Below are 68,933 nucleotides of genomic sequence, written 5' to 3' on the forward strand. Positions count from 1 at the left end.
TGCTTCTGGGTATCGCGTGGCAAAATCTACCACTACCAAAATATATTTCTTCCCCGAACGCGTTGCCTTGCTGAAGGGGCCCACTATGTCTATAGCCACTTTCTGGAAAGGCTCCTCTATGATGGGCAGTGGCCTCAAGGCAGCTTTCCCCTTGTCCCGGCTCTTCCCCATCCTCTGGCAGGGATCGCAGGACAGGCAATACAGACGGACAGCTGCAAAGATCCCTGGCCAGAAAAAGTTCTGTAACAACCTTCTCCTGGTGCGGTGGATCCCCTGGTGTCCTGCGAGCGGGACATCATGAGCTAGGTACAGCAGCCTGCGCCGGTACTTTTGGGGAACCACCAGTTGCCTCTGGACCTTCCATGGCTCCGCTTTGCGTCTGGGAGCCCATTCCCGGTACAGGAATCCCTTTTCCCACAGGAATCTCTCCCTGCAGCCCTCCCCCAGCTGCGGAGCTGGGCTGAGACTGGCCAGTTCCCTCAGCTTCTGCAAGGAGGGGTCTCTCTGCTGCTCTGCCTGGAATTCTTCCGCTCGGGCAGGAGCGGAGGCTACTTCCCCATCCCTGCCTGGCTCCAGCATCCCTGGCCTGTGAGATCTGGTTTTTGGGGGCCCCCTTTCTCTCAGGGTTGGCCCCTGTGGCTTTGGCTGGGCCTGTACCCCTGAATCTGGGGAGCGCACCCCTCGTTTTCTTTGGCTACGGGTCAGGACCAGGGCACGAGGGCGTTCACCTTGCCAGTTCTCCAGGTCAGCCCCCATCAGTACATCTGCCGGCAAATGGCTGTGCACGCCCACTTCCTTGGGGCCTTCCTTCTTCCCCCATTTCAGGTGCACCCTCGCCATGGGCACCTTGAAAGGGGTCCCATCAATTCCTGTTATCGTCAGGTGGGAATCGGGTATCATGCAGCCCGGTGCCACCACCCCGGGTCGGGCCAGCGTCACGTCAGCGCCTGTGTCCCAGAACCCCGTGACCTTTTTCCCGTCTACCTCGAGGTGTTTGAGACACTTGCTCCACAGAGGTAGCGCTGCCCCCACTCTGTAAACTGGCCTCTGAGCATTTGGTCCCCCTGAGGAGCTGGTCTGTGGGGCGGATTCGGCCCAATCCGAGTGCCCATTGTCAGCACCACCCGCCTTGGCCGCCAGCCCCTCTGACTTCTGGGACCCCACCCAGTTGACTCCATGACCCCCCGGCCTGCTCAACCTGTCTGGGAGCCTGGGGCACTGGGCTGCTCTATGCCCCTTTCGCCCACAGCGGTAACAGCCTGGGTCTTGTTGTGTCCCTCGGGCCGGCTGCTCTGTCCGGGCTCTGTTTGGCTCTCTGGGGGGTGGGTGGCTGGCCCCTCTTTCCTGGCCTTGCCCAAGAGGTGGTCCCCTCTGTCGTACAGTCAGGGACCGGTCTCTCTGAGATTCTCGGTTTCTCCAGGACTCCCTCTCCCTCCGGGACTCCCTCTCTCTCCGAGACTCCCTCTCCTTGTGGGGCTCACTTTCAAACCTGGCCCGGCTGTTTGTGAAGTCATCTGCCAGTTTCCCTGCATCATGTGAGTCCCCCGGCTTCCGGTCCACGAGCCACACCCTCAGGTCAGGTGCGCACATCTCGTAGAATCGCTCCACAACCGCCAGCTCGATCAGGTCCTCTACGGACTGGACTCCCATTCCGAATGCCCACTTCTGGTAGTATTGCTTCAGGCGGGCGGTTGTATCTACGTGGGTTTCCTCTGGCCTCTTCTGCGCCTCCTGGAACTTCTTCTTGTACATCTCCGGAGTCAGCCCGAACTTATGCAGCAGGGCCTGTTTGAACCGTTCATAGTCCCCAGGCTGCAGCCCCACCAGCTGGCTGAGCACCGCTGCACCCTTCCGGCCCAGCAAGGGGGTGAGGTGCCGGAGCCACTCATCTGGGGGAACCTCATGCAACTCACAGGCTCGCTCGAAGGCGGTAAGGAACTCGTCCATGTCCCCTGTGTCCTGACACTGGGCCAGCACACACGTCTCCAAGTGACTGGCCACCCCGAGCCGTCTGGCCCTCTCCCCGCTTACCGCAGCTGGGGCCTCTTGGCGTCTCGCCTGTGCCATGGTTCGCTCATGCTCCCGCTCTCGCTCTCTCTCCTCCCGCTGTCTCTCTTGTAGCTGGCACTCGTGCTCACGCTCTCTTTCTCGTTCCTGGCGCTCGTGCTCACGCTCTCTTTCCCGTTCCTGGCGCTCACGCTCTCTTTCTCGTTCCTGTCGCTCATGCTCACGCTCTCTTTCCCGTTCCTGGTGCTCCAGTTCCTTTAATTTCACCTCGAGTTCCAGCCGTCTCAGCTCTGCGGCGGGGGACTCTGCCCGCGATGGACCACCGCTAGCTGAGAGCGACCTGGTGGGCACCGCGTCTGTCGGACGGCGTCGAGCCCCTGCTCCTGTCGGAGAATCCGAAATGCTTCCCGAGGCTGACCGGCCACTTTCTGCCGGGACAGGCTCTGCCCCCCCGGATCGGTCATTCTCTTCCAGCTGTGCAATCAGCTGGGCCTTGGTCGCCTTCCCCACGGTCAGGCCCCTCTCTCTGCACAGCCCTGCTAGCTCTGCCTTCAGGAGTCGGGTATAATCCATCTCCCCGCTATTTCCCGGGGTATCCACTCACCAGCAGCAGCTGCAGGAATGGCTCTGTTCCCCCTCTGACTCTTGTGAGACTCCTTCCTTCTCTGGTGCTCAGTCAGCCACTGCTGGGAGCTCATCCGTGGGTGCAGTGCATCCCACTCTGACACCAGTGTGATGGGGTTCAGGGGTCCCCCTGCACTGCACCCCGTCCGCTGGCAGGAGTGACTCTCACTCAGCAGGTACAACAGCAGGTTTATTAGGCAACAGATGTCCAGTTTCTCACAGAAGCAACAGCATAGCAGCCAGAGACAGTCCTTCCAACCTGTCCTGGGGGGAAGACCCCGAGGGGTGCCCCTCTGGGGTGTAGCTTCCCCCTCCTCAGGCTGGCTGCCTTCCCTCTCTCCCTTCTCCTCGCCTCTAACTGCCGCCCCCGATTCAAAACCCAGCTCAGCTCCTCCCTGCTCTTTGTTCAGGCAGAGGTGTTATCTGCCAGTTGTAGCCCCAGGGTCATCCTTAGCCACTGGGAACTGCTGCTTGCCTCGGACATCCAGCCTGACTCACACATGCACCCCCCCCACTCCATCACGGCAGAGATGTGATGGAGTGGGGGATAGCTGTGTGTATGTGAGTGGCTCACAGAGCATGTGGGCCTCCCGCTGAGGGTAACCTTGATGACCAGGTAACACCCTTGTACTGGAGACAAAGGAGGAGATGGAGCCTGAGGGGTTTGAATTCGAACTGGGAGTTGGAAGCAGTGAGTCGGGGCTGGGAGGGAGCAAGACCAAGGAGGGGGCAAGGCCCCAGCTCTGAGGGCCCCTCGGGGCCTCCTCTCCCCAGCATGGATCGGACTGGCTGTCTCTGCCGGCTGTACTGACTCCTCTGTACGACGCTGTGTCCTGTCGGCTAATAAACCCGCTGTTCTCCTGCTGAGTGAGAGTCACTCCTGCCTGCGGACGGGATGCAGAGCTTGGGGGACCCTGAACCCCATCACAGGAGCTCTAAAGAGGAGGGTGAGAAACTGTTCTCTGTGGTGTCAGATGGCAGAACAAGGAGCAATGGTCTGAAGTTCAAGAGGGGGAGGTGTAGGTTGGATATTAGGAAAAACTACTTCCTCAGGAGGGTGGTGAAGCACTGGAATGCGTTGCCTAGAGAGGTGGTGGATTCTCCATCCCTTGAGGTTTTTATGTCCCAACTGGACAAGGTCATGGCTGGGATGACTTAGTGGGGGTTGATCCTGCTTGAAGCAGGGGGCTGGACTAGATGACCTCCTGAGGTCCCTTCCAGCCCTGGGATTCTGGGATTCTGGGATTCTGTAGTGCCAGCGAGAAGGAGGTCGGTCCAGAAGTCCTAATGGAAAAAACTGAGTTAGGATAACTTAGCTGTCTTCAAGGCACCAGGGGCTGAAGCAATGGACTCTGGAGTACTCCAGGAGCTGCCCAAGGAGGTATCTGAGCCTTTAGCCATCACCTTTGAAAAGTCCTGCAAGACAGGAGAGATTCCAGAGGAAGGCAAAAGGCAAATACAGCACCCAAGTATAAACAGGGAAATAAGGACTGTCCAGGAACTCACAGACCAGCCAGCTTAACTGCTGTGCCAGGGAAGATAATGGAGCAAGTAATTAAGAAATCCATTTACAAACATCTGGAAGATAATAAGTTGATCAGTAACAGTCAGCATGGATTTGCCAGGAACAAATACTGTCAAACCAACCTGCTACCTTTCTTCGATTAGACTCACACGCCTTGTGGATAAGGGGAAAGCAGTAGCTAGACAAACTGGAAAAAGGCACCTGAGATAAATAGGATGAAATTCCACGAGGACGAATGCAAAGTACTGCACTTAGGAGCTGCGTCTACATGTGCACGCTACTTCGAAGTAGCGGCACCAACTTCGAAATAGCGCCCATCGCATCTACACGCGTCGGGCGCTATTTCGAAGTTAACTTCGACGTTAGGCGGCGAGACGTCGAAGTCGCTAACCTCATGAGGAGATAGGAATAGCGCCCTACTTCGACGTTCAACGTCGAAGTAGGGACCGTGTAGACGATCCGCGTCCCGCAACGTCGAAATTGCTGGGTCCTCCATGGCGGCCATCAGCTGGGGGGTTGAGAGATGCTCTCTCTCCAGCCCCTGCGGGGCTCTATGGTCACCGTGGGCAGCAGCCCTTAGCCCAGGGCTTCTGGCTGCTTCTGCAGCAGCTGGGGATCTATGCTGCAGGCACAGGGTCTGCAACCAGTTGTCAGCTCTGTGTATCTTGTGTTGTTTAGTGCAACTGTGTCTGGGAGGGGCCCTTTAAGGGAGCGGCTGGCTGTTGAGTCCGCCCTGTGACCCTGTCTGCAGCTGTGCCTGGCATCCCTATTTCGATGTGTGCTACTTTGACGTGTAGACGTTCCCTCGCTGCGCCTATTTCGATGTTGGGCTGAGCAACGTCGAAGTTGAACATCGACGTTGCCGGCCCTGGAGGACGTGTAGACGATATTCATCGAAATAGACTATTTCGATGTTGGCTGCACGTGTAGACGTAGCCAGGGAGTAACAGTTTGTTTCACGCTTACAAAATGGGAGATGCCTACGAAGGAGCACGGCAGAAAGGATCTGGGAGTCAGAGTGGGCCACAAGCTGACTATAAGTCAACAGTGTGATAAGAAAACCCTGGCACGTCATTCTGGGGTGCGTTCATCGGAGCACGCAAGACCCGACAAGTCATTCTTCTGCTCTACTCTGTGAAGCTTAGGTCTCAGCTGGACTATTGTCTCCAGTTCTGAGCCTCACATTTCAGGGAAGATGTGGACACATTGGAGAAGGTCCAGAGAAGAGCAAGGCAAATGGAGAAAGTGCGAGAGAACATGGCCTGTGAGGGAGGATTGAAAGAACTGCGGTTGTTTTAGTTAGAAAAGAGAAGACTTGGGCGGGGGGGAACAATTGGAACATTCAAGTACCTGAAAGGTTGTTACCAGGAGATACGTTATTCTCCTTTACCTCTGAGGATAGAACAAGAGGCAATGGGCTTAAACTGCAGCAAGGGAGGGGTAGGCTGGACCTGAGGAAAAACCTCCCAACCCTCAGGTTGGGCAAACACTGGAATTAATTGCCTGGGGAGGCTGTGGAATCTCCACCGCTGGAGGTTTTTCAGGGCAGACAAACCCTGGCCTGGGAGAGTCATAAATGCAGAGGACTGGACTTGTTGACCTCTCATACTCTCTCGAGGTCCCTTCCACTGCCATGATTCTGTGGGCTTCTGCTGGGCTGTTCCCTGTGCCGCACAGGGGGGGTATAACGTGGGCTTACGCACCAGAGGGAGGTGTGCTCTTGGGACGCTGGGCAAGGCCTCAGCTGCAGCCTTCCTGTGCAGCCCTCATCACAGAAGTCTGTAAATAACGTGGTAGGTGTGTCCTCCACCTCTATGTGAAGCCTTGGTAGGCTGGTGTCTGGTTGCAGCAGGACTGTGTTGAGGGAGCCCTGGCTGGTAGGTCAGGGGCTCACTGGTATCCTGGGGGAACCTGTCATACCAATTTCTAGTGCAATGACAGCCTGGTGGAGGGGTCAGTGCAGGCAAGGTCGCCGTAGGGGTGTCTTCCGGCTGTGAATCTGTGATTCCCCTATGTCAGGTACATCCTCCCTAGGTCCTGGGGAACACTGGCCTGCCTGCATCACCTTCCCTGCGTATAACATTTGCAACTGGCTCACGAGTCCTGGTGTTCCTGGTCCAGGGCTCCAGCCAGGCACCTGCTGTGACAACAAGGGAGTTTGGCTGGCTTCTCCCAGCTTCCTCTGCAGCCCCTGAGATCTGCCCCAGCTGGACACAGGGCTCCTGGGGAGCAGGACTGCCTGGCTGGTAGGCCTCGTCCACACGCGCAGGGTCTAACTCGGGAGGCTGAGTGTCCCCAAACAGCCAGGCAAGGCCCCGCTGGGGACCAAGGTCCCTTGGGGAGAGGGAGGCACTTTCGAGCCACCTGGAGCTTGTCTTCAGGTCTGGGCAAGGTGCTCGGAGAGTCCCGGGTTGAGTCTGCTCCCGTTTGCTTGCTCTGGAGTGACACAGCTACAACCTTCACCCCCGTGCAGGCAGACGAACCCCTCCCTCTGACACAGTGAGCACCTCTCTGGGAAGCGGATTAACTACGCTGGCGGGAGACCGTCTCCCTGTTCGCACAGAGCAGCCACATCTGTGCGGACGCAGTGCCTGAAGCGTAGCCGGGCCCGTGGCTAACGACCCGGTGGAACAGATCGTTGAGCCCAAGGAGTTGATGTGCGTTGCAAGGGAAGCGGCCCGTGGACAGCTCTGCAGTCCTGGGGGTAAGGCAAAGCCAGAGGAGGCCTGTTCTCTGCCCTGGACAAGGCCACCTATTAACCCTCCAGCTAAGAGTTACTAGGCCCCCTCAAGAGATAACCCCCAGCACTACTGAGAACAAGACACTGCCCCAGCCCATGTGAGAGCCAAGGGCTGGACTCGCTCAGTCTTTGATAGGCCCATGAGCCTGCGCGCAGCCTTGGGTGATGGCACTGGAGGGGCTGGGCACACATGGGCCCACCTGAGCTGGAGGGGCCAGGCCAGACAGGTGACTGCTGCCAGCCCCTCTGCCCCAGGCACCGCTGGTCGCCTTGCCTACTATTCTGCATGGCTGAGCCAGCGCAAAGCCCGGCCCAGGGCAGTGCATGGCGCCGGCAGTGTAATCCTGCACTGCACAGGCTGCACCCCAGCCCCCTCACTCCTGGGACTCCTGGCTCCCTCCCGACTGTTGATTGCAGCGATTCCCATCTGCATGTCAGTGATGGAGCTTTGCACAGTTTGCACCTCAGGCTCCTGCCCCCAGCCCCTGGGGCAGAACCCGGTGCTGGCTGCCTCTCTTTGGGCTGCCCTCCCCTATGGCCACCCACCCCTGCCGACAGGAGGCAGAGCCAGAACCAAACCCCGCTGGCAGCGGCTCGTGCTCCCAGGCTGCTCTGCAGTGCATCCTCCTCCCCTGGGGCTGGGGCTCGGGCTGGGGCTGGGACGGGACACCAGCCACACCAGCGCACCTTCAGGACACTTCCTGCATCCCAGCTCCAGCTCAGCCCAGCCGCTCTCCCTCGTCCACCCAGAGATGCCTGACCTGGCCACGCAACCTTCCTCTCTGCACCTGGGGGGGCGAAAGGACTGTGTCGGAGGGTGGGGCTAAGCGCCATACTGCCTGACAGGGCCAGCCATGCTGGGAGGGGCCCATCACCCTGGCATCTGGGCTGCCAGAGGCAGCGCTGGTAATACTGCCCCTGCTCATTCCGCACCTGTGCACAGGAGATGGGCCCATCACCTGCAGCGGCACAAGGTGCCTGCCTGGCTGGGCCTGCTGACAGCTCACCGCAGATTGGCCCGTGTGCGTCGCCGCGGCGGGAGATGCACATCCCCCGAGGGAGTCCTGGGCATGCTGTGCTCCGGTGCTGCCTCCCCGGGAAATGAGATCCTTCCTCCTGCTCTGCAAGGCGGCCCCAAGCAGTGGGACAGCCTGTGGGAGCCCTGGGCTCCATGGCAGGTCGGGGTTACCTGCTCCCCAAAAACCGACCCAAGACCCAGGGCCTGGAGTGTGCCCCCCCCGTGCTCCGCCCGCTACTACTAAGAGCAACGGGAGCCCACAGCCTCCTCCAAACACAAGGTTCTCTGCCTGCCCAGCTCGCCCTGCCGGTGCCACCTGCCTGGCTGCCCTTTGCCCACTGTCCTCAGCCGCTGTTAGGAAACGAGCTGACATCTGCACTCTCCCTTGGGACCGAAAGGAGGCTCATAAACCTGGCTGGGAGCTGACTCTTGGTCTGGCGCACTCGCTGCTCTTCCAGCGTGGCACTGGAGGTGGCTGCCCTGCCCTGCCCTCCGAGCTGATCTCAGGCACCCAGACTCAGAAGAAGCAGGACTCGGCTACACAGAGACTGGGAAAGGAGAGGGGATGGGGTCTGCTCACGGTGGAACTGGGAGATGGTCCAGACGGAATTAGCCTCTGCAGCAGGGCGTCCACCCCAGCCTCCAGTAGCCAGGAGGGTACAGTTACGTGGGGCCTCATCGGCACTGCCTGGATAGGCACTACGGGGCAGGCTGGAATTCCCCCCTGGTTACTCCAGACCAGGGCTGCAGGTTCTGGAGTGAGCACCTCTGGTTTCCAGGGAATTTTGGCCAATTTCTTACCCAGGCCAGCGATCTCAGAACACGGCCCCCACAAATCACCTGGCTGGGCTTAGCCCAGCAGGGGCAGCAAAGCCCTGAGACTGGGGCATGTGGGAGTCAAACTGAGATCCGGCCATGAACATGGAACTAACTACAGCCGCAGCTCCAGCCTGACCTACAGCGCTAGTGCTGCAAGTGGACAACAGGGCTAATGCTCCAAGTGGACAGCTGCAACAGGCCAGGCCCTGCAAGGTCCATGATACACACTGGCTGGAACATGGAATGCGCACGCCTGTCGCGGAGCCCGTGAAATACCCCCACCGCGCCTCAGGGCCCCGCTACGTTACTCCCCCAGCCCACGACTTTTCACCCCAAGGGCCCATTGCGTCACTCCTGAACTCCAGCTCGGCCACCAAGCCCGAACCGTGCTAGCCCGACAGCCCACCGAGTCCCTGCAGGAGTGACCCAGAGCCACCGCTAGTGGCATAACGGCCGGGAGGTTCTGGGCACGGCTGGAGAAATCACTCCAGGGCACCTTTGCTTAAAGTGCAGGCCCCTCACAGCCCCAGGCCGGGATCTCCTTCTCGCCAGTTTGCCCCACTCCCCAGCGCGCTCCTTGAGGCGTGTGTCTCTGTCTGGGCCAGCTGCAGTACTGTCAGTTGGCTACCATACAGCCCTGGTGCCCTGATCCTGTTTGCTGCCCTGCACGCTGCAGTGACGTGGATGGCCGCCCCACGGCGCTAGGCGGAGAACCAGAGGGTTAGAGATAGGCCATGCTGTCATCTGGCTGAACTTTTGTGTGGGGTCTGGAAGCTATTTGAATTCCCAGGGTGGCTATTGGCCCCAAATGTTGTTCCTCGGGCGGGGAGGGGGTATGTGAGGTGTCGAATGAAAGCTGCTGACGCCCTGAAGCTATATGTGCTACTTGTGTGTCTGTAGCATGGACGTAGGCAGAGTTATAGACGTTTAGCTCTGCAGCTGTGTGAGAAATGCTTCAGTGCTGAGGTTCACAGAGGGAGGTGGGGCTCCACCCCAGCCAGGAGAATAGACTGAGCAGAGGCCCAGACGGCCAACGCTCACTTTGTGACGGTGGGTTTCCTGCTGGGCCTGCAACGAATGGGAACTCGGCACAGTGACCCACCGGCTCAGGTGGTGGGCCAAGGCCCATGGAGCAGAATAGAATTGTCCCTCCGCGTATGAAAAGCTGTGAGATGGGCCCTGGCAGGGACTTTCTTGGTTCCTCAGTCTTCATGAGTTAAGCCTGTCTGGACTGGGGGCCCATCCCTCAGCAGGATGAGGTGGATTTAGCAGTGTCCATATTGGATCTTTTGTCTTGTGGTCTCCAAGGGGCCATGGTCCAGCATGTGGACTCCAGCGGGCCGGACCTACGATGCTCCAATGACTGCATCTATGTAACATGAAATGAACTTTCAGAGACTTTCAAGAATCAGCACATAACATCGCTGGCTGCGTCGGAAGTTATGACTGAAGCATGTAAAGTTTTACTTTAACAATTCTTCTCTCTAACCCTGTTCTTTCTTTTTTGTTAATAAATCTTTAGATATTGGATCTAAAGAATTGCTGAGCGTGTTGTTTTGGGTAAAACCCAAGTATATATTGACCAGGGGCTGGGGCTGGGCCCTTTGGGACCTGAAACAATCTGTGTGGAGTTTGGTGAAATAGGCTTAAGAGCCTCTCACCTTAATTTGGGGGTTGTTGGTCTGGGCTGGTAGAGCAGCTGGGAAGTCTGGGGGTTTGCTGATGTGGCTCTGGCTGGCCAGTGGGGTGGCAGAGGTGCTGTGGTGGCTGGTTGGATTTGCCTTAGTGAGAAGGAAATCCCAGCCTGAGGCTGTAAGCAGCCTGGATTTTGAGCAAAGTTTCCCTGGATTGCGTTCTCTTGCTGTGCCCAGAAACCCCGTCCTATTTCACCTGCCAACACACTCTGGTCCTTTCCCTTGCAGGGATTTGCTTTCCAAGCATGGGATGGTTGGTGGGAGCCTTTCTGGGCCATTGGCAAACACCAGCTGCTTCTAAGAAAGGTCCCGCTTGATCCTAATCAGGCACTTGGCTGCCAACGTCTGGAAGTGAGAAATTCCTTCCTGACCCCCGCACTGGCAGAAAATTTAGGGGCGGCAGCTCAGTAGCCTTCATCACACTCAGAAGCAAAAAGCCTGTAATCTACAGCCAGACCCAGTAGCCTAATGGAGGATTGCAGAGTTGTGGATTCAAGTCCTACCTGTGTTGATTGTGTTTCATTTTCTGCTGGGAAAGGGAGCCACTCCTGGGAGCACAGCAGTGTCACTGCCTCTCCCAAAGATGCTCTCGTCCCCTGTGACTCCTCCTGTACTAACCAAACATGGATGACGTCTTTCTAATTTGGACCCCTGGTATAGAGATTCTAGGAGAATTCCACAGAGACTCTAACAATCTGCACCCCACCATCAACTTATGCCTTGACCACTCCACACAAGAGATACCTTTCCTGGACACTACAGTACAAATCAAGGATGGCCTGATCGGTACCACACCCTACCGGAAACCCACTGATCGCTAGACTTACCTACATGCTTCTAGCTTCCATCCTGCACACACAACACAATCCATCATTTCTAGTCAAGCCCTGAGATACAATCGCATCTGCTCTGATCCTAGTGACAGAGGCTGAAAACTACAAGATCTCTACCATTGATCCGAAGAAGTGGGTCTGTCCCACGAAAGCTCATCACCGAATAAATCTTTTGGGTAGTCTTTAAAGTGCTGCATTTCGGCTGCTTTGTTTTGTAAGAGCTCTACCAAACATTCATAAACCTGAATTACCCAACAGGTTAAATAAAAAAAAAAAAAGAACAAATCAGGAGGGCTAGATGAATACCCAGAAACCAACAACCCCAAGATAGGTCCAAAAAAGCCAAGAACAGAACACCACTGGTCATCACCTACAGCCCCCAACTCAAACCACTGCAACGAATTATTAAAGACCTACAACCTATCCCTAATCATGATGCCACACTCCAGAAGGACCTCGGTGACAGGCCTGTTCTCTCCTACAGACGACCTCCCAACCTTATCAGGCTTCTCTCTACCAATCATAGGCTGTACCACCAAAATACTTATCCTGGAACTTTTCCTTGTAACAAGCCCTGTTGTCAGCTTTGCCCACATATCTATGCTGGAGATTTCATCCCTGGACCTTACCACATTAAGTACAGGATCAAGTGTTGACGCTGATAGAGAGAGCACTGAGGTCACACTTGCATGCGTCCTTGTAGAGCAATTTAGGTCGCCCTTTCCGCCTCTTTCCAGACGCCAGTTCGCCGAAGAGGAGGTCCTTCGGTATTCGGCCATCCGTCATGCTTGAGACATGGCCCAGCCAGCGCATACGCCTCTGTTTGAGAAGGGTGACCATGGAGGCGGCGCCTGCCCTCTCAAGCGCTGCGCTATTGGGGACCTTGTCCTGCCATGAGATACCGAGTATGCGCCTAAGGCAGCGCATGTGGAATGTGTTGAGCCTCTGACCCCCTCTACAATGCTCACACACCACGTATATCGGACAGACCACAAACGCTCTTCGACAAAGAATGAACGGAGATAGAGCAGACATTAAAAAACTCCAAATACCCCAAGCTGTCAGCCCGCACTTTACTGGAGCACGCCATTCTGTTAAAGACCTGAGAGCTTGTGTGCTACTGAAAAGGGACTTTAACGGCCGTCTACAGAGGGAATGCTCAGAACTAACATTCGTATTCAAAGTTGACACATTAACATGTGGTTTGAAGATGGACAGCAACTACCTGCCCCATTATAAGGATTCTTTTACCTTTTAAGTGCTTTCTTGTTTTATCTAACTCTTAACTCCCCCAACCCCAGCCCCGCCAGCCCTCTGCTCTTCTGACTTGCCAACCTTGATGACGATTTGTGGACCTCTGTGCTTTATATATTGTGTCTGTTCTGGTCTGGCTATGATCTGAAGAAGTGGGTCTGTCCCATGAAAGCTCATCACTGAATAAATTATTTTGCTAGTCTTTAAAGCGCTAGCGGACTGCTGTTTTGTTTTGCTAGAATACAGACTAACACGGCTCTTTCTGTCCCAAAGAAGCCGAGGTTAAGGGTCTTGCAGGCGGGCAAGCTGGAGGTGACGCATGGGCTGCTTTACCGCCCAGCCTGCTGCTCAGAGTATGCCCTAGAGCACCGATCCGAGTTTACGGGGATCAGCAGCTGCTGTCACAGTAACTGACTTCAAGCCAACTGTGGGGCGGAGGGAAGGGAATCCGTACGTCCACACTCAGTACGCCAAGAATCAGGGGCACCATGTGGGAAGAGTTTAGCTACACACCCCTGCCAAGCTCTGAATGTGCCATTACATTTTCCCTCATTTGCCCTCCCCTAAAATTAGACACAGCCACAGCTTTGCCCTCCAGTCTCCATACGTTTCTGAAGGAGCCCCCCTACCGGCCTCAGGGAGACGGCTGTGCCTGTACGCAAATCGTCGTCAATCCCAAATGCCTTCCCAACATGGGCCAATGGGGTGCGGGTGTCCCAAGCACCCACAGAGTCCAAATAATGCTTCATTTGGTGTGCCGATGTTCTGGGAAGCAGCATCCCCCCAGCCGTGCCCCTGCGCAGCACTGTCTGATGCAGCCTTTCGGCAGGGAGTCGGAAATGACCGTGTTGAGTGGCTCCATTCAGCTCAATGGCCGGTAACTCTAAAACCTGGTTGTGTTCTAATGTTAACTCGCTTGTTGCAGACTGTTTAAACAGAGGTACCCTACTGTAGCACAGCCTGGCCTGGGATCTGTCCCCCTCCTCCCCGCCCCGGACCTGTTTGCCGGAAAACCAGCTGCCCCAGCCGGTTGCTGACAGCTTTGCAAAGATCTTTGCAAAAGCTGAACAAACCTGAGCTGCTGCCCCTGTTCTCAAGCATTCTTCATCCAAAGGGCAAACCCCCTGGGCTCTCCGTTTAGCTGGTGGGCATTTGGACAATGTGAACAGGCAGGGCCCAGCTCTGCCTCAAAGGTAGAGGTGTGTGAGCCCAGTGGCTGGGGGTGGAAGTGGGGAGGTGGCTCTGGTTTCCAGCAAGGCAGTGTTAGAAGGCTTTCCCTTTATCCCTCCCCCAGCTCTCATGACAGAAGCGGAAATCAGGAGATCAGAAGCCTGAGGTAAGTTAGTTCCAAGCAAGTGCCCCCCTAGCTCTGCAACCTGGCCAAATCTGCTCCCCAGGGTTCCTCTGCCAGCCTGACACCGCAGAGCTTTCATGCTGTGTCGTCTCCCAGCTCAGACACTGCAGAACACCGCACTGGCCCCATTCCCTGACACCCTCTCTGATTAGGCCTCGCTAGACCTGCAGTGTGTGCCCTTAACCACATCCCTTATAGTCACCAACCACTTGTGTGGGTCCTGAGACAGAAGGCTTCATCCCACCTCCTTGGTATCCCACGGGGGAGGAGTCATGGGAGAGAATGCGTTCTGGCCACGGCCATGATTTTCTTTATCTTTGACTGTTGCTTTTGCTGTCCCGCCCCCCTTCCCAGTCCTCTTGTCAGTCCTAACTGGGCCTCATTTGACTTCAATTTGAGAAAGGGAACCAGGCAACCTTCCCGTGTAGGCTCATGTGTTACATTCTCACCACAGCCCAAATCTCAGCCCATAACCCTGAAGCAGCTCTGATCTGTTCCCATTAGCACAGCAAACCCAGTCAGCCACACACAACAGACAGCCTTTTTGTTATTTGTTCACAAATAACTTTTCTGCCAAATATTACGTGCACTAACCTTTTGAAAACTTATTAACCAACCTTTAAAATGGGTGTTGCCTTTTTTTTTCTTGTAAGTGAAGTTTTTCAGCTGGTTTTAATAAAACTGGCTTCTGAAGAAACCCCACATATTTTAAAAACTCACAAACAAAAAGAAATAAAGAGAGTTCAAAATACACAAGTCTATTTTTCCAAAAAAACTGTGTGTGAGAAATTAACATGTAAGAAACTACATGGTTAACCCTCAAACAACCACCTCATGGGGGTTTTATTTTGCTAAAATAGAAACTGGCAAAGCTTACTATGCATCAGTATGCTTGCAAGAAACCTACCCCACCAAGGATCCCTGTGCAACCCATATCTTTAGAAGTAACGGTGACTACCCTAGAGTCCACAACAACTTCAAGCATGGGTGAGAACACACATTTCTTACATGCATCATAGCATAAATTGTGACTTTACAAGAACATGCTCATGACAAGACATGAAACCTCACAGCTTCACCTGCTCCCATCAGACTCTGTTGAGAGGGTATTACATATGCATCTATTTAGATTTTCATGCAAATAAGCTCTGAAGCACACAGGCCCTAAAGCCTTTCCCAGTCCTGAGCTCCTGCTGGCACATTCCTTACACACACATATCAACAAGTCAACCCTCAAACTCTGTCGCAGGCTGAGGAAGACGCCTATATGCTAAAACGTCTGTTGGCCAAGCCATGTACGGTCGATTCCTGATTCACGCAGCCTCAAGTTGAGTGAATCTTTGGTTGCCATGAGCTGAAGTGTTGAGGAATTGAGCCCTGTCTCCAGGCTGCCGAACAGCTAAACAAGCCTGGAGACCAAGTAATGCAGTAGAAGCTTTCTGGGTCTTCAGACTTCAGTAAATAAAAAAAAGGCTACGTCTGCACGTGCCCCAAACTTCAAAATGAGCCTGCAAATGGTCGTTTCCAGGTTTATTAATTAAACGCTGAAATGGCTGTTCAGTGTCTCGTTAGCGTGTGGGGTTCAGCAGTGCTTGGAAATTAACGTGCGTTACTGCCGCGCGGCGCGGCCAGGCGGGGCTTGGGGCTCCTTTTCCAAACTTGATGCGAATAATGGGACTTTGAAGCAGGCGGGGTCCTTGCGGACAGGAGCCCTGTCGGGACGCGCCGCGGGCTGCAAGGCACGTTAATTTGGAGGCGCCGCTGCCGCCCGCACGCTAACGAAGCGCTGCGTTTGCATTTCAGTGCTTCGTTAGTAAACTTCAAAATGGCCATTTGCGTGGCCATTTCGAAGTTTGGGGCACGTGTAGACACGGCCGAAGTGTGGGTGAGTCTGGTTCTGTACGAGAACCTGTTTTACTTTTCAGAAGCAGTTGCAATGGAGGTTTGTTTATTAGCTCTAAGCTCTGTGAGTATCAGACTCCACTGAGCATTTTACAGGTATTGCTGTTTTCTGTGGTTTGAAATGGCTCAAGAGGAGGGCTGGGGGATTTGTACATGTGAGTTTTGCCTTTTCTGTAAAGTATTGGAGCTGGCTCATGGTGCTCTCTTGGGGGGGACAAGGTCCCATAAATGTTGTTCTCCGTCTTGTGGCCACTCTCTGTGTTTCCTGGCATGGGTGCCAGGGTGTTGGAGAGGTGGGACCTGCTTTCTCTGATACGCAGCCTTCTCAAGGCCAAGCTGGCTGGCTGCTTTGAAAACAGTTGTGAAAATCCAGCAGCCCTTTGTGCTCTAGAGAACAGACTGGCCCTGCTGGTTGGTCTGGTGGGGAGAGAGCTACGCAGGACAGATGCGTCCCTCCCTGCCAGGACTCCCAGCAGAGCCCCTTGAGGTACACAGCCCCCAACAGAGCCCCCTGGGGCCTACGCCTTCCCCCTTACAGCCAACAGCTTTGTTCGGGGACGGTGACACAAGCCCTGAGGTAAGTGGGGAAGGAAGGAGGAATAACAAAGGACGACCACTCGTTCGAAAGGAGAAAGTCGGCCAATCAGCAAATTGTCTCAGGTGTTTGTACAGGAATGCGAGAAGCCTGGGAAACAAACAGGAGAGATTAGAGGCCCTGGCAGAGTCAAAGGAGTATGAGGTGACTGGAAGAACGGAGACGTGGTGGGATGACTCACATAACTGGAGCACGGTCATGGAAAGGTATAAACTGCTCAGGAAGGACAGGCTGGGGGGAAAAGGAGGAGGCGTTGAGCTCCATGTGTGGGAGCAGCATGATGGCTCAGAGCTCCAGTATATGGAGGGATAAAAGCCAGTTGAGAATCTTTGGGTTGAGCTTAGACGCGGAAGCAACAGAGGTGATGTTGTGGTTGGGGGGGTTGTTGGAAGGCAGTTAACATGGACTGGAGGAGAGAAACAATGGTTGGGGAACCAAGGTCCTGTCTTAGGGGTCTCGCCTCAGGCCTCCCTTTCCCAGGATGTCTCTGCCGGCTGTACTGACACCTCTGTGCTGCGCTGTGTCTCTGTTAACTAATAAAACCCTCGTTCTCCCTGCTGAGCAAGAGCCACTTGGCTGCAGTTGAGGTACAGTGCTTGGGACCCCGAACCCGATCACAGCTGGTGACAGCGGTGGGATGTACTGCGCCTGCAGATGGGCTTCCAGCAGCAAGTGACGGGGTGCAGTAGAAGGATGGAGGTGTATAAGAGCTGGGGTGCTGGAGGCAGAACAAAGCAATTTTGGGGAGTCATGGGGTGCTGCAGTGTCGGCTGGCGAGTCAGCACCCCAGGGAACAGTGGGGAGATGGATTACACCCAACTCCTGAAGGCAGCCCTTGTGTGGCTGTGCAGAGAGAAGGGTCTGACTGTGGGAAAGGCAACCAAGGCCTAGCTGATTGCCCAGTTGGAAGAGAATGACCGGTCCTGGGACCTGGATGTGGTCCAGGTATGGAGTAGCTGGTTATACCCTGTGAGCGTCACCCTCAGGCAGCATGGGGGCCAGAACTCTGCCAGACCGATGCGGTGGCCACCGGGCCACACTCCTCTAGCAGGGGTTCACCCGGGGCGGAGTCCCTCTCGGCAGATGTGCCACGGCTGGAGATCAAGGTATGGCTGGAGGAATGGGAGGACCAGGAGAAGGAGCTCTATGATGAGAGAGCGGCAGCATGAGCGGGCCTTGGGGGAGCTGAGAAGCCCAGAGGCAGTGAGCAGCGAGAGGGCCAGGAGGCCTGGGACTGGGGGTCACTTAGAGATGCACGTGCTGGCCCAGCATAAGGATGGGGGGGGACCTGGATGGGTTTCTTACCTCCTTTGAGTGAACGTGCAAGTTGAACCAGGTACCCTCAGTGGAATGGCTCCAGAAGCTCACCCCCGGCTGGCTCAGAGGTGCTGGAGGGGCTGCAGCCTGAGCACTACAAACAGGCCCTGCTGCATAAATTCACGCTGAGCCCCGAGATGTACAAGAAGTTGTTCCAGGAGGCATAGAAGGGGCCGGAGGAGACCTGTGCAGACCTGGCCTCCCGTCTGCCACAGAACTACGGCAAGGGGGTGTGTGGGATGGGAGCCCAGACTGTAGAGGACCTGGTTAAGCTGATGGTCCATGTGTCCTGGAACGGTTCCATGGAGTGTGTCTCAGCCAGAGGACTCTCTCAGCGCGGAGGAGCTGGCAGATGACTTCACGGACAGCTGGGCTGAGCATGAAGGAGAGTCCTGGAGAAAGGAGAATCGGGGGGGGCGGGGTGTCCAGCAGCAGCTGCTGCTGGTTCCCCAAAGGTATCGCCCGAGGCACCCCCTGTTGAGGCTGCTTCAGACCTTTCATTGGCCAGGGACATTTGCGGGCGTGCAGTGGGACTGCCAGACCTGCAGCTCCTGCCAGGGGCTGGGGAAAGCTGCCCTGAGGCATCTGCCCACCCGAGGAGCCCTCCCAGAAGGTAGCGATAGATACAGTGGGGCCCACTGGCAAGGCAACCCAGCTGGGGAAGAAATACACCCAGGTGGGGCCTGACTCTGCCCTCCCAAGGTGGACACGGCAGCAGACTTTCTGCTGGCCATTTCCAGCAGGGTTGGGTCCCCCCAGGAGGTCCTCAGCAACCAAGGGGCTGACTTCATGTCCACCCTGCTCCGGTGCAGGTGGGGGAAACCAGGGATCTGGCTTGCCTCGGCCGTGGGGCATTAGTCCCGGCCCCACGGGCTGCTGGGAAGGTTCCTTGGGATATGGAGAAGGGGTGCCGCTGCATAAAGGCCTCCGGCATCTCAGGACTGTGAGAAGCACTTGTCCCACCTGCTGTTTGCACCCAGGGACCCCAAGGGCCCACCAGCTTCCCCCCCACCTAAGCTGTGGTGCAGAAGGGGGAGGGAACCCCTGGGCTTGCTGAGAGAGTTGGGGGGGCTCCCCTGGGTGGACAGTGGGGGGTGGAGGACATCCTGGCTTTCCGGGAACGGCTTGCAGAGCTCATGGGCCTGCCTAGGGAGCCCCTGGGCAGAGCCCAAGGGAAGAGGAGGGGCTGGTGTGACCGCGGGGGGAGCTGGGCTGGCCTGGCCCCCAATGTCGTCCAGCCACCAGACAAGGTGGATCAGCTCCTGCAGGACGTCAGGGAGGCAGGCCCCAGCGAAGGGGAGCGCCGCTGGCTCAATTGATGTTTAACCCCAGGGCGCAGGGCCCAAACTTCCCCAGCTCCCTGGCTGAGTGACCCTGCTCAGCTTGGTCTGGAAGGGGGGAGCGATGTGCTGTGGGGGGATGGATGTGTGAGTGACAGGCCCAGCAGCTCCCACGGGCCGGGGATGACCCCTGCGGCTGTAGCCTAAGCTGCCAGGTAACACCCTGGGCCGACCACAGCCAGGGAGGAGCCTGGCTGGGTGTGAATTAGACACGGCAGTTAGTGGGGGGCAGTTAGCCTGGACTGGAGGAGAGGAACAAAGGGGGAACTGAGGCCGTGGTGTGGAGGGCTCCTCTCCCCAGGACCGGCTGGAATGACTGTCTCTGCCGGCTGCATGGACCCCACTGTGCTGAGCTGGGCCTCTGGCGACACAAAATGCCCATTCCACCTGCTGAGTCACTCCTGCCTGCAGCGGGGCGGGGGGCAGAGCTTGGGGGCCCCTGAAGCCCATCACCCTCCTGCCTGTGGCTGGGGGGGCAGAGCTTGGGGACCCCTGAACCCCTCACCCTCCTGCCTGCGGCTGGGGGGCAGAGCTTGGGGACCCCTGAACCCATCACACTCCTGCCTGCAGCGGGGGGGGGGCAGAGCTTGGGGACCCCTGAACCCATCACACTCCTGCCTACAGCGGGGGGGGGCAGAGCTTGGGGACCCCTGAAGCCCATCACACTCCTGCCTGCGGCCGGGGGCAGAGCTTGGGGACCCCCTCACATCCCTAGGGCTGTCCCTGGGCTGGGGGCTGGTAATATGGAGCTGCACTAGCCACTGCGCTGGTGGGCGGAAATGCTGAGAGAATTCTTACCCTCCCCCGGACGAGCCCCTTGCTCCAGGGACCATCCCCCGTGGCGCTGAGCCCCAGCATTGCCCCAGCGGGGCCGAGCTGGCTGGACCTGCAGACCTGGGAGCCTCAGACAGCCCGGCTCTGCGTTGCTGCCCCGGGCGGATCCGTGCCACAGGGTGGGAGTTGGGCAGGTATCGTTTAACTCCACTGCTCTGACTGTGCTGCCCGGCCAGCCGGTACGTCCCTCCCGGCAGCCAGGAAGGAGCTCGTCTCCCAACTGGGGCTGCAGCTCCAGAATCGGGGCCCCCCCAGGGCCAAGGTGGAGGTTTCCTTCCACTGTGACTCAGAGCAAAGCGCTGCCTCCCCCCTTCCCCATTGCGCTCCAGCTGCCCGGTACTTCTGCACGAGCTGGCCGGGGCTGCAGGCTCCGGCTGCATCTCTGGCTGTTGTGCATCTCTCTAAGTAGCAGGGCCCACAACTCCTTAACACCCAGCAGCTGTCCCCTGACCCCCACTATCGACAGCTTCCTCCTGTGGGCTCGGCTGGGAGATACCGGCAGCCCAGTGCCAGCCTCAGGCTGCCCAGCCGTGCCAAGGCCTGCCTTGGGGGGGCAGAATCAGGTTCCGGGCAGGACAGCAGGGGTGGCTGGTGGGGGGAGCTGGCAGAGGGGACGGGCGATGGTCTGGCAATAGGGCTGACGGGCTGTGTTGCAAAGGGCCTGTGTGGGCCAGAGCTGGGGCTGCAAGAGGCAGCGCTCATCTGCCTTAATTTCTCTCCAGGAGTAATGCAGCCGGGCCCTGGGCCTCGCCCTGACCTGCGCCCGGGTCCCTCCTCACCGGCTTGCAGGGAGCCCCCATGCCTGCTGCTCCTGGCCCAAGCAGAGGGATGAAGCCTCTGCAGGACTAGGGCAGAGGTGCTGGGGGTGTGCTCAGGCCAGGACTGAGCTGCTCCCGGGGTGCCCAGCCCAGCTGGCAGGCCTAGCCCGGCCCCAGGGGGCTCTCTGCAGCCAGGGGAGGCTCGTCTTGCTGCGGGCGGGTGCAGCCGGAGGAGAGCTGCAGGGCCCCACGGCGGCGAGCTGAGGGCGAGGCTCTGCTTTGGGCTGTGCAGCTTGGTGCTTGCCCCACACCTGGCCCTGGCGCTCAGCTCCTCTGGCCGGGCACCCCAGGGCGAGAAGCTCGGGAGGGGGGACCCGGCATTCTGGGGCAGAGCTCGGCCCCCCACACCCGGGGCACTCGAGCCTGTGTGCACCGTCTCTGCCTCGGTACAGGCCCTCTTCCGGCTGGCGCAGCCCCTGGGGTCTCAGCCCCTGCCTGGTTCACTGCCCCTTTCCTGCCCCCCTCCCCCCCGGTGATCCCACCTTCCTTTGAGGGCCTCACTGCCCACCACTGACATGGCCACGTCCCTGTCGGCGCCTTTCCCCTCCCCGAGGGCAGTCATATCCTCTGGCCTGGCGCCCCAGCCAGCTAGCAGCTCTCTCCTCCAGCTGGGGAGCGCCAGGAGGGCTGCAGGGCCCAGCTGAGAGCGGCCTGGGAGGGTACAGGGGAGCGGTGGAGCCGGCCTGAGGCCGTTGGGCTGGGGGGGGGCGGGGGCAGGAAGGTACAGGGCTGGGCCTGGGGCAGGATGAACTCTGGAAGCCCATGACCTTGGTAGGCGCTGCAGGCTGGGGGCGGGGGGGGGGGGCAATGAGAACAGCTCTGGGGCAGGGAGTGGGGTGAGGGTAATTTCCTGGCTCAGGGCACTACCCCACCCGCCCCGGCACCACTCGGGGCCACCGGCAGCATCCTGGGGCACGGCTCCCCGGTGACCACCTCACAGCAACAGCTGGGGGGTCATTGGGGTGTCTCACACACACACACATCCCCGTATTGGTCCTCTCCTGGCCCTTCAGCACAGGGCCCGTGTGGGGAGTGTGGTGGGGCTGGGAGCAGGGAGAGGGGGGATGCGGGGGCTGAAAGGTGGATTCTGGAGGCTGCAAGAAGGGAATTTTGGGGTGGCTGGAAGAGGGGGATTTCAGAGGGGCTGGAAGACGGGTATTGGGGGGGGTCTGGGGGTAGGGGCAGGTAGCGGGGTATTTTGGGGGGGCTGAAGGGGTATTTTGGGGTTCTGGGGGTAGGGGCAGGGAGAGAGGGATTGGGGGGCTGGAAGGGGGTATTTTGGGGGGCTGGGGTGGGGGTGGGGGTAGGGGCAGGGAGAGAGGGATGGGGGGCTGGAAGGGAGTATTTTGGGGGGCTGGGGTGGCCTGAACCAAAGTAATGGTCAAGACTTTGCTAACAGAAAGCAAAGTGCAGCTGTGAGCTGAAGGAATGCATTGCTCACAGAAGCTGGCAAGAAGAGGGGTGACAGTGCATAAACATAGCTACCGAGCATATTGAAGTAGGTACATGGTACCAGAACACCCTACCCTGGAACATTCCACAGATAAGAAAGAACAGGCCGACCCATCCCAATGACAGGGGCAAAAGTGTAATATGATGGATAGAGTTGTTTTGTTGGAACCAACATATACAAGGTGAGAGGCGGAACCTGACTACGTAGAAGGGGTGTACCTCAGTACGTCAGGAGTGATGTGTAAATTGTTTGTACCTGTGTATAAGAATGTACTTCTGGGATGTGGTGTGGGTCCAACCGAGGGGGCAGTGGAAAGTGCTGCCACTGACTGAGCCGAGTCCATTGACCGTGGGTGCATATTTGTAGTATGCCCTGACTTAGACTGAGAAGTCTACAGGGAACTATTATTGTGTCCAATACGGCAATAAACCTGGCCGACGTGCCTTTGCACCTTACTAGACTCTGCGGTCATTGGGGGTTCTCTTCGGGTCTGCTGTGTCGGCTGTCTGCAGAGCTGGGGCAGCGCACAGAGGGAACACGCACGCAGCCGAGTGATACCAGCATTGGAGAGAGCAGAGCACCACGCTGGTAGCATCTGACACCAAAATTCAGGTTCTTCACAATCATTATACAAGATACACTGATCATTTCTGGAAAGTAACAGAGAGGAAGCCGTGCTAGTCTATATACTATCAAAACAAAAAAGCAGTCAAGTAGCACTTTAAAGACTAACAAAATAATTTATTAGGTGAGCTTTCGTGGGACAGACCCACTTCTTCAGACCATAGCCAGACCAGAACAGACTCAATATTTAAGGCACAGAGAACCAAAAATAGTAATCAAGGTTGACAAATCAGAAAAAAAATGATCAAGGTGAGCAAATCAGAGAGTAGAGGGGTGGAGGGGGAGGTGGGAGTCAAGAATTAGATGAAGCCAAGTATGCAAAAGAGCCCCCATAATAACCCAGAAAATTTGCATCCCGGTTCAAACCACGTGTTAATGTGTCGAATTTCAATATAAAAGAGAGTTCAGCAGCCTCTCTTCCAAGACTGTTGTGAAAATTCCTGTTGAGTAAGATGCAGACTTTTAAGTCATTAACAGAACCCTGATTACTATTTTTGGTTCTCTGTGCCTTAAATATTGAGTTTACTGCTTTTTTTGTTTTGATCATTTCTGGAGTATGATATTGCAGTGAACAGCCAGGATGATGATTTGATAAATTCTTCAAAGCAACAGTGGATCAGTAAGTAAAAGTGATGAGACCTTTTGTTCACAGAAGGTAAAAACGTGCCTCCCAATACTAATTAAAGTGAAATTGCCCATTACATGTGTATATTAAAGTTAATAAGTTTCTTCAGTGGGGGAGTTACCCCACCTGTTAAGTGCTAGTACAGTCAACATCATCTAACAGGAACACAGCTGCTCTTGTGGTTAGAGCACTGGACTGGAGGTAAGGATTACCTGGCTAAATTCACAAGTCTACCACTTTATTCCTGTGTGATCAAAGGCAAACAACGTATCAGTTAGTGCAATCACTGGTACTTCCCTATGTCACAGGAGATCCACGAAGATGCTCTCATTCTCATTAACAAAGGGTTTGGGTATGATAAGGGGACACCACCAATGCCCAAGAAAATTGTTTCATCAATCAACCAATCTTCTCAAGACTAACACCTTCACGCAGATTGATGTGCCATATTCTGAGCTGTGGTATCTCCATCTGCTGTTGTGTCCATGACACATGGACCGGGGTTCCCTCCAGAAAGAGCTGTGCCGAGTTCCCATTTGTTGCAGGCCCAGCAGGAAACCCACCATCACAAAGTGAGCGTTGGCCATCCGGGCCTCTGCTCAGTCTATTGTCCTGGCTGGGGTGGGGCCCCACCTCCCTCTGTGAAGCTCAGCACTGAAGCATTTCTCACACAGCTGCAGAGCTAAACGTCTATAACTCTGCCTACGTGCATGCTACAGGCACACAAATAGCACACATAGCTTCAGGGCATCAGTAGCTTTCATTCAACACCTCACATACCCCCTCCCCGCCCGAGGAACAACATTTGGGGCCAATAGCCACCCTGGGAATTCAAATAGCTTCCAGACCCCACACAAAAGTTCAGCCAGATGACAGCATGGCCTATCTCTAACCCTCTGGTTCTCCGCCTAGCGCCGTGGGGCGGCCATCCACGTCACTGCAGCATGCAGGGCAGCAAACAGGATCAGGGCACCAGGGCTGTACAGTAGCCAACTGACAGTACTGCAGCTGGCCCAGACAGAGACACACGCCTCAAGGAGCGCGCTGGGGAGTGGGGCAAACTGGCGAGAAGGAGATCCCGACCTGGGGCTGTGAGGGGCCTGCACTTTAAGCAAAGGTGCCCTGGAGTGATTTCTCCAGCCCTGCCCAGAACCTCCCGGCCGTTATGCCACTAGCGGTGGCTCTGGGTCACTCCTGCAGGGACTCGGTGGGCTGTCGGGCTAGCACGGTTCGGGCTTGGTGGCCGAGCTGGAGTTCAGAACAATATCCTGAGTCTTCACTTGCCTTTATAAGCCAATTCTGATACTCTGGGAGTTGCAGCCACTCATTTTTAAAAGTGCACAGCCTTCGAATTCTTTTTTTTTCCGGGTTCTGTCATTTCGCCCTTGCATTTGTCCGACTGCAGCACAGTTTAGCCACCAGATAAGATTGTTGACTGTGGACATCAGTTGCTTCTCTCTGCTTTTGTTGACGCACTAAAAAAGTTACCCAGAGAGTCGATTAAACATATTGTTGTGACGGACCATCCCCCCACGCTTTACGGAAAAAGGGTTATGAACACACCTATGAATAACTCAGACATGTTTTGAACAAAAAATGACTTGTGACCTATCATTTTTAATGTTATAACCCCCTGGACCTGTAAAATCTATTTATGTACACGTATAATTTTTATAGTTAAAGTTATGAGTAACGTCCGTTAATTAGGGTGGGGAGATAGCTCAGGGGTTTGAGCATTGGCCTGCTAAACCCAGGGGCGTGAGCTCAAGCCTTGAGGAGGCCATTGAGGGATTGGGGCAAATTGATGCCAGGGCAGGGGACTGGATGAGATGACCTCCAGAGGTCCCTTCCAGCTCTAGGGTGTGTGTGTACATATTTGTATAACAAATATTCATCTCCATGAAGATTGCAATAGGAGGTGCAGCAGCCCTAATGTGAGAGTATGGCCTCAGAGAGGATAGCAGTGCTTAGCCACTTAATGGCAATCAATCCACCTCTGAGGAACTTGACTGTGAGCATACATTCCAGCAGACAGGCAACAACTTGTTAATTGTGTGATTATTTTTTAAAATAATGACATGAATTTAATTGCTCAACAGCAGAAGTATAAATCTAAGGTTCATTGAAAAGCTACTGAAATTTAGAATTTCAGTCATCTGTGCATTGACAAAGTGAGATTACAAGATCTATGGCTCTATGAAGTGCTTTAATTGTGGGGTATCATGAAACAACCTTCTGACTTGGGGTGTGAGGGGCCATTATCACTGGCACCATTGCAGTACAGGTTGTTCCTCTCTAAGCCAGAATCTCTCCTCCAGCAACATCTGTAATCCGGCACCATTTGAGTTACCCAGATAACCACTTATCACGGGCGTGGCCAAGTTTCCCGGGGTCCCATGAAGTTTGTCGACAGCCCCCAGTGCTGTCCACTCAGCAGGGGTAGCCTGGTGATGCCCGGTCAGCAGCAGCAGCAGCAGCAGCAGTGTTGGTGCCGTGGGAGACAATAATCCCCTCCTGTGGTCCCGCAAGTTCTCTCCTCCCGCACCGGTGGGGGCCTGAGGGTGCCGCACCAGGGAGGCTGGACCCCACCATCAGGTTTAGGGTCAGAAAGGGGCCCCACAGCTAAAACCGGGGCTGGGGGCTTGGCGCTCCCGCACCTCAGCGGCTCGCGCCCGGGCTGGGGGCGTGGCCTTAAGCGCACCGCAGCGGCTCCCGCGCGGCCTGGGGGCGTGGCCTTAACCGCACCTCAGCGGCTCCCGCGCGGCCTGGGGGCGTGGCCTTAACCGCACCTCAGCGCCTCGCGCCCGGGCTGGGGGCGTGGCCTTAACCGCACCTCAGCGGCTCGCGCCCGGGCTGGGGGCGTGGCCCGCCCCGCCGCACCTCAGCGCCCCTCTGGTAACCAAGACGGTCTCCCGGGAGACGGCCGTTTTGCCAATGTCACCGGCGCTCCCTGGTCAAGGCGGCGGTTCTCAGCCCCTCCCTCGGGCCCAGATCCCCGCCTCAGCTACCGGCCGAGGTTAGCGCCGCACCGACCTGGCTGCGGGAACCGGACCGGACTGCGATGTCCAGTCAGCCGAGACGACCGGACCGGACCGACCCAGCTCGCGTTGGCCCAGCCCTGCCGCTCGCAGGACTACTAGTCCCAGAATGCAACGCAGCCCAGGCCCTAGGTTGAGCGAAAGGCCCGAGCCGGGAATCTTTGCGCGGCATGCTGGGAACTGTAGTTGCTGGCCGCATTGCATGCTGGGAGACACGCCTCTTCGATGGAATTACTTCGCAGCCTATCAGAATAGGGGATTTACCCAGATCTGGGGCGGGAGTTACGGGACTCCATTTGTGATTGGCTCTGTTGTTTGTGATATGTGTGAAAGGTAGCCAATGGGAGTACAGAAGTGGGATTGGCGTCTAATGGGATCGGCGCGTGGGCGGGCTCGGTTCGAACCGGCGCGGCGGGACGGGAGCTTTCGGCGGAATGAGCGCGGAGCGGAGCCGGGAGATCCGCCGTGAGGGCCGGGCGCGGGGGGCCGCGGGGCAGGGAGCTTGGGGCAGGCGGATCGGAGAGGTGGGGTGTGGGGTGATGGGGGGTGAGAGGGGGCGGGGCGGGGTGTGGGGTGATGGTAGGTGAGAGGGGGCGGGGCGGGGTGTGGGGTGATGGGAGGTGAGAGGGGGCGGGGCAGGGCAGTGGGGTGTGGGGTGATGGGAGGTGAGAGGGAGCAGGGCAGTGATGGGGTGTGGCGTGCGGTGATGGGGGCGGGGCAGAGCAGTGGGGTGTGGGGTGATGGGGGGATCGAAGGGGGTGCACTATCTGGGGCGTGATGGGGGAGCAGAGGGGGCCGGGTGATGGGGGGAGTCAGAGGCAGGTGGGTGATAGGTTGGCAAGGGCAGAGGGGGTGCGGGATTTGAAGGCGATATTGCAGTTGTGTGTGGCAGGGAGGCAGGAGGGTGTCAGAGAGGGTGGAGGTGGGTGGGGCTGAGGGTGTGTGGGTCAACATGTGGGGCCAGAGAGAGGGTCATTTATAGGTGGGATCGTTGAGCTGGGCTCCCAGACGGGTCTGGGCAGTGTGGGGTGAGGGGGTTTGGACTACCCTGCGACAGTCCTGTCCATCTGTCTGGGACTCAGCTCCTGTCTCCCCCAGGGAGCATGCAGCCAGGCTGGGGGTCAGATTCCATGGTGGTGGAGGTAATTGGAAATCCTGCGTGTTGTGATTTGTTGCCCTGAGCTGGGCACGTAGTTAGAGGGCCGATGACTCTGCGCCAGAGGGGTTTGATGCTGACAGGCTGTGGGAGCTTGACCGGGTTCTGATGTTCTTCTCTTCCCCCCCCCCACCCCCCAGTGCTCCAGAAAGCAAAGGACAAGGCCCGGAGGAGTGGCAGCCTGAAGGAGGAAGCTGCCATTTGCAACCAGCTTGGGGAGATCTTGGCCAGACATGGTGAGTGGGTCCCAGGGCCTGGCTCTCAATGGCAAAGGGTGGCTAGCTGACTGCTGTCTGGCTCTCGTGGCCAGGGCTGATGCTGGGAGAGATGGGTCCGGGAGAGCCGTTCTGAGGAAGGTTTGGAGGCCCTGCTTTTGGGGCCACCGTTGGAAAGTTGGTCACTGGGCAATGCTCTCGGCTGTCTTTGTCGGTGCTGGTCTGGCTGTGTTTGTGACGGCTGGGCTGGGGAGGGCTCCTGGCCGTGGGAGCAGGCCTGGAATGGCTCTTCTTTGCAGGGATGGTACATCCATGGGCTGGGACCAGCCCCCAGGAGATTGTGTCTGCCACACAGCTGACCTTCCCCCAGCAGGGAGCCGATTCAGTGCGATGATCCTGGCCTGTGACCTGAGCCCTGCTCTTGAAGAAGAACGCCCCATGCCTGAAACTCCCTGCCATTGTGACATCTAGCTCTCTCTTTAACCTGAATCTTGTTTGGCCTCCGTCCCCACAGCTCCCTGCAATGGTTAGAAACCTTCTCCTTTGTGCCAGCCAACTTTACTCAAGACTCTCTGTTCTCAGGCCAGCATTGTCCCTTGCATTCCCTGCTTTGGCCCCAGCCTGGGCCTGACCTCCTTGGTGTATCACCGGAGACTCGGGGGACACCCTCACAGCCTTATCTTTGCGAGCTAGGCCAGCCAAGTTCTTCCAGTCACCTCTGCCTTCCTCAACAACCTGAGTGGCTCTTCTCTGCCTTTCTCTGGGGTGAAGTCCCCCTTTGTGCTCAGGAAATGGTACTTCGTGTTCCAGACCAGCTGTCACCAGTCATGGACGTGGTCCTCTCTCTGCTGGAGAGACTGTGCCTTTGCCTGCTGTGTGGCTGGATTGCATAGGTGGCTTTAGTCACCCTATAACCAGCCAAAGCATCCAGGTTTCTCTCACCTTCCTTCACTTCAGCTGATGAGCCTCCGGCTATCGGTAGCCCTTCACTCTAAGCACCTTGTCCTTTGTCGTACTGAGCAGCGCCTCGTTTCTGCTGCAGGCTTTGAGATCCCCCCGATCGTCCTGCCTACCATGCCGATCCTCCTCCGGAGCGAGCGCCCTTCCTGACTTGTGTCTGCAGCAAAGCCCATCAGTGCACTCCTGCTGTTCCTGCCTTGGGCATTAATAGATATCGTACAACTGGGCTCGTGTCGGATCTCTGAGGAGCTGTGCCAGGAGCATCCCTGCCCTCTGCCAGTTTACCTTTCGGCACAGCCTGTTGCCTTCACCCCCTGAAGCCTGTTCTCTCCCCCTGTACGCTCCTGGGCTGATCCCAGAGTGCTCCAGTTTGGCTAACGTTGCATGTAGCTAATTTTGTCTGATGCTCTGCTGCCATCCAAGTGTGCTAGAGCCACTGTATTTCCTGTAGCTAGAAAATCAGAGGCCGTCAGCTACAACATGGGAGATGAGTATCACAGAGGGAGCCATGTTAGTCTGTAACTTCGAGAACAGCAAGCAGTCCTGAGGCACCGTATAGATTAACAGAGATTTTGGAGCATGAGCTTTTGGAGGCAATGAACCGCTTTGTCAGAGCATGTCTAGGAATGAGTACAGCAGAAAGGGATCTAGGGGTTACAGTGGACCACAAGCTAAATATGAGTCAACAGTGTGATGCTGTTGCAAAAAAAGCAAACATGATTCTAGGATGCATTAACAGGTGTGTTGTGAACAAGACACGAGAAGTCATTCTCCCGCTCTACTCTGCGCTGGTTAGGCCTCAGCTGGAGTATTGTGTCCAGTTCTGGGTACCGCAGAAGTTCAGGAAGGATGTGGAGAAACTAGAGAGGGTCCAGAAAAGAGCGACAAGAATGATTAAAGGTCTAGAGAATGTGACCTATGAAGAAAGGCTGAAAGAATTGGGCTTGTTGAGTTTGGAAAATAGAAGACTGAGGGGGGACATGATAGCGGTTTTCAGGTATCTAAAAGGGTGTCATAAGGAGGAAGGAGAAAACTTGTTCTTCTTGGCCTCTGAGGATAGAACAAGAGGCAATGGACTTAAACTGCAGCAAGGGAGGTTTAGGTTGGACATTAGGAAGAAGTTCCTCACTGTGAGGGTGGTCAAACGCTGGAATAAATTGCCAAGGGAGGTTGTGGAATCTCTGTCGCTGGAGATATTTAAGAACAGGTTAGATAGATGTCTATCAGGGATGGTTTAGACAGTACTTGGTCCTGCCATTGGGGCAGGGGGCTGGACTCGATGGCCTCTCAAGGTCCCTTCCAGTCCTAGTGTTCTCTGATTCTATGTGATGCAGCAGGTCTTTGCCCACGAAAGCCTTTGCTGCAAAATACGTTAGTCTATAAGGTGCCACGGGACTTGTTGTTGTTAACATAGGAGATGTGCTCTTGAGTCCCCGGTGCATGTCAGCTCTGAGCCCCAAGAGGGGTTACGGCCCGGGCTTGTTACTCTGGCTGCTCTTGTAGCTGATGGAGTGGGTGCGCCTCATCCCAGGGGCCCCTGCTGTGCCTTGGGAAGCCAGCTGGCTCGCTCGTCACCCCAGTGTCTCTCTGCTCCCGGCAGGGCGGTACCGAGAGGCGCTGGTGGAGCACCAGGAGGAGCTGCGCCTCCTGGAGAGCGTGGAGGATGTTATCGGCTGTGCCGTGGCCCACCGGAAGATTGGGGAGCGCCTGGCTGAGCTGGAGAACTATGAAGCTGCTTTGAAGGTAATGGGGGAGAGGGGGATAATCAGCTCCAGGGATTGGGGCTCCCCAGGAGCTGGGCTGAGAGCTACTTTCCCAGTATTCAGCCCCGCCAAAGGCCACAGGGTGAGAGGGGCAGCAAGCCAGAGGAGGGGCGACAGAATGGCTGGAGGGGTTTAAAAGGGAACACTAGGGCACATAGTGGTAACCCCTGAGCTGTCAGCCTTGCAGGGCCCAATTCAAAGCCAGCCCAGATCCATGGGGCTTGGGGGGTCTCATGCGCCCTCTTGTTCTCCTGCTCCATCAGCACCAGCGCCAGCATCTGGAGCTGGCCTGCGCTGTGTCCGACCACACTGAGCAGCAGAGGGCTTGGGCCACCATTGGCCGCACCTACATGTTCGTGGCGGAGAGCGGCCAGGCCGGGGAGGCGCTCTGGGAGGCGGAGCAGGCCTTCATGAAGAGCCTGGCCATCTTGGAGGAGCAGCTGGAAGGTGAGAGCCGGGCTGGAAGCTGTGGGACACGGAGCTAGGGAGGGGAGCCATCAGCTTGGGATGTGGTGCGCCCTGGGGAGGGTCACCAGTCGGCCTCTGCCTTGGCTGTCTGACCAGACGGTCTAAGTCCCCACCTTTTACCCCTTGTCCTTGCCCCAGAGCCTGCATCTGGGATGTCCCTGGTCCCTGAGCTCCATCCCCTCCCCGAGCCGGAACTCCCTGGCCTGGCCAGGAAGGGGCAGGCCCTCAGGCTTTCATCCGGGCTTCCCATCTACTCGTGCTGGCTTGTAAGGCCCAGTTAGGCTCGCCGCCGGAATTGTGGGATATGCAGGGGCACTCAGGGACCTCCAGCCTTATCTGACCTGTCGGTTCCACACCAGGGCAGCCAGGACCGTGCCCGAGACTGTTCCGTAGGGACCTCCCAGCACTCCCACCCCATCCCTTGGGAGACAATTTGCTCAGCTCATTCGGCCAGCTGGAGGGTGAGGGGTCCAGCACCTGTCCAGCCCCTCTCTGGCCCTGGAGCTCCTGCCTTGTGGAGCCGGCTGGGTGACGGGCTGGCTCTGGCTGTCCCAGGGAAGGTGCCGCAGCGGGAGCTGAGTGAGATGAGGGCCCGGCTTTACCTCAACCTGGGCTTGGTGTACGACAGCATGAAGGACCAGGCCAGGTGCAGCCAGTACATCAAGAAGAGCATCTTCATCTCCGAGTAAGGCCCTGGCCCCTTCCTGGGGGGGGCGGGTGGTGGTGCTGATAGGCCGAAGGCCCCTCTGAAGAGCTCCTGTGTTTCCCTGGGGTTCACCCTCTGCTGGTGGCTGCAGCCGTTTGGCTCAGGAAACCGGCTGGTGCTGTGGCTGGGGGGTGTCAGGTGGGGGAACAGGGCCCAGGGGTTTCCTGAGGACGTGAATGGGCGGGCGACCCTGGGGGTGACCCGTCTCCCTCTAGGCAGACTCACCTCTACGAAGACCTGTACCGGGCCTACTTCAATCTGGGCCACATCCACCTGCGGGAGGGGCAGCACTCCAAGGCCATGCGCTGCCTGGAGCGGGCACGCGACTGCGCCCACACCATGAAGGAGAAGTGCATGGAGAGTGAGTGCTGTGCCGGCATCGCCCAGGTGAGGGCAGCGGGGAGCCCGTACTTGGCCCCCAAGCTCTTCCCCCTGGGGCCTGACCACCCAGCATGGCCAGCAAGGGGACAGCCCCCTCCCCCCCGCCAGGCCAGCACCCTTTGGTAGTTGGACCTCTCTGCCCCTCCCCTTGCTGACCCTGCTGCCCTGGGGCCTTGCAGGTGCTCCTCAGCCTGGGGGACTTTGTGGCCGCCAGGCGCTCGCTGAAGAAGGCCTACGTGCTGGGCTCCCAGCAGCCCCAGCAGCGCGAGAGCATCCGCAGGAACCTGCGTTACGGTGAGGGGGCTCGGGTTGGGGCTCCCTGCGACACGGCGCGGGGGGGGGGCTGAGGGGACCCAGTGGCCTGTGCAGCTGGCCGGGAGGAGGTTGGGTGTCACTCCCCAGGGCTCAGCCCAGGCTGACTGGGGCTGGGAGCTCTCCACCTCTGGCTCTCAGTGCAGCCCCTCCCCTTCACAGCCCTGTGTGGCTTGTGGCTCCTGGGGCGGTGCCCGCCCCCCCCACCCCCGTGTCACAGGCACACCCAGGGAAAGGTGCCGCGGCTTCTCGGGTGCAGGGCCGCGCTTGCACAGGCCACTCCTGACAGGGCTTCTGGCACGTCCCCGACGTAGCCCCAGTGGCACCACAGGGCGGTGCTTTGACACTGACCCCGCACCAGCCCAGGGGGACAGCGAAGGGGGCTCGGCAGGTGCTCACTGTCCCAGAGGCCTGCAGGCTGGGTTGGGTGAGGGGGACCTTGGTCCCCACATACCCCTTCACCTGTGGCTCCCCTACCTGCCCTGAGCCTCTAGGGGGAAGAACCCAGCCCACCCCCGGTGCGTGCCACTCACACTGCTGGCCTCTCCCCCAGCCATGAAGGTCAGCCATCTGCAGGAGGCTCTGGAGGAGGCAGTGCCCGGCGACTTGCAGACAGCCCTGGGCCTGTGTGAGCAGCTGGGGGACCTGTTCTCCAAGCATGGGGACTATCGCCGGGCGGTGGAGTTCTACCAGAGGCAGGTGGGTGAGGGCTGCCCCTGCTCTCGGCCTGTGGGCTGGGGGAGGACCAGGCTGCCTGGAGGCTGGGCTCCGTGCATGGTAAGGGGCTGGTTCCGCTTCCTCCTAGCCGCCCAAGTGCTGCCAAGCTCTGGCCCGAGGGCAGGGGCACCCGCTCAGATTCCTGCAGGCAGCAGGGATGGGGCTGGGCGAGCCCTGCGGGGGCGGGCGGCCACCCCGGGCACAGCATGCTGTGGACGGTGTCTCTGGCAGCTGCGCTACGCCGAGTCCCTCCAGAAGCCTGAGCAGGAGCTGGCTGTGATCCATGTCTCTCTGGCTACCACCTTTGCGGACCTGAGGGAGCCCGGCCGGGCGGTCCAGCACTACCAGACGGAGCTGGCGCTGCGGCGAGGAAACCCACTGGAGGTGAGGGGGCGGCCTGGGCTCTGCCTTCTGCCCGCCGGTCTCACCCTGCAGGGCCTGGGGACCCCGTGCTGGGCTTGGCTGTGCTCTGGGGAGTTGCGGGAGGGGAGCGCACCTAGCAAGCAGGGCCTGGCTGGGCCCCACAGCTCGGGAGCAGGGAAGGAGGGTGGGGCAGGCGTAAGAGTCAGGATGGCAAAGGACTTGCTGTTTGTCACTTACCCCGTGCCCCTGGGTGGGCTCCCTGCCAGTGGAGCTGGACTGGTGGGGGGAAGCTAATCCCATTGTCTGTGTGCCCCAGGAGGGGAAGACCTGGCTGAACATCGCCCTGGCCAGGGAGGAGGCTGGCGAAGGCTACGAGGCCCTGGAGCCCTGCTTTCAGAGCGCGCTCCGGTGCGCGGAGCAGGCTGGGGAGCCCAGGCTGCAGGTGAGGGGACGGGCCCAAAGCTGCTGCCCAATGGGGATGCCAGTGCTCGCCTGCAGCACCCCCTTCAGGCTGGGCAGCTGGCAGTGCCCCTCCCGGGGTCCCCCGAGCCTGCGATAACTGAGACTGGCACCCAGGAGTCCTCCCAGCCCCCCGCCCTACGCACAACACCTCCCTGCTAGGGCCTGTGGCCGAAAGTGCTGGTTTCTGGCCCCCTCCCGCTTCCAGGCTCTGCTCCTTGTTGGCACATGCCCGGGAGGGACCGTGCTGCTCACCTGCCGGGAAGCCCAACTCCTCACTCCGCCCAGGATTCCAGGCTGCACCCGGCTCCTCCTGCGCCAGCACAGCAGAAAGGCAGGGGAAGGGCGTGGGGTGCCGGGGCTCGGAGCTGAAAGGCGCCCAGGGCAGCTGCGGTGCTGGGGCTGGACTCGAGAGTGCCTAGCCAGCGTCCTCCCCTCACTCGTAGCCTGTCTGCTGGGCCAGGCTGGGGGGCCTGGCAGCTGCTCCAGTGGTCAGTGCTGGGAGGTGCTCCTTCTGGGCTAGGCAGGGGCTGGGGGACCTGGGAGCTGCTCCAATGGTCAGTGCCCTGGCCTTGCTCCCTGCAGGGCCCCTTCAGGCCTGGGGCGGGGCCTGGGGACTGCCTTAAAGGCCAGCGCCCCCAGCTGACAAGGCCTGGGCTAGCAGCCCTGGGAGCGCCCAACCCCATCTGCGGCTGGGCAGGGTGATCAGCCCATCCTTTCACCCCCTCAGCGGCAAATCCTACAGCACCTTCACCCCCTGCAGCAGAAGTGGGGGCGCCCTGAGGCCCCCGACACGCTGGCCAGGCTTCAGGGCCTGTGCCGCTCGCAGGGCTGGAGCAGCACCGGGGACAGCCGGGGGGAGGAGGAGGAGGAGGAGGAGGAGGACAGCAGCGAGCCCCTGGAGGAGAGCGAGCTGGAGCTGTCTGAGAGCGGTGAGTGGGCCTGCTGGGGGGGATGGGGAGGGAGCTCGAGCCGAGTCCCGGCCGGGTGAGGCTGTAGCCCTGCGCGTCTGCCTGGCGCGGGCCCCCCTTTGGCAGGGTGGGGGCTGTATTGGAGCCGGGTGCCTCACTCAGGCCTGTGCGTTCCAGACGGGGAGGAAGATGACCTGGACGGCTACAGCAAGAGCGTGCCTGGCCGCCGCAGGATCGCCAAGGTGAGGCTGGGCCTGGGCGCAGCGTCCTCGCCCTGTGGGGCTGTCGCTCCAGCTCCTGCGCCGGCGAGGCCGGATCCCGGGGCGCTGCGCGGGGCGGGGGGCCGAGGGGGCTGGCTCTGATCTGGGGCCCCTGGGCAGTGCTGACCCCGCCTCCGCCCTCCCTGTGCCCTGCAGTGGAACCGGCGCAACGACCGGGGTGAGACCCCACTGCACCGCGCCTGCATCGACGGGAACCTGCGCCGGGTCCATTTCTTCCTGGAGCAGGTGGGAGCCGCTCCTCGTTCCCGGGCAGGGCGCCCTGGGGTACCTTCCGTCGGCCCGTGGGGGCAGCTGGGCGGCTGGCTGGGGTCGCGGCGTCCCTCTGCTCTGGCCCTCACAGCCCCCAGCAGGGGACGTGTTCAGTAAGTGTGTCCTGCCTGCAGGGCGCGTGGGAGTGAGCCAGGTAGGCGCTGGGCACTGGGGCAGCTTCCCGGCCTGGCCCGCAGGGAGGGCAGCTGGAGGGGGAGATCCTGCGGGAGTTGGCATGAAGCCCAGCAGGGCACCTGGCCCCCACGTAACCCTCATGCCTGTTCATGTCTCTTTCCTCCTGGGGGCAGGGCCACCCCCTGAACCCACGGGATTATTGCGGCTGGACCCCGCTGCACGAGGCCTGTAACCACGGACACTTGGGTGAGTGGTGAGGAGGGTGGGAGGGTTTCGGTGTGGGGGGTGGATGACGGCAGGGGCTGGAACGGGTGATGGGGGCTGGCTGGAGGGGGCCCTGGTGCTGCCACCCAGCAGTAACTGCTGGCTCCTGTGCCCAGAGATCGTGCGGCTGCTGCTGGAGCGTGGTGCCTCCATCGATGACCCCGGGGGCCCAGGCTGCGAGGGGATCACCCCCCTGCACGACGCTCTCAACTGCGGCCACTTCGACGTGGCCGAGCTGCTGCTCCAGAGGGGCGCGTCGGCGGTGCTGAGGAACGCCAAGGTGGGGGAGCAGCGGCCTGTGGGCGGGCGCTGGGCTCGGCACCCCTGCACAGCTGTGGGGTTTCTGGGGGCGGCCCTGAGGCTCAGCCCCTCCATTTTATCCGCCACAGGGCCTGAGCCCTCTGGGCACCCTCCGGGAGTGGGTGAGGATGTACGGCCGGGACCTGGACCAGGAGACGCGCCAGCGCTGCCGAGCCATGGAGCAGCTGCTCAAGGAGGCGGTGGTGGGGCGAGGTGAGCCCGGGTGGGAGTGGTGCTGTGGGGGGGCATCTCTTGGGGGCTGGGCCCAACTCACGGGGTTCCCTGTCTCCCGCCCAGCAGCAGAGGTGGCTCAGCCCCCACAGGATGTGCCGCAGAGCCAGCTGTTTGATGCGGAGCTCTCTGAGCCGCTGACACCCCCCCACTCAGCTGTGGCCCCCCAGCCCCAGAGTGTGGGCCCCTCCACGAAGGCGACTGCGCCCTGCAGGATCCTGACCCAGCGTGGTGGGCAGGGGCCAGAGTGCTGGGCCAAGCTGGACGAGTGCATGACCCCGCTCCAGCCCGTCAAGAAGAGGCAGCGGCTCCTGAGCCTGAGGGCGCCGGGGGAGGAGAGCCGGGTGCCGGGGTTCCTCGGGCGGGCAGAGCCTGGGCTGCCCCCCGCTGGCACCGGGCAGGCCAAGTACGAAGCAGCCATCCATGGCGTGGGCAGTGCCCAGTCCTGCCAGGTCCCTGAGCCGGTGCCGGCCGAGGCCTCTGCCAGGCCGGCCCTGATCCCAGCCGAGGAGTACGTGGGGGATGACTGGCTGGAGGACGACCTGGGGGCGAGCCGGGAGCCCTGCAAGAGGAGCCACCGGCGCCCGGGGGAGTCGGGCTCGGACTCAGGGGGCACCAGTGGGTCTGAGAGCGACGGCGCAGCCCCCTTCCCAGCTGCTCTGCCCCAGAAGAGGAGGGCCCGGCAAAGCCGCCTCACCCAGATAGTGGACAGGACGTCGCTGGGTCGGTCCCGCGGGGGCCAGGCCCTGGTGGCTCCGGAGCCAGCCGCTGGTCTGAGGCCCGTAGACGGCAGTGGAGAGGCCCCACAGGTGAGGTGCTGGGGGTGCACAACAGCAAGGGAGTCCCCTGGGCTGTCCCTTGGGTCTTGACTCCCCTCTCCTGTTCCCAGGCCCCACTGCTGGCTGCAGCCCCGACTCGGCCACCCCCCATCCGAGTGCGGGTCCGGGTCCAAGACAACGTCTTCCTCATCCCCGTGCCCCACAGGTGAGAGCCGCCTCGCATCCTTCCTCCCAGCGTGGCCCAGAGCCCGGGAGTCCTGCCCCCACAGCCGGGTCTGGGGCAACATTAGCAGCACCCTCGGAGGGGTCCAGCTCCCAGGCAGCGCCAGGGGGTCAGGGACTTGGGGTAACAGGGCCATTCCCCTCTGCCACTGGGGGGGCTGCCCTGTTCCTGCCCCACCCTGGGAGGGCGGGCTGGGGGCCTGGTTCTGGTGGGGCGCTCTGGCTCAGCCCTTCCCTTCCCTTCCCTTCCCTTGCAGTGGCCTCGAGAGATGCCCGGTGGCGTGGCTGGCACAGCAGGCGGCCCAGCGCCACTACCAGGCCTGTGGCCTGCTGCCCCAGCTCACCCTCAAGAAGGAAGGGGCACTGCTGGCTCCCCAGGATCTCATCGTGGACGTCCTGCAAAGCAACGAGGAGGTGAGGGGCACCCGAGCCAGGATTGGCGCTTCCAGGGCTGAGCCCACCAGGTCCCCCTGTAGGCCGCTGAAGGGTCGTGGTGGGGCCCATCACTGTGGACTCTGCACCAACCGGCAGGGCCCAGATGACTGGGAGCTCGGAGGTCTGGCTTCACCCCTCACTGGCGATGCCCTTCCCCTTGTGTTTGAGCCTGCCAGTGCTGCCCAGCCAGCCGGCCTTCCTTCCTACCCATAGGGCTCTCGTCTGCCTTGCAGGTGTTGGCAGAGGTGCAGTCCTGGGACCTGCCCCCGCTCGCCGACCGGTATCGCAAGGCCTGTTGCAGCCTGGCCGTGGGTAAGGGGATGCCGCGGACCCTGCTGCCTGCCTGCGTGTGGGAACCGTTGGATGTACAGGGTCTCGCTGGGTTTTGTAGCGCCTCAGGGCGGTCAGCCGGCTGGGGAGAGTGCCACCCGGCCCGTGGGGGGGACAGGCAGGAGGGGCTCCAGTGGGAAGGCTGGTCCAGGGGGCTTGGGCACAGCTGTGCCACCGTCTGCGTGTGTGACCTCGGGCAAGTCCCTCAGTCTCCGGGTCACTGGCCCAGCTACGGAAGGGGACAGAGGTGGAATGTGGCTTCGGGTGGACAGATTGGCACCCCCAGGGCCGTGCTACATGCCAGGGGAAGACCTGTCCAGCATCCGCTGAACGGTGCGCAATGTCAGGAGCCCTCGGTCGCAGCTGCCCCCCACGTGGTGCTGGGTAGCGGGAGGGTGTCCTCGATTGCAGCTGCCCCCCACGTGGTGCTGGGCGGGGGGAGGGTGCCCCTGGTCGCGGCTGCCCCCCACGTGGTGCTGGGCGGGGGGAGGGTGACCCCGGTCGCGGCTGCCCCCCACGTGGTGCTGGGCAGGGGGAGGGTGTCCTCGGTCGCGGCTGCCCCCCACCCTCTCCCTGGCTGCTTGGCTCTAGCCCCGGCCAGGCAGCAGCTGGCTGGGAGCTCGTCAGTCTGGGTGCCCCACAGCGACTGGTCTTCCCTCATGGACTCCTGTTGCAGGCGAGCACCGGCTTCTGCTGAAGATGATGGAGCTGCAGGAGTCGGGCCCCTCGTTCAGCACCTGTGGCCTCTCCTTGCACCAACCCCACCTCACCCCACTCCTGCGTGCCCTCAAGCTGCACAGCTCCATCCGCCAGCTGCGGCTGGCTGGGACGGGGCTGGACGATGGCCTGGCTGCCGAGCTGCTGGCTACGCTGGGCACCATGCCCAGCCTGGCCCTCCTCGACCTGTCGGCCAACCAGCTCGGTGCTGAGGGGCTCCGCGCGCTGGCAGCAGGGCTGCCCTCCCAAGCGGTCTTCCAGGTTGGCTTGTGGGTGTGTCCAGCACATCCCTTCCCCTCAACGGCAGGTGGGAGGGGCCCCGGCCTCCCGCCTGAACCCCGGAGACACAAGCAGGTTCGGGGACCCCCAAACTGCCCATCCTGGCGCTCTGGGCTACGGCTCTGGCACTGCTGGTGTAAAGGGCCCTGATGAGCTCCTGCCAGGGCTGCCCTGATGGACACCAGGGGCTCCCCGGATCAGGGAGGAGTAAGCTGTGGCCGTGCTGGTGCCAAGGTGCCTGCTCCTAGGTCCTTCTGGGGAGGGGCTGGTTGTGAGGGTCCCTGTAGCATGGGGGGGGCTCTGCTGCTCCGTCCCTTCTCTGGGGCTGAGGCTGCCGCTGTGGTCCTCCCAGCGGGGGTGCAGCCCCGGCTGTCTGCTGGCACAGGGCAGAGCCCAGCAGGTTGGGGTGACTCCTCCGCCCCTGTTGTTCCAGAGCCTGGAAGAGCTGGACCTCAGCCTGAACCCCCTAGGGGACAAGAGCTGCGAGGCCCTGGCCTGCCTGGTTCGAGCCTGCCCGGTCCTGACCACGCTCCGGCTGCAGGCCTGTGGCTTCTCTGAGGCTTTTGGGCAGCACCAGCGCCTCCTGCTGGCCAACAGCCTGAAAGGTAAGTGCCCCTGCACTCCCCCAGCCCCGAGTGGGGGCACAGCAGGCGTGGCCTCATGGTACAGGTGGTGCCCTCCCTTGTGGCTCCCCTCCCCCAGCGCCACGGTCTACAGGCTAGGCCCCCCTGTGACACAGAGGCACTGCCAGGAGGGCCCCATTCACTGGGACGGGGCCTACAGCTTGGGGGTGAGGATGGTTCCACTCATGGAAAGAATGCGGACCGCTGTCCTGTCTGGTCTCTGCCAGCTTCTGCCCCACAGCTCGCAGCTACCCAGGCCTGGGCTTGCCTCAGTCTTGCCCCACAGCCACCACGCCCTGGGTTCCCTGCCAGGTCTGCCCCACAGCAGCCTGCTCTGCCGTTCTTTCCCAGTGCAGGCCTGTTGGGTGCCTGAGTTTCCAGTTAGGCAGCTATGGACAGGCCCTCCGCCAAGCTCCCAGCCTCCTTTATCTGCCCAGGCCAGACGGCAGCTGGCTCACTCTTAACACGCTGTCTCTCCCGCATGCCCCGGCCCAGGAGCTGTGCACCTGAAGACCCTCGCTTTGTCCCACAATGCCCTGGGCTCCAGCGGCCTGCAGCTGCTGCTCAGGAGTCTGCCCTACGCCACCCTCAGCCAGCTGGAGATTGGCTCGGTGGCGGCCCGCCTAGGCGAGCCTCTCGTGGATCCGGTGGTCAGGTGCCTGACACAGGTACGGGTGCAAGGGGGTCCTGCAGTAACCCTTCTCTGGCTCCAGGAGTTGCAGGAGCTCTGCACGTGGCAGGGGAGCCCCTTTTGTCCTGGGGCTGTGGGCCTCTCACGCAGCTGGCTCGGCCCTGACTGGCTCAGCTGTGGTGTGTGGCTTTGGGCTCAGCCCCCCCCGTTCCATTCCAGCAGGGATGTGCGCTCACCCACCTTGCTCTCTCTGGGAACCACCTGAATGATGAGGCTGTCGCAGAGCTGGCCAGGTAAAGGGGCAGCGCTGGGGTCCCGGGGCCAGGGGCTTTGCTGTGGGGCAGAAGGTAATGGGGTGGGTGTGTGACACCAACCTTCACCCAGCTGGGTCCTATGCGGAGTGATCTCCTGCTGGGTAGGAGCCGTGGGGTGGCTGGGCCCAGCAGCCAGCCCATGGGGACATAGTAGGAAGAGAGCCTGAGTGAGAGGTAAGGTGGCCATGTTCGCCTTTAGCCCACTGGCCACCTTCTGTCCCTGCATTGTGCTTTTCTCGGCCACCAGGTGAACCCCCTCCCGTAAAAAGAGGCGGAGCGGGAAGGGAGTCTGAGCCACAAGCCCTTGGGTGGGAGGCCTGGTGAGCGGCAGGACCTGCCTCCAGAACCGGGCGTACGTGGATTGGTGGTCGGGTGGAGCTGCTGGTTCTACTACTGCACTTCACAGGCAGTACACCTGTCCAGCTGCCTCCCTTCCCCGTCGCACCTTGTGCTCCCTGGGGGTCTCGCTCCAAGGCTGCAGTGCCAGCACACCGCACATCTAACACCTAGCCCCCAGGGAGTGGGTGGGCCATGGGGCAGCGGTGCATTGTGGGTGAGCCGAGAGGCATGTGGCTGTTTGACTCTCTTGGTCCCAGGTGCCTCCTGGTTTGTCCCACTTTCATCTCCCTGGATTTGTCTGCGAACCCAGAGGTTACCAGCGGGGGCTTGCAGATGCTGCTGTCAGCGCTGGGGGAGAGGCGCCAGGGGCTGCAATACCTCAGCCTGGCAGGTGAGGGGGTGAAGGGCTCCAAGATCCCTGGGTTGCGGAGGGGTCCTGCTTCCCTGCACCTGGCAGGGCCGGGGGAGCATCACCCTGCCCTCGCTGGAGGGACTGAGAGGTGATCCTGAGGGGGCAGGGGCAGGCTGTGAGCCCTGGAGTTTTGCTCCTGATCCAGCAGAGCCCCCGGCCTGGCTGGCGCTGCCGAGTTGCTTTTCTCTCCGTAGTGGTGTGCAGAGCAGAGCAGAGGAGGCAGGACTGGAGTAGCGAGGGGCTGCAGCTGATAGAAAGGGCACAAGGGGGGGTCACCCAGCCTGTCCCCTCTTGGGCCGGGTCCAGGATTCTCAGTGCGCCACAGTGGCTACAACGGCCTGTTTCCTTCCCGCAGGCTGCAGGGTGCGAGGCCCATTGGACAGCACCACGTGGGCCCGGGTCTCTGCCAACGTGCGTGAGCTGCGGCTCTGCAGCCGGCAGCTGAGCGGCAGCAACCAGCGGGGCGTGGGTGAGTCCTGGCTTGGCCCCCCGGGCACCTCTCTGAGCGCAGTCACGCAGCACCACAAGCTCTTCTGTAAGAGCATCTGAAGTGCCCGACCGCTCGCAGCTGGAGCACACAAGAGGCCCATCCTGCTTGGGGCTGTGGCTGCTCGCAGAGGGAACTTGGGCAGACGTGAGGAACCAGGCACGGTGCCTGGCCTGTGCCAGCGACTTTTCTGCACTCAGAACTCAGGCCTGGCCCATGGGGAGGGGCAGGACCTGGCTGCTGCTGCTGCACAACCTGTTCTTTCTGGGGGCCCAGAGCCCTGCAGCTTCCCCCCACCTGGCACCAGTGCAAGCTGAGAAGGGAGCTGCTGGTCCCGTCGTAACCAAAGGAGGCAGGGCCCCGGCTGCTGTTGTGGAACTGGGCCTGTCTGCCTCGGGCTCCGAGCACCAGAACGCTGCAGGACTCTGCCCCATGGGGGTCCCTGGGCTTTGGAACCAAGGCCTCGGCTGTGTCCCCAGGAGGCAGTGAGCTACCGGGCCTGTGCTGCTAACAGAGAGGGGTGGCAAGTCCCAGAGTGTCCCCGGAGAGCTGGCTTCCAGCCTGTGGTGTCTCACCAGCTGCAGTCACACCTGCGCAGCAGAACCCTGGGGCTGCTGGCAGGGCTGGGGGGTTGGCTCCTGGGGCAGCACTGGCCTTGGAGCAGGCTCTGAAGCCAGCGTGGGGAAATAAGCTGCCAGAGACTGAAGGCGGCCACCTGCAGAAGAGCCCTTCCCTACTGCACGTCTCCCCACACAGGTGGAGGGTGATATTTTATTTGTCCCCCATTCCCGAGCTGTACAGGTTCTAGCTCTGCCCTGCCAGTGGCCACTGGACTAGTTCACACAGACTTACTAGCTGGCTGGTGTTTTCTTGGCTGCACAGGGTGGGCTTCTGCCTGGTGCAGGGGCCTGGGAAACCAATCAATAAAGTGCTGTATGTCTCCTCTGCTCCAGGCCTGCGTTGTGCCACCCTGCAGGCAGTGACGCAGAGACCTGGCCCTCTGCTGCTTGGGCCAGAGCTCTGTACCCTGCCAGCCTTCTCCCCCTCTGGACAGCTGTTTGACACCCCCCACCCTCATTTCCCAGGCTCCGCTGCAGCCTGGGGCATGACCTGTTGTCAGCAAGGGTGGAGCACCCTGCCTTAGCCAGCTGCTGTGGCACCCAGAAAATCTGAGCTGCTGGGCTGGTCCAGGCCCTGAGTACAGGGGCAGTGGCTGTGCCTGCTTCTCCCACCCAGCAAGAGCCACAGCACCGCAGCATAGCCAGCATGGGGGTTTATTACCGCAGGTGTACAAGTCTCCCGCCCTGCTTGCAGGACTCACGGGGAGGGAGGAAAGGAGACAGGCTGGCTGGAGCTGGCCCAGTGTGAATGTGCCCTGCAGCAGCACAGTTCACCTTGACTCAGCCCTAACCCTGCTGCGGGAATGGCTGCAGTGCACCACTCCCAGCCTCCTGCCCCCAACAGCAGCCTAGGGGAAAGGGCCTGGAGCCTGCTGGACTGCTACAGTGGGAGGGCGCTCCTCAGGACCAGGCAGGGCGCAGGGCCCAGCCTCAGGAGTGCAGGAACCGGTTGAAGGCATTGTAGGCGGATTCCAAATCAAACAGCATCTGGCGCACGTGGGAATCGTCCAGCTCGTCAGAGGCAGACATACCGCTCAGCGTCTGCAGCCTGCCGGGGAGAGTCAAGGCACAGGCCTGGCCCCCAGAGCAGGAAGAAGGCCCTTTGCTGGGCTGCACTTTGCGCCTGCACTAGTACTGGAGGGACCTGGCAGGAGCCATGACTTGTCGCCCTGAGTGCTGGCCTAGGAGGAAGCTGGTAGCTCCTCTGGCCACGGTCCCACCCCGCAACCAGGCCCCTGATCAGACATGGCGAGCAGGGCTGGGGACAAGCACCTCCCACTGCAGAGGGAGCAGACTGATGGAGCTGGGCCCGAAGGCACTCTGCGCTCCCCCATGCCCTCAGACTGGCAGGAGCGCCATGGGGCAAGGCAGGTCCAGGCCCTGTCCTGGAGAGCTGGGTCAGGACCCGGGCTTGCTCCTGCAGAGGGCAGGGGCCTCAGAGCACCCTACTCACCACTGGTTCACTTTCTGTCTCCCCTCGAAGTCAGGAGGTAGGTGGCTCATGCGGTTCATCGTCTCCATCAGCTCCCGCAGGTCTCGCTGGATCTGGATGCACAAAAGCATGGAGCTTCTGCTTTTCCTGCCTGGGGCCCGGCTGGGAAAGCCCCACCCCCCTTCAGGCGCTGCTGCCAGCAGTGAAGCCTCCATGCACCCCTAGCTTGTCCCCCTCTCTCTCCGAAGACCAGCCACACCGGGTCAGACCAAAATCCATCTTGCCCAGTGCCCTGTCTTCGGCCAGTGGCCAATGCCACGTGCCCCAAGGGAAGCGAACAGAACAGCTGAGCATTGAGTGGTCCATCTCCTGTCATCTAGTTCCAACTTCTGACAAACGGAGGCTAGCGCCATCATTCCTGCCCATCCTGGCTAACAGCCACCGATGGACCTCACCTCCCTGAATGGATCTAGCTCTTTTTGGAACTCTATTGATAAAGTCCTGGTCTTCACGCCATCCTCTGGCCAGGAGCTCCAGAAGTGAACTGTGCACTGCATGAGAAATACATCCTGTTTGTTCTTAACCCTGTTGCTAATTTCACTGGGTAACCCCTAGATCTCGTGTGGTGGGAACAAGTAAATACCTTTTCCTTATTTTTCCTCCACACCAGTCATGATTTTGTCGACCTCTTAGTCGTCCCCGCACCCTTCATCTATTGTTTTCTAAACTGAAAAGTCACAGACTTTTTAATCTCTCTTCAGATGGACCCGGTCCAAATCCATTGTTTTTGTTACCCTTTTCTGAAACTTTTCCACAGCCAAGGGTGTTTTTTTTTTGTTTTTTTGAGATGAGGCGACCACATCTGCACGCAGTATTCAAGCTGGGGGTGTACCCTGGATTTATACCAAGGCTGTAAGATACTCCCTGTCTTATCCTCTGTCCCTCTGTAAATGATTCTCACCTCATCCATGGCTCGGATCTCCAGGCGCAGCTTGTCCATCACTGTGATGAAAAGCTGGAAGAGAAAAGAGGTGCCTCAGCAATGGCCTGGAAGCTAGCAGCAGGGCACCTCACTCCAGCCCTCTTGGGAGGGTGGGGGCAAGCCAGGACAGCGGGCCCTTGACAGCCCCCTGGGGACGAGCCATGCAGCTGCACAGGCCAGGCCAGCTGCCAAAGTCCCAGAAGCACAGGATGCCGGGATTACAGTGCGCACAGCCCCTTGCCCCGGGAACGTACAGAGACGATGTCAGCAATGCAGCGGTTCAGGTTGCCCTTGTCGTCCTTGATGGTGATTGGCCGATCCTCCTTGATCCTCTCCATGGCCAGCGGGCAGTCGAGCTGCAGCAGAAGGAGGGTTACAATGAGGCTGGGCAAGCTCAGGGCAGGGTAACAAGCACCATATAACCCCCAACAAAGAGCATTTCCCAGGGAAAGCCGGGTTCCGCTCCATGTGCTAAGCTGGGGGAAGGGAGCACAGTACAGAACGTGGCCAGACGGTCTGAACATAGGGCCACCCAGCCTGGTCGCCGACAGTGACCAGTGCTGGGTGCCCCAGAGGGCATGACCAGAACACGTCACCAAAAGGTGATCCTTCTCCTGTCACCCAGTCCCAGCTTCTGACAAACGGGGCTAGAGGCACCACCCTGTCCACCTTGCTGAACAGCCATTTGTGGCCCTGCTCTCCATGAACGTATCCAGTAGGTTTTTGAGCCTTGTTATAGTCTCAGCCTTCACATTGCCCTGTGGCAGGGAGTCCCACAGCTGGCCCTGCGTTGTGTGAAGAACTCCGTCCTTCTGTCTGTTTTAACCCCACTACCTGTTTGTTTCATGGGGTGACCCCTAGTTCTTGCATTAGGAGAAGGAAGACAGAACACCACTTCCTTATCGACTTTGTCCAACCAGTTGGGATGTTCTGGACATTAGCCGCCTCTTTTCCAAGCTGAGAAATCCCACTCTTACTACTCTCCCCACACCATACCCCAGCCATTCCATACCCCTAATCGGTTTTCTGCCCTTTTCTGTACCTTTCCCAATTCCAATACATCTTTTTAGAGATGTGGTGACCTTGAATACTGCTGCAGGTGTGACGTGGAAGTACACGGGATTTAGACGAAGGTAATATGATTACGACAAGGTGGAAGTGCCTTTGGTCCAGGGGAGGGAGGGAGGGAGAGAGAGAGAGAGTGTGTGTGTGTGCGTGCGCGCGCGCACACTCACCCCCCAAAGCCCAGAGGCCCCCTCTCTAAGCCAGGTGACTGCGAGAGTGTAATTCACCTTTGGTGGGTTCTCCAGCACCGATAGTTTTTAAATCTAGGCAGGCTGTATTTCTCATCGGACAGGTCTGCTCTGGGAGTGAGCTGGGGGCAGGGCTCTGGCCAGAGGGACACAGGGGAACAGCCTGGGTGACCACACTGGTTCCTCCAGGCTTGGAATAAACAAATCTATGCAGTCTCTCTCCCCAGCATCTAAGTCAGTCAGGCACAGTAGGGCTATGTCTACACAAGCCCCTTCCTTTCAGAAGGGACATGGTAATGAGCGAGTTGGGAAGATGATAAGGAGGCACTGCCATGAATATGCAGTGCCTCTGTAATGTAGTGGGAGACACCTGTGTGTACACATGGGGCTCCTGCTGAGGGTAACCTGGCGACCAGGTGACACCCCTGGGCTGCAGACAAAGGAGGAGGTGGAGCCTGAGGGGTTTGAACTGGAACTGGGTGTTGGAAGCAGTTAGTCGGGGCTGGGAGAGAGAGAGACAAAGGAGGGGGCAAGACCCCGGCTCCGGGGGCCCCTCGGGGCCTCCTCTCCCCAGCATGGCTTGGACTGGCTGTCTCTGCCGGCTGCACTGACTCCTCTGTACGACGCTGTGCCCTGTTGCCTAATAAACCTGCTGTTCTCCTGCCTGCGGATGGGGTGCAGAGGATGGAGACCCCGAACCCCCTCACAGCCTCATTAGCATAATGGTGGCTGCATGTGATTTGAAAGTGTTGCTTTCAAATCGCGCACCGCCCATCTAGACAGGGGCCTTTCGAAAGGACCCCCCGGACTTCGGAAGCCCCTTCTTCCTATTTGGTTTTAGGAAAAAGGGTTTTTCAAAGTCCGGGGGCGGAGGAGCGTCCTTTCAAAAAGCCCCCGTCTAGAGAGGCAGCGCACAATTCGAAAGCTGTGCTTTCCAATTGTGTGGGGCCACTATTATGCTAATGAGGCACTGCATATTCACAGTGGTGCCTCATTAGCATATTCCCAACTCGCCCCAAAAGGAGGGGACTAATGTCGATGCGGCCTACATGTAGAACTCAGCAGCAACACAGCCCCCCCCCGCCCCCACTGTTCTAGGAGCCCCCCGAGATTCCTGTCCCAGAGTCCCCAAAAGCTGTACTGCTGGAGGCTGAACTCATCCGGAACTTGCAGCAAAATTCATCGATGGAGCCAATTTCGGATCCCTGTACCTGTTTGAAGGCAGCTTTGTACTGGACCAGGAGCCGGGAGCAGGCTGCGGTGTACCTGGGGCAGTGCATGGAGTAAGAACAGCTGGAGTGGCTCATGCCAAGCAGGAGGGGAACACGGAGGTCGAGGATGTACAAGCAGGTCCCCAGGGGAAAGGAGAACACTGTAACACCCCCACGGCAGGGGAGGCTCCCCAGGGTCTCTGACTGGAGACCCTCTGCATGGAGCAATGTTGCCTGGCCCCCAGGGGAAGTGGGCAGGGCCTGAGGGGGGACTAAGGGGCTGTTTTGATGCTTCTCTGAGCCCCCTCCCCAGTGTGTCCGCAGTGCCCTGGGGAGGGGAGGTCACTCTGCTCCACTCGGTAACGACGCATCCTGCAGGAGATGCTCCTGCTGCTGCATCCGCTTGGCTCCCCTGGGAGAGACCAGGCTGGAAACAAAACCCAGCTGGGGACTCACTCGTTGGGAGAGACACAGTCCTTGATATAGGCTTTCTCCAGAGCCTGCATCGTCTTCACCACCGCAAACAGCTCAGCCATGTTATCGTACCTGAAACCCAAGCGCAGAAGCCCGTGAAGGCGCATAGCCTGTGACCCCCACTGCTATACACGCGCCCGCGTCCCTGGGAACAGCACAGGGGCTCTCATGCTCCACAGCCCAGCAGGAGCACTCCCTTTTTCTGGAGAAGACCCTTCCGCCTATTGCATCTTTCTCAGCCGCAGGCTGCCCTGGCCAATGGCAGAGGCGGAGCAGAAGGGCTCTTGGGTCCTTCCTAGCTTGGCGCGGGGACAGAGCATCAGAACGCAGAGCTCCCTGCACCATCAGCCCCAGCATCTCCCGAGCAAGGACCTCACTGCAGACAACAGCTTGAAGTCCCAGCACTCCCAAGCCCCACAGAACTGTGTACCACATGGGAACCCATTCGGCTGGGGATGGACTCACTTTTCTCGCTCCCGTGCATTTTTATACAGCTTCACCTCCTGCAAGGAGAGCAGATACACAGCCTGTCAGGTACCCGCACAGTGTGTGGTCAGCTGCACAAATGGACAGGCTGGAAGCAGGTGGGGACGGAGCTGACAGATACGGACCTCCTGCATCCTCACCACAGGGTAGAGGAGACAGGGACCAGAGAAACCCACACTGAGATGGAGGTAAGGAGCTGGGAATCACCTCAAGAGCTGGGGTCCCCTGAATGCTCCAGCACTGAGGGCTGTGAAACCGTTTGCAGAGCCAAACCCGACTTACGCTGGAAGGTCATTCTGCCTCCTGTGCCAGGGACAGGACGAGGAGGGGAACGTGACCAGCGTTACTCACCTCGTACAGTTCTGGCTTATTCCCTGGGGCTGAAAAAGAGGAAATCCATGAACAGACCTAGCACTTATAGCTAGGGGCCTACCAGTGACGCCCACAATGCAAAACCTTCCTGGTAACCCGGTGTTAGGAAGGACCACGTCCACAGCTCCTTAGCCTACTAGCTACAGGGATACTGCTAGCACCCAGGACCTCTACAGCCTGCTCCGCTCTTCCATCCCGCCCCTCCTGCTGATCACCGCCCCTTGCTCCAGGCCAGAGAACCCAGCACAGTTCACAAGGGAGAATCAGATTCTGAGCTGGAAGGGTCCTTGAGAAGTTGAGTCCAGCCCCTGCACTGGAGCAGGGCCAAGTAAACAGAGCCCATCCCTTCCAGGCATCTGTCCAGCCTGTTCTTAACAACTTCCACTGATGGGGATCCACAACCTCCCTGGGGCACCTGCTCCACAGCTTAACTGCCCTCAGTGTGGGAAAGCTGTTCTTTATCTCAGGGGGCCTCAAACTTCATTGCTGTACAATCCACTTCTGCCAAGAAAAAGTAATGCACAGACACATGCCTCAGCCAAAACCCAGGCCCTGCCACCAGGGGTGCGAGTAAGGGGAACAAAAGACCAGCCCCATTGCCTGAAGAAAGGAGAGGCTGAGGACCCAGGCTGCAGCCCCAGGAGGGGCCTGGAACCTGAGCCCCACTGCACAGGGCTGAAGCCCTTTGTCTGGCCTCGATCTCAGCAAGTCTAAGCCAACCCAGGGGAACTCATTAAAATGAGGTCCCAACCCAATTTGGGAACTGCTGTGCTATCCTAACCCCTGTTGATGTAGGCTGAGCCATTGCTTCGTAACCTGCCTCTGTGGCCGTGATACCCACCCTCCCATGAGCCCAGTGTCCCACCACTCTGCTGCCCCCAGCCCCGCTAGCCTGACCCCTGGGGACTTTGAGGGCGGGCAGTCCCCTGAGGGGAGCTGGAGCCCGGGGTGTCACTGGGTCTCTGGCCAGGGGCGGGGTGGGCCTGGGTCACAGCCCTGCTCATGGCCAGCAAGCAGGGCTCTGTCAGGTGTCGACCGGGCCAGTCTGTGTCTCAGCCCAGGCCATGGGGTGGTGCTGTGGGGCCCCTTGCTCCCCACAGCGGCAGAGCCAGCGGGACTCACCTCCTGGGCCAGGCGCAGCAGGGATCCCGTGGAACATTGTGGTGGGCTGGGGCACTGCTGCCTGGGGGACCTCTGCGAGGGAGGGAGAGGGGCGTTAGTGTGGCCAGGTGGCCCGGCCCCTGCACCCGACGCGATCCCCGGACCCAAACAGCCCGGGGCCCCACACTCCCCACCGCCCCCTAGTGACAAACACCCCCCAGCCCTGCGCTCCCCACCGCCCCCTAGTCACAAACACCCCCCGGCCCTGCGCTCCCCACCGCCCCCCAGCCAAACACACACACACACACACACACACACACACAACCCCCCCGGCCCCGCGCTCCCCTCCGCCCCCCAGCCACAAACACCCCCCCCGGCCCTGCGCTCCCCACCGCCCCCCAGCCACAAACACCCCCCCCGGCCCTGCGCTCCCCACCGCCCCCCAGCCAAACACACACACACACACAACCCCCCCCGGTCCTGCGCTCCCCACCGCCCCGTAGTGACAAACACCCCTCGGCCCTGCGCTCCCCACCGCCCCCTAGTGACAAACACCCCTCGGCCCTGCGCTCCCCACCACCCCCTAGTGACAAACACCCCCCGGCCCCGCGCTCCCCACCGCCCCCAGCCGCAAACGGCCCCCCCCCCGGCCCCGCACTCCTCACCGCCCCCCAGCCACAAACACCCCCCCGGCCCTGCGCTCCTCACCGCCCCCCAGTCACAAACACCCCCCCCGGCCCTGCGCTCCTCACCACCCCCTAGTCACAAACACCCCCCCGGCCCTGCGCTCCCCACCGCCCCCTAGTCACAAACACCCCCCCCGGCCCTGCGCTCCTCACCACCCCCTAGTGACAAACACCCCCCGGCCCCGCGCTCCCCACCGCCCCCAGCCGCAAACGGCCCCCCCCCCGGCACCGCGCTCCTCACCGCCCCCCAGCCACAAACACCCCCCCGGCCCTGCGCTCCCCACCGCCCCCCAGTCACAAACACCCCCCCCGGCCCTGCGCTCCTCACCGCCCCCTAGTCACAAACACCCCCCCGGCCCTGCGCTCCTCACCGCCCCCCAGCCAAACACACACACACACACACACACACACCCTGAGCCGAGCGCACCGCACCGCACCGCTGCTCCCCGCGCCCCCGGCCCTGCCGCGCCGCCGCCCTCCGGCCTCTCACCCGCTTCCTGGAAAATGGCGCCGGAGCACATCGAGCGCTCGGCGCTCCGCTCGCCCGCCTGCCTGGGAGGGGCGCGGCCGTTATTTGGGCGGGAAGGGCGCGCGCTGCTGTGCTGAGGGATGAACAAGTGACCCCCCCCCGCCCCCGCCAGAGACGGGGCTTTCCCGCCCGGCCCGGCGGTGTGCAATCCCGTGGGGGGGGGGAGCCGGCGCCCTGCGCCTCTGGCCGGTGGGTGGATGCCGGAGTGCGCCACAGCCCCGGTACAAGGGCCAGGCGCCAGCAGCCCGAACGGGAGCGCGTGTGACGTGCTAGGGCTCCGCAGAGCCGGCACGCGTGCCAAGAACAGCACGCGTGCCAAGAACAGCAGGTGAGGCGGGAGCTCAGCCCCGCCCTTCCTCCCCCCAGGCAGCCGGGTGCTGGCACAGAGCCAGGCCGCCTGGGGAGTAGGAAAAGCCCGTCTAACACGGCCAACCCCCTCCCCGAGCGGGAGAGCCCTGCCTCTTCGCGTGTTTATTCACGGAGCTGTTGTCAGAAGGACCCCTAGTGGCTTTTAAAAGTATCACCGGCACTCAGGCTGGAGAGGATGGAAGGTCAGTTTTCAACACTGCCTCCAAGGTTGCTGAGCCCGGTGGTACTGCGGTGGGAACGAGTGGGTACTGTTACAGACACGCTGCGCCTCAGGGATGTTCTCTCTTCTGTAGGGTAACCCTGTCTGAATGTTCCCAGTAAAGTTCCCCAGAGGTGGCCCGGCAGTAAGGCCCTTTGTCAGTCCTTTACCTAGTAACCCTTTTGCAATAGGGTGCCGAGCCTCCTTGGTCAAAGCTGCCTGAGTCCCAGCCTGGCACAGGCTTGGTCAGTTCCTCCTGCTCCCATGGTTGCTCTGCAGAGCGGCTGTGAGGGGAAATGCTGACCCCACAGGAGTCTTCATGCTGAGAAACAGCTACAGTGCTGCTTCCTGGCCTGCCTGGGCTGGCAGGTAGCCCCCCATCCCCTGCTGTGCAAGGTCAGGGACAGAAGGATGGAGCCAGCTGGAACATGGTTTAAATGCAGCATCTCTGCCCCAAGGGGTTGGCAAGGAGAGGAGTCTGTTTTCTGGAGCTGCCTCCCTCAACTTGCCCATCTTTTTGTACAACTGCAGGCCCATGTTTCCTTCTAATCCTGTAAGGTGCTATTTATTCTCCTTTGCATTTTGCAATCGATCCATTGAATTTCAATTATTTATTGGTTCAATTATTTAATAAAATCATACTTGTAAAATATTGTTACAGATGTGAAATTCATAACATGAAAAGCAACATTCGGAGACCTGAACCAAACGTTGCATGTGTGGCTGATTTCGGGCTATGAATAGTTAGAAATAGTTGAGTTAAAGAATATTTTGAACATGTGTCTGTACTCGCTCTTCAAGGTGGTGTATTCTGTGATGGATTTGAAACGTTGATGCATTTGATCCATGTTTAGTTTGTTGCATGCCCTACTATGTCACAAACCTCTCTAGTATAACCATAAGCATAGTAAATGTCAGTAATTGTGAAGTTTATGAGCAACTGATTCAGCTGTGAAATTGACCAGCACCTCTATTTCAGGAGAGATCTCTGTGCTGATGTATTCAGAGCAGAACAAACTCATTTTTACTCCAGAATAAAAATGCTTCTTGCTCTCTCCAGTAGTAGGTTCTGTGACAATCTCAGTACCCTAACTAGCTAATTCTGCACCTGAGGCAAGAATATAAAATTGCACCCCTCATGTATTCATGGTAGTTAGTTTGTAGAACAATGGAAAGTACATAAATAATCACGGTAACAGCAACAGTAACAACACACTGCTTATGCTGGCAGGGGGAGGGGGCTGTGTGGGGTGTACCCACCATACCTTGTCTCTCCTGCCTCAAGTGGGACTGTGCCGCTAGCAGATGCCTGCAGCGGGTGGTCGTGGGGCCACAAAAGAAACGGGGAAGGGCAGGGGGCAGGTGGGTGTGCTGACAGCACTGGGTGCAGAGCCAAGATAGCAACATTGGAGCCAGTGTGGTGCGTAGGGCCAAGGGGGTGTGTGTGTGTGGAGGTGCTGTGTGAAAGGATGTGTGTGTGTGTGTGTAAAGGTGGGGTGTGTATGTTGCTGCTGTGCCTCTGGGCAGCGTGCAAATGTACATGTAGATGCTTGTGGTATTGAGTGTCGGGAGAGGGTGTGGACGGTGGTGGTGCTGTACCAAGAAGCAGGTGTTTGTCAGAGCTGGTTGCCCCTTATGTGTGCGTAGAGGCTGTGTGAAGGTGGGGCACTGCACAGGGACCAGGGATTGTCTCCAGGACCAAGGAGAGGTTGTCAGGGAGTCAAATCTGACAGGTGAAGCCCCAGACTCAGAACTAGCTCCCCCTAGGACCAAGTGAATCCCCACCTCCGTGGATGAGCTCCAGGAACACTGGTAGCTAATTCTGAAAGGCAGCAATGTGGGGCATGCTGGGCTACGTCTACACGTGAAGCCAACATCGAAATAGCTTATCTCGATGTAGCAACATCGAAATAGGCTATTTCGATGAGTAACGTCTACACGTCCTCCAGGGCTGGCAACGTCGACTTTCAACTTCGACGTTGGGCAGCACCACATCGAAATAGGCGCTGCGAGGGAACGTCTACACACCAAAGTAGCACACATCGAAATAAGGGTGCCAGGAACAGCTGTAGACAGGGTCACGGGGCGGACTTAACAGCAAGCCGCTCCCTTAAAGGGCCCCTCCCAGACACACTTGCACTAAACAACACAAGATCCACAGAGCCGACAACTGGTTGCAGACCCTGTGCATGCAGCATGGATCCCCAGCTGCCGCAGCAGAGCCAGAAGCCCTGGGCTAAGGGCTGCTGCACACGATGACCATAGAGCCCCACAGGGGCTGGAGAGAGAGCATCTCTCAACCCCTCAGCTGATGGCCGCCATGGCGGACCCCGCTATTTTGTTGTTGCGGGATGCAGATCATCTACACGTGCCCTATTTCGACGTTCAACTTCGAAGTAGGGCGCTATTCCCATCCCCTTATGGGGTTAGCGACTTCGACGTCTCGCCACCTATCGTCAATTTCAACTTCGAAATAGTGCCCAACACATGTAGCCGTGACGGGCGGTATTTCGAAGTTGGCGCCGCAACTTCGAAGTAGCGTGCACGTGTAGACACGGCCAAAAAAACCCATGCACTACACCTAGTACAGATAAACACAGCAGGTTCTTGCATAAACCTAAATTCATATATCTTTGTTGGATTCAGAGAATGCAAAAAATTGTCTGCCCTTAAAACATACACTCATCAATTTCTCAGCTCCTTCAACAATTAGGTAGGTCTCCAGTCTTCAGTACTCCAAGTCATAGTATCTAAAGGTTCACTCAACTTGAGAATGTGTATCTGGTATTTACCAGATGTAGTTTAGTATAAGACATTTCAGTGCACAAACACTACCCCCATTGTTAAAACAAACTAAATCAAGGCATGCATAAAGGCTATCACCAACAAACAACACAGATTCTTTTGTAAGTTCAAACTCATCTATTTTTGTTTAATTTAGAACAGGCAGGCAATGAAATACCCTTTAAGCACATTAATTCATTGCCTAGCTGTTCCTATGGCTAGGCAGCTCTGGAGGCAGCTCTCAATTCCTCAACACTATAGGTCATGGCAACCAAAGATTCATGCAACTTGAGGGTGCGTTTCTCGGGGTCTACGGTATGTGGCTTGGCCAACAGACATTTTAGCATATAGGCATCTTCCTCAGCCTGGGACAGACTTTGGGGGTTGACTTGTTGATATGTGTGTGTAAGGAAGGTGCCAGCAGGAGCTCAGGACTGGGAAAGGCTTCAGGGCCTGTGTCCTTCAGATCTCATTTGCATGAAAATCTAAAAAGATGCATATGTAATACCCTCTGTGGAAGTATAACATTGTATAAGTATAACGTTGTATAAGGGGACATGCTGGATACATTGTATATGAGAGGGCATGCCAAAACATGTTACAAAGTATCTGAGGGAGCACACGTAGGGACAGTTAGCTTTTGAATGGAGAAGCAATTAAGATGGAGCCAGCACGTCTAAGAAGCAGGCATCAGAATGGAAGGTGTGAAGGGCAATTAGTTAAGTTAACTGGAAGCTGTGAAAGGAGATTGTTAAGGGTGGCAGGTAATTGAAGATACGTGACTGGTCTCGGGGATCTCGAAGGGTGGTGACTAAAATCTTTTTCTTCTTTTGTCTGTAACTTCTCTGTAACTTGTTCTCCAAAAAACTGTATAAATTAAGAGACACAAGCCCCACTCGGGGCGCTCACTTCTAAATGTATTAGCAGAGCGGCTTTGCTAATAAAACAGAGTGGTCTGATAAATTGTGAGTCTGAGTCAAACTTTGACACCTCTTAACAAAGTCTGATGGGAGCAGGTGAAGCTGTGAGGTTTCATCTCTTGTCATGAACATGTTCTTGTAAAGTCACAATTTATGCTATCAAGCGTGTAAGAAATGTGGGTTCTCACCCATGCTTGAAGTTGTTGTGCAGTCCAGGGTAGTCACCGTTATGCCTAAAGGTATGGGTTGCACAGGGATCCTTTCATCGGGTAGTAGAAGAGAGTAAGCAGTGCTGGGGTATACACTATAAAAAAAATAGTGAAATAATGCTTTAAAAATTAACAAAAGTTTTTGAAAAGTAGGCTTTTGTGAAACAGTTGTGTTTTCAAACTTGGAAAAAGGCCTTTACACTATAGAAGCTCACCTAGTGAGCTCTTTTGCTAGTGTTTAATTTATTGCTTGACAGTTTTTTGATTTTTTTAGGGTAGTTGAAGTTTTTTAAAAAAGAAGAGTTTGGAGGATGTGTTACTCTGCACGTGAGAATAAGAAAACTTCAAAATACATGGGGTCTGTTCAAAAAGAACTCCTGTCCAGACAAGCTGCATGGGGACAAGCTGCATCAATTTTGAAGCACTGCGGCAGCCTGCATGCTAATGAAGCGCTGAATATGCATTTCAGCACTTTATTAATAAACTTCAAAATGGCCATTTGCATGGCCATTTCGAAGTTTGGGGCTACTGTAGACGTACCCTCTGACAGAAGAGTTACATGCGAACAAAGGACAGGAACGCTGCCTGTTGTGTTTGCCTGGCTGGCTGGGTTTGCTGGGCTGATGGGAACAGATAAGAGCAGTTACAGGGTTACGGGCTGTGGTACAGGGCATGGTGGGAGTGTAATACATGAGCATACGCTGGAAGGCTGCCTGGCTCCCTCTCTCAAACTGAAGTCAAGTTAGGCCAAGTTAGGACGGGCAAGAGGGTTGGGGGGGCAGGGGGAGGAGCAGCAAAAGCAACAGTAAAAGCTAAAGAAAATCCTGGCGGTGGCCAGAACGCACCCTCTCCCATGACCCCTCCCCCGTGGGATACAAAGGAGGTGGGATGAAGCCTCCTGTCTCAGGACCCGCCCAAGTGAAGGGTGACTATAAGGGATGTGGCTAAGGGCACACACTGCAGGTCTAGCGAGGCCTAATCAGAGGGGGTGTCAGGGAATGGGGCCAGTGCGGTGTTCTGCAGTGTCTGAGCTGGGAAGCGAGACAGCGTGAAAGCTCTGGGTTGTCAGGCTGGCAGAGGAACCCTGGGGAGCAGATTTGGCCAGGTTGCAGAGCTAGGGGTGCACTTGCTTGGAACTAACTTGCTTCGGGCTTCTGATCTCCTGATTTCCGCTTGTGTGATGAGAGCAGGGGGCGGGGTGAAGGAAAAGCCTTCTAACACTGCCTCGCTGGGAACCAGAGCCACCTCCCCACTTCCACCCCCACCCACCCCCCTCTACAGCCACTGGGCTCACACACCTCTAGCCTGGAGGCAGAGCTGGGCCCTGCCTGTTCACATTGTCCAAATGCCCACCAGCTAAACGGGGAGCCCAGGGGTTTTGCCCTTTGGATGAAGAATGCTTGAGAACAGGGGCAGCAGCTCAGGTTTGTTCAGCTTTTGCAAAGATCGTTGCAAAGCTGTCAGCAACCGGCTGGGGCAGCTGGTTTTCCGGCAAACACCTCCGTGACGGCAAGGAGGGGGACAGATCCCAGGCCAGGCTGTGCTACAGACGGGCACCTCTGTTTAAACAGTCTGCAGCAAGCTCGTTAACATTAGACCACCACCAGGTTTTAGAGCTACCGGCCATTGAGCCATTAGGTAGTGTTGCGCAGGGGCACGGCTGGGGGGGTGATGCTGCTTCCCAGAACATCGGCACCCCAATTGAAGCATTATTTGGACTCTGCGGGTGCTTGGGACACCTCCACCCCATTGGCCCAAGTTGAGAAGGCATTTAGGATTGACGAAGATTTGCGTATAGGCACAGCCATCTCCCTGGGGCCTGCAGGGGGGCTCCTTCGGAAACGTTTGGAGACTGGAGGGCAAAGCTGTGGCTGAGTCTAATTTTAGGGGAGGGCAAATGAGGGAAAATGTAATGGCGCATTCAGAGCTTGGCAGGGGTGTGTAGCTAAACTCTTCCCACATGGTGCCCCTGATTCTTGGGGTATTGAGTGTGGACGTATGGATTCCCTTCCCTCCGCCCCACAGTTTGCTTGGAATCAGTTACTGTGACAGCAGCTGCTGAGCCCGTAAACTCGGATCAGTGCTCTTGGGCACACTCTGAGCAGCAGGCTGGGCGGTAAAGCAGCCCACGCGTCACCTCCGGCTTGCCCGCTTGCAAGCTCCTTAACCTCGGCTTCTTTAGGACAGAGAGAGCCGTGTTAGTCTGTATTCTAGCAAAACAAAACAGCAGTCTGCTAGCGCTTTAAAGACTAGCAAAATAATTTATTCAGGGATGAGCTTTCATGGGACAGAGCCACTCATTCAGATCATAGCCAGACCAGAACAGACACAATATATAAAGCACAGAGTTCCAAAAATCGTCATCAAGGGCTCCCCGTGTAGCTGGTGGGCATTTGGACAATGTGAACAGGCAGGGCCCAGCTCTGCCTCCAGGCTAGAGGTGTGTGAGCCCAGTGGCTGTAGAGGGGGTTGGTGGGGGTGGAAGTGGGGAGGTGGCTCTGGTTCCCAGCGAGGCAGTGTCAGAAGGCTTTCCCTTCACCCCGCCCCCAGCTCTTGTCACAGATGCGGAAATCAGGAGATCAGAAGCCCGAAGTAAGTTAGTTCCAAGCAAGTGCACCCCTAGCTCTGCAACCCGGCCAAATCTGCTCCCCAGGGTTCCTCTGCTAGCCTGACACCCCAGAGCTTTCACGCTGTCTCGCTTCCCAGCTCAGACACTGCAGAACACCGCGCTCGCCTCATTCCCTGACACCCCCTCTGATTAGGCCTCGCTATACCTGCAGTGTGTGCCCTTAGCCACGTCCCTTATAGTCACTTCCACTTGGGCAGGTCCTGAGACAGGAGGCTTCATCCCACCTCCTTTGTATCCCACGGGGGAGGGGTCACGGGAGAGGGTGCGTTCTGGCCACGGCCAGGAGTTTCTTTAGCTTTTACTGTTGCTTTTGCTGCCCCTGCCCCTCCCTCCAGCCCTCTTGCCAGTCCTAACTGGGCCTAACTTGACTTCAGTTTGAGAGAAGGAGCCAGGCAGCCTTCCAGAGTATGCTCCTGTATTACACTCCCACCATGGCCCGTACCACGGCCCGTAACCCTGTAACTGCTCTTATCTGTTCCCATTAGACCAGCAAACCCAGCCAGCCAGGCAGACACAACAGGCAGCGTTCCTGTCCTTTGTTCACATGTAAGTCTTCTGCCAGAAGGAGTCGGCAGCAAGCAGGGCCGGGTTCAACATCTAGGGGCTCCTTTTCACCCATCTCACACAGAAGTGGCTCCAGCCCACACCCAGTAGCCTGGGAAATGTGCACCCCCGGGCGCCTCGGAGAGGCGATGCTTCCCCACTCGCACGCACAGAGTCTGAGTGTAGAAAAAAAACTTTTAATGAAAGAGGCAGAGAAAGCACATGGCAATAGCTTGGGAAAATCCCACACCCAGAGTTCATATCCAACCCTCAAGTAACTGTCCCAGCTCAGATGGATTGAGCAGTGTCCTTTGCCTCTCAGGCTCACCAGTCCAGTACTGTAAGGATCCAATCCACACACCCAAACTTTCTCTGCGCCCCACCTCAAATGCCCCACTTACAACTCTGTCCAGTCTGTGCAGGCCCTGACACATCACCCTGATGCACCCCTCATTGAGCCTGAGGCAAGGCCAGCCGTCCTCTCATTGGTCCAGTGTCCTGTGTGCCCCCCCACTGGCTGTTTGTCCCCTGTATTGTGGCTGGAGGCAAAACCAGCTCTCCATGGCTTGAGCCGCCAGTTCTTCTGCTCAGCTCGTAGCAGTTTCAGCTTTGGGCCTAACTACACCACCTACCAAGAAGGAGTCTCACAAAGGCTACGTCTACGCTAGCCCCTTCTTTCCAAAAGGGGCATGGTAATAAGCAAGGTCAGAACATGCTAATGAGGCACTACCATGAATATGAGGCACCTAATTAGCATAACGGCAGCCACAGCAGGCCGCCCATGCAGTGCAGATGGGACCCTTTGCAAAGCCCCTTATTCCTATTTGGTTTTAGGGGCTTTCGAAGACTAGGGGGCTGTGGCCGCACTCGGCCAAAATTTCGAAATGGCCGTGCTAATGGCCAAATCGAAGAATACTAATGAGGTGCTGAAATGAATATTCAACACCTCATTAGCATACTGCCGCCCACGGCACTTCAAAAGTGCCCCATTTTGCTTGCGTGTGGGCTGGCTACATGAGCGTCCTTTCCCAAAGGGTCCTGCACACTTCAAAATCCCCTTGTTCCTATCCACTGATAAGGAGATTTCCCATTTTGCAAGGGCCTTTCACAAAGGATCCCCATGGAACCAAGCCACAAAGTGCCCTGTCCAACAGCATGCTAATGAGGCACTGAATATTCATTTCAGCACCTCATTGGTACTTTTCCATTCAGTTATTAGCATAGCCATTCCAAAGTACAGCTACACTCCACTGGTTGAAAATCCTGGCTACAAATTCCATGCCTTCTACAGCACCCCTTTTAAATTGCTAATGTTACCCCCAGGGCAACAATCCACTGCATGCTTACAAGAAAAAACCAGCAACGAAGGGTCCTATGGCACCTTATAGACTAACAGAAAAGTTTCGAGCACAGAAAGCTCATACTCTAATCTTTTCTGTTAGCCTATGAGATGCCACAGGACCCTTTGTTGTTGTTACAGATCCAGACTAACTCAGCTACCCTTCCCATAACAAAAATCCAAGAGCTTCTTCTATCTTTTTCCCCTTTCATAAAAGAAAGTTACCGAAAACTTATTATATCAAACCCACAAACCTTGTCCAACAGCAGCCAAAAAATCTCTAACCAATTTTCCAAATAAAACACCACTAGCCACACCCCCCAAACACTTGCACTTTTAAAAACCTTAATAGTGCCGATGAAAGGATTCTTGTGCAACCCATACCTTCCCAAGGTCACGGTGACTACCCTTTATTGCACAAATACTTCAAGCATGGGTGAGAACCCACATTTCTTACACTGGGTGATATGGTATGAAGAAGTGCGTCTGCCCCACAAAAGCTCACCTAATAAACTATTTTGCTGGTTTTTAAAGTGCTACTTGACTGCTTTTTGTTTTGGGTGATAGCATAACTTGTGACTTTACAAGAACATGCTCATGACAAGAGATGAAACCTCACAGCTTCATCTGCTCCCATCAGACTTTGTTGAGAGGGTATTACATATGCATCTATTTAGATTTTCATGCAAATGAGATCTGAAACACACAGGGCCTAAAGCCTTTCCCAGTCCTGAGCTCCAGCTGGCACATTCCTTACACACACATATCAACAAGTCCACCCCCAAACTCTGTCCCAGGCTGAGGAAGATGCCTATATGCTAAAACGTCTGTTGCCAAGCCACATACGGTAGACCCCCGAGATACACACCCTCAAAGTGTGTGAATCTTTGGTTGCCATGACCTGGAGTGTTAAGGAATTGATAGCTGCCTCCAGGCTGCCTCACCACAGAAGGAGTAGGGCAATGGAGTACTCCAGTTAACAGTAGTATTCCATTCCCCTACTCTTCTGAATTATAACAAAATAGATCAAACAGAGAGCTGTAAAGGGATACGTATATGTGTGCCCCAAGCTTCCAAATGGCCTTTTTGAAGTTCATTAATGAAGCGCTGAAGTGCCTATGCAGTGTTTCATTAGCATATGGACGACAGCGGTGCTTTGAAATTGACGTTCTTTGCTGCTGTGCGGTGCGTCCAGACGGGGCTCGTTTTCAAAAGGACCCTGCCTACTTCCAAGTCCCCTTATTCCCATCAGCTCATGGGAATAAGGGGACTTGGAAGTAGGCGGGGTCCTTTCAAAACGAGCCCCGTCTGGACGCGCCGCGCGGCGGCGAGGAGCGTCAATTTCGAAGCGCCGCTGTCGTCCATATGCTAATGAGGTGCTGAATAGGCATTTCAGCGCTTCATTAGTGAACTTCAAAACGGCCATTTGCGTGGCAATTTCGAAGCTTGCGGCACGTGCTTTAAAGACTACTGAAATAGTTTATTAGATGAGTTTTTGTATGGCAGAACCCTTTTTTCAGACCATAGCCAGGCCAGAAGGGACTCAGTATTTAAAACACAGAGAACCAAAAACAGCAGGCAAAGAGAACAAATCAGAAAAAGATAATCCAGAAAAGCAAATCAGAGAGAGGAAAACTGGAAAAAGGCACCTGAAATAAATAGGATGAAATTCAATGAGGATGAATGCAAAGTACTGCGCTTAGGGCGTAACAGTTTGTTTCACGCTTACAAAATGGCAGATGCCTACGAAGGAGCACGGCAGAAAGGATCTGGGAGTCAGAGTGGGCCACAAGCTGACTATAAGTCAACAGTGTGATAAGAAAACCCTGGCACGTCATTCTGGGGTGCGTTCAGTGGAGCACGCAAGATCTGAGAAATCATTCTTCTGCTCTACTCTGTGAAACTTAAGTCTCAGCTGGGCTATTATCTCCAGTTCTGAGCCTCACATTTCAGGAAAGATGTGAACACTTTGGAGAAGGTCCAGAGAAGAGCTAGGCAAATGGAGAAAGTGCAAGAGAACATGGCTTGTGAAGGAGGATTGAAAGAACTGGGGTTGTTTAAGTTAGAAAAGAGAAGACTTGGGGAGAGGGGGACAGTTGGAACTTTCAAGTACCTGAAAGGTTGTTACCAGGAGATACATTATTCTCGTTAACCTCTGAGGCTAGAACAAGAGGCAATGGGCTTAAACTGCAGCAAGGGAGGGGTAGGCTGGACCTGAGGAAAAACGTCCCAACCCTCAGGTTGGGCAAACACTGGAATTAATTGCCTGGGGAGGCTGTGGAATCTCCATCGCTGGAGGTTTTTCAGGGCAGACAAACCCTGGCCTGGGAGAGTCATAAATGCAGAGGACTGGACTTGTTGACCTCTCATACGCTCTCGAGGTCCCTTCCATGATGCCATGATTCTGTGGGCTTCTGCTGGGCTGTTCCCCGTGCCGCACAGGGGGGGTATAACGTGGGCTTACGCACCAGAGGGAGGTGTGCTCTTGGGACGCTGGGCAAGGCCTCAGCTGCAGCCTTCCTGTGCAGCCCTCATCACAGAAGTCTGTAAATAACGTGGTAGGTGTGTCCTCCACCTCTATGAGAAGCCTTGGTAGGCTGGTGTCTGGTTGCAGCAGGACTGTGTTGAGGGAGCCCTGGCTGGTAGGTCACGGGCTCACTGGTATCCTGGGGGAACCTGTCATACCAATTTCTAGTGCAATGACAGCCTGGTGGAGGGGTCAGTGCAGGCAAGGTCGCCGTAGGGGTGTCTTCCGGCTGTGAATCTGTGACTCCCCTATGTCAGGTACATCCTCCCTAGGTCCTGGGGAACACTGGCCTGCCTGCATCACCTTCCCTGCGTATAACATTTGCAGCTGGCTCACGAGTCCTGGTGTTCCCGGTCCAGGGCTCCAGCCAGGCACCTGCTGTGACAACAAGGGAGTTTGGCAGGCTTCTCCCAGCTTCCTCTGCAGCCCATGAGATCTGCCCCAGCTGGACACAGGGCTCCTGGGGAGCAGGACTGCCTGGCTGGTAGGCCTCGTCCACACGCTCAGGGTCTAACTCGGGAGGCTGAGTGTCCCCAAACAGCCAGGCAAGTCCCCGCTGGGGACCAAGGTCCCTTGGTGAGAGGGAGGCACTTTCGAGCCACCTGGAGCTTGTCTTCAGGTCTGGGCAAGGTGCTCGGAGAGTCCCGGGTTGAGTCTGCTCCCGTTTGCTTGCTCTGGAGTGACACAGCTACAACCTTCACCCCCGTGCAGGCAGACAAACCCCTCCCTCTGACACAGTGAGCACCTCTCTGGGAAGCGGATTAACTACGCTGGCGGGAGACCGTCTCCCCCAGTGGCACAGAGCAGCCACATCTGTGCAGATGCTGTGCCTGGAGCGTAGCCGGGCCCACGGCTAACGACCCGGTGGAACAGATCATTGAGCCCAAGGAGTTGATGTGCGTTGCAAGGGAAGCGGCCCGTGGACAGCTCTGCAGTCCTGGGGGGAAGGCAAAGCCAGAGGAGGCCTGTTCTCTGCCCTGGACAAGGCCACCTATTAACCCTCCAGCTAAGAGTTACTAGGCCCCCTCAAGAGATAACCCCCAGCACTACTGAGAACAAGACACTGCCCCAGCCCATGTGACAGCCCAGAGCTGGACTCGCTCAGTCTTTGACAGGCCCATGAGCCTGCGCTCAGCCTTGGGTCATGGCACTGGAGGGGCTGGGCACACATGGGCCCACCTGAGCCTGAGGGGCCAGGCCAGACAGGTGACTGCTGCCAGCCCCTCTGCCCCAGGCACCGCTGGTCGCCTTGCCTACTATTCTGCATGGCTGAGCCAGCGCAAAGCCCGGCCCAGGGCAGTGCACGGCGCCGGCAGTGTAATCCTGCACTGCACAGGCTGCACCCCAGCCCCCTCACTCCTGGGACTCCTGGCTCCCTCCCGACTGTTGATTGCAGCGATTCCCATCTGCATGTCAGTGATGGAGCTTTGCACAGTTTGCACCTCAGGCTCCTGCCCCCAGCCCCTGGGGCAGAACCCGGTGCTGGCTGCCTCTCTTTGGGCTGCCCTCCCCTATGGCCACCCACCCCTGCCGACAGGAGGCAGAGCTAGAACCAAACCCCGCTGGCAGCGGCTCGTGCTCCCAGGCTGCTCTGCAGTGCATCCTCCTGCCCTGGGGCTGGGGCTCGGGCTGGGGCTGGGACGGGACACCAGCCACACCAGCGCACCTTCAGGACACTTCCTGCATCCCAGCTCCAGCTCAGCCCAGCCGCTCTCCCTCGTCCACCCAGAGATGCCTGACCTGGCCACGCAACCTTCCTCTCTTCACCTGGGGGGGCGAAAGGACTGTGTCGGAGGGTGGGGCTAAGCGCCATACTGCCTGACAGGGCCAGCCATGCTGGGAGGGGCCCATCACCCTGGCATCTGGGCTGCCAGAGGCAGCACTGGTAATACTGCCCCTGCTCATTCCGGACCTGTGCACACGAGATGGGCCCGTCACCTTCAGCGGCACAAGGTGCCTGCCTGGCTGGCATGGCTGACAGCTCACCGCAGATTGGCCCGTGTGCGTCGCCGGGGCGGGAGATGCACATCCCCCGAGGGAGTCCTGGGCATGCTCTGCCCCGGCACTGCCTCCCCGGGAAATGAGATCCTTCCTCCTGCTCTGCAAGGCGGCCCCAAGCAGCGGGACAGCCTGTGGGAGCCCTGGGCTCCATGGCAGGTCGGGGTTACCTGCTCCCCAAAAACCGACCCAAGACCCGGGGCCTGGAGTGTGCCCCCCCCGTGCTCCCCCCGCTACTACTAAGAGCAACGGGAGCCCACAGCCTCCTCCAAACACAAGGTTCTCTGCCTGCCCAGCTCGCCCTGCTGGTGCCACCTGCCTGGCTGCCCTTTGCCCACTGTCCTCAGCCGCTGTTAGGAAACGAGCTGACATCTGCACTCTCCCTTGGGACCGAAAGGAGGCTCATAAACCTGGCTGGGAGCTGACTCTTGGTCTGGTGCACTCGCTGCTCTTCCAGCGTGGCACTGGAGGTGGCTGCCCTGCCCTGCCCTGCCCTGCCCTCCGAGCTGATCTCAGGCACCCAGACTCAGAAGAAGCAGGACTCGGCTACACAGAGACTGGGAAAGGAGAGGGGATGGGGTCTGCTCACGGTGGAACTGGGAGATGGTCCAGACGGAATTAGCCTCTGCAGCAGGGCGTCCACCCCAGCCTCCAGTAGCCAGGAGGGTACAGTTACGTGGGGCCTCATCGGCACTGCCTGGATAGGCACTACGGGGCAGGCTGGAATTCCCCCCTGGTTACTCCAGACCAGGGCTGCAGGTTCTGGAGTGAGCACCTCTGGTTTCCAGGGAATTTTGGCCAATTTCTTACCCAGGCCAGCGATCTCAGAACATGGCCCCCACAAATCACCTGGCTGGGCTTAGCCCAGCAGGGGCAGCAAAGCCCTGAGACTGGGGCATGTGGGAGTCAAACTGAGATCTGGCAATGAACATGGAGCTAACCACAGCCGCAGCTCCAGCCTGACCTACAGCGCTAGTGCTGCAAGTGGACAACAGGGCTAATGCTCCAAGTGGACAGCTGCAACAGGCCAGGCCCTGCAAGGTCCATGATACACACTGGCTGGAACATGGAATGCGCACGCCTGTCGCGGAGCCCGTGAAATACCCCCACCGCGCCTCAGGGCCCCGCTACGTTACTCCCCCAGCCCACGACTTTTCACCCCAAGGGCCCATTGCGTCACTCCTGAACTCCAGCTCGGCCACCAAGCCCGAACCGTGCTAGCCCGACAGCCCACCGAGTCCCTGCAGGAGTGACCCAGAGCCAATGCTAGTGGCATAACGGCCGGGAGGTTCTGGGCACGGCTGGAGAAATCACTCCAGGGCACCTTTGCTTAAAGTGCAGGCCCCTCACAGCCCCAGGCCGGGATCTCCTTCTCGCCAGTTTGCCCCACTCCCCAGCGCGCTCCTTGAGGCGTGTGTCTCTGTCTGGGCCACCTGCAGTACTGTCAGTTGGCTACCATACAGCCCTGGTGCCCTGATCCTGTTGGCTGCCCTGCATGCTGCAGTGACGTGGATGGCCGCCCCACGGCGCTAGGCGGAGAACCAGAGGGTTAGAGATAGGCCATGCTGTCATCTGGCTGAACTTTTGTGTGGGGTCTGGAAGCTATTTGAATTCCCAGGGTGGCTATTGGCCCCAAATGTTGTTCCTCGGGCGGGGAGGGGGTATGTGAGGTGTCGAATGAAAGCTGCTGATGCCCTGAAGCTATATGTGCTACTTGTGTGTCTGTAGCATGGACGTAGGCAGAGTTATAGACGTTTAGCTCTGCAGCTGTGTGAGAAATGCTTCAGTGCTGAGGTTCACAGAGGGAGGTGGGGCTCCACCCCAGCCAGGAGAATAGACTGAGCAGAGGCCCAGATGGCCAACGCTCACTTTGTGATGGTGGGTTTCCTGCTGGGCCTGCAACGAATGGGAACTCGGCACAGTGACCCACCGGCTCAGGTGGTGGGCCAAGGCCCATGGAGCAGAATAGAATTGTCCCTCCGCGTATGAAAAGCTGTGAGATGGGCCCTGGCAGGGACTTTCTTGGTTCCTCAGTCTTCATGAGTTAAGCCTGTCTGGACTGGGGGCCCATCCCTCAGCAGGATGAGGTGGATTTAGCAGTGTCCATATTGGATCTTTTGTCTTGTGGTCTCCAAGGGGCCATGGTCCAGCATGTGGACTCCAGCGGGCCGGACCTACGATGCTCCAATGACTGCATCTATGTAACATGAAATGAACTTTCAGAGACTTTCAAGAATCAGCAAATAACATCGCTGGCTGCGTCGGAAGTTATGACTGAAGCATGTAAAGTTTTACTTTAACAATTCTTCTCTCTAACCCTGTTCTTTCTTTTTTGTTAATAAATCTTTAGATATTGGATCTAAAGAATTGCTGAGCGTGTTGTGTTGGGTAAAACCCAAGTATATATTGACCAGGGGCTGGGGCTGGGCCCTTTGGGACCTGAAACAATCTGTGTGGAGTTTGGTGAAATAGGCTTAAGAGCCTCTCACCTTAATTTGGGGGTTGTTGGTCTGGGCTGGTAGAGCAGCTGGGAAGTCTGGGGGTTTGCTGATGTGGCTCTGGCTGGCCAGTGGGGTGGCAGAGGTGCTGTGGTGGCTGGTTGGATTTGCCTTAGTGAGAAGGAAATCCCAGCCTGAGGCTGTAAGTAGCCTGGATTTTAAGCAAAGTTTCCCTGGATTGAGTTCTCTAGCTGTGCCCAGAAACCCTGTCCTATTACACCTGCCAACACACTCTGGTCCTTTCCCTTGCAGGAATTTGCTTTCCAAGCATGGGATGGTTGGTGGGAGCCTTTCTGGGCCAGTGGCAAACACCAGCTGTTTCTAAGAAAGGTCCCACTTGATCCTAATCAGGCACTTGGCTGCCAAAGTCTGGAAGTCAGAAATTCCCTCCTGACCCCCGCACTGGCAGAACATTGAGGGGCGGCAGCTCAGTCGCGTTCATCACGCTGAGAAGCAAAAAGCCTGTAATCTACAGCCAGACCCAGTAGCCTAATGGAGGATTGTAGATTCAAGTCCTACCTGTGTTGATTGTGTTGCATTTTCTGCTGGGAAAGGGAGCCACTCCTGGGACCACAGCAGTGTCACTGCCTCTCCCAAAGATGCTCTCGTCCCCTTTGACTCCTCCTGCACTTACGAAACATGGATGACGTCTTTATGATTTGGACCCCTGGTGTAGAGACTCTAGGAGAATTCCACAGAGACTCTAACAATCTGCACCCCACCATCAACTTATGCCTTGACCACTCCACACAAGAGATCCATTTCCTGGACACTACAGTACAAATCAAGGATGGCCTGATCGGTACCACACTCTACCGGAAACCAACTGATCGCTAGACTTACCTATATGCTTCCAGCTTCCATCCTGCACACACAACACAATCCATCATTTATGGTCAAGCCCTGAGATACTATCGCATCTGCTCTGATCCTAGTGACAGAGACCGAAAACTACAAGATCTCTGCCACTGATCCGAAGAAGTGGGTCTGTCCCACGAAAGCTCATCACCGAATAAATCATTTTGGTAGTCTTTAAAGTGCTGCATTTTGGCTGCTTTGTTTTGTAAGATCTCTACCAAACATTCATAAGCCTGAATTACCCACCAGGTGACGTTAAAAACAAAAAACAAAACCAAAAAAAAAACAAATCAGGAGGGCTAGATGAATATCCAGAAACCAACTACCCCAAGATAGGTCCAAAAAAGCCAAGAACAGAACACCACTGGTCATCACCTACAGCCCCCAACTCAAACCACTGCAACGAATTATTAAAGACCTACAACCTATCCTTAATCATGATGCCACACTCCAGAAGGACCTAGGTGACAGGCCTGTTCTCTCTTACAGACAACCTCCCAACCTTATGAGGATTCTCACTAGCAACCACAGGCTATACCACCAAAATACTAATCCTGGAACTTTTCCTTGTAACAAGCCCTGTTGCCAGCTTTGCCCACATATCTATGCTGGCGATTTCATCCCTGGACCTAACCACATTAAGTACAGAATCATGGGCACATTCTCCTGTTCCTCAGCTAAAATCATATATGCCATCATGTGCCAACAATGCTCAGTAGGCATCCTTCGATCCCAAGGCATCATGGGTTTGCGCCCCAGTTGGGCTGATTCGAGCAGCGTCTTCTGTGGCTGTGCAATCCAATGCGGGAGTGGCAGTCCTTTCCGCACTGTGAGCAGCAGTAGGCAGATGTCGCTCTGGTATCACGGGCAGGGATCTTCCTGAGGGCTCTCCTGTCTTCCCCTTCCTTCACCAAGGTAGTTTCATACATCGCAAGAGCTTCCTTCACTCCCTGTTCCCAGGCGTTCCTGTCTGAGGCGAGCGAATGCCAGGTGTTCACGCTGATAGAGAGAGCGCTGAGGTCACACTTGCACGTGTCCTTGTAGAGCAATTTAGGTCGCCC

The 68,933-nt window shown here is 57.9% G+C and overlaps 2 protein-coding genes across 2 annotated transcripts; one reads left to right on the forward strand and one right to left on the reverse strand.

Annotated features, from left to right (window-relative positions):
• The first annotated feature begins 26,848 nt into the window (after nucleotides 1-26,848).
• LOC142009031 (tonsoku-like protein) lies at nucleotides 26,849-41,929 on the forward strand. The gene is made up of 26 exons (XM_074986473.1): nucleotides 26,849-26,879; nucleotides 27,711-27,806; nucleotides 30,346-30,488; nucleotides 30,772-30,955; nucleotides 31,532-31,661; nucleotides 31,898-32,069; nucleotides 32,243-32,357; nucleotides 32,929-33,074; nucleotides 33,324-33,476; nucleotides 33,772-33,897; nucleotides 34,645-34,846; nucleotides 35,003-35,067; nucleotides 35,242-35,331; nucleotides 35,664-35,736; nucleotides 35,871-36,034; nucleotides 36,144-36,267; nucleotides 36,352-37,094; nucleotides 37,175-37,269; nucleotides 37,544-37,700; nucleotides 37,955-38,033; nucleotides 38,728-39,029; nucleotides 39,481-39,652; nucleotides 40,166-40,338; nucleotides 40,521-40,594; nucleotides 41,212-41,345; nucleotides 41,722-41,929. The coding sequence occupies exons 1-26, from the start codon at nucleotides 26,849-26,851 to the stop codon at nucleotides 41,913-41,915; spliced, it is 4,137 nt and encodes a 1,378-aa protein (XP_074842574.1). The 3' UTR covers nucleotides 41,916-41,929.
• Nucleotides 41,930-43,107: 1,178 nt separating this feature from the next.
• Nucleotides 43,108-45,571, reverse strand: LOC142009054 (vacuolar protein sorting-associated protein 28 homolog). Its single transcript, XM_074986498.1, has 3 exons — nucleotides 45,142-45,571; nucleotides 43,927-44,920; nucleotides 43,108-43,521 (listed from the first exon to the last, which is right to left on the reverse strand). Exons 2-3 carry the CDS (start codon nucleotides 44,118-44,120, stop codon nucleotides 43,404-43,406), a joined length of 312 nt encoding a protein of 103 aa, XP_074842599.1. The 5' UTR covers nucleotides 44,121-44,920; nucleotides 45,142-45,571; the 3' UTR covers nucleotides 43,108-43,403.
• Between the last annotated feature and the right edge of the window lie 23,362 nt (nucleotides 45,572-68,933).

This window comes from Carettochelys insculpta, chromosome 2 (assembly GCF_033958435.1).
Source record: "Carettochelys insculpta isolate YL-2023 chromosome 2, ASM3395843v1, whole genome shotgun sequence".
Lineage (NCBI taxonomy): Eukaryota > Metazoa > Chordata > Testudines > Carettochelyidae > Carettochelys > Carettochelys insculpta.

What these genes read in the sequence shown, in the direction of transcription:
- LOC142009031 (XM_074986473.1), top strand. Translation starts at nt 26,849, where the DNA reads ATGAGCGCGGAGCGGAGCCGGGAGATCCGCC. An exon ending in CTGTAACCACGGACACTTGG is followed by an intron (nt 35,737 to 35,870) that starts GTGAGTGGTGAG and finishes TCCTGTGCCCAG; the next exon opens with AGATCGTGCGGCTGCTGCTG. An exon ending in CTGTTGCAGCCTGGCCGTGG is followed by an intron (nt 38,034 to 38,727) that starts GTAAGGGGATGC and finishes CTCCTGTTGCAG; the next exon opens with GCGAGCACCGGCTTCTGCTG.
- LOC142009054 (XM_074986498.1), bottom strand. Translation starts at nt 44,120, where the DNA reads ATGGAGGCTTCACTGCTGGCAGCAGCGCCTGAAGGGGGGTGGGGCTTT. An exon ending in AGACAGAAAGTGAACCAGTG is followed by an intron (nt 43,522 to 43,926) that starts GTGAGTAGGGTG and finishes TCTCCCCGGCAG; the next exon opens with GCTGCAGACGCTGAGCGGTA.